The sequence below is a fragment of the Hibiscus syriacus genome, unplaced genomic scaffold, assembly GCF_006381635.1.
Source record: "Hibiscus syriacus cultivar Baekdansim isolate YM2019G1 unplaced genomic scaffold, ASM638163v2 tig00000340_pilon, whole genome shotgun sequence".
In the NCBI taxonomy this organism is placed as follows: Eukaryota; Viridiplantae; Streptophyta; class Magnoliopsida; order Malvales; family Malvaceae; genus Hibiscus; species Hibiscus syriacus.
The window spans coordinates 11481948-11554036 of NW_024061783.1; the positions used below are offsets into that span (position 1 = coordinate 11481948).

The following is a 72089-nucleotide window of genomic DNA, read 5'->3' on the forward strand; positions in this document are numbered from 1 at the left end:
TAGGCACCAAAGTCATTATTCACATTGATCACTCAGCTATAAAATATTTAGTGAACAAGAAAGATTCCAAGTCTAGACTCATTAGGTGGATATTACTACTGCTAGAATTTGACTTAGAAGTGATAGATAGAAAAGGTACTGAAAACCACACAACCCCTTGTGGAGGACATTTCGGAGGTGCGAGGACTGTTGATAAGGCCCTCCAATTAGGATTTTATTGGTCTTCACTGTTCAAGGATGCTCACGAGTTTTGCAAAGCGTGTGATAGATGTCAGTGCACCGGGAACATCTCCAGGCGACATGAAATGTCATTGCAAAACATTCTAGAGATTGAGCTCTTTGACGTGTGGGGCATTGACTTCATTGGAATGTTCGCATCTTCTTTTGGAGACTTGTACATCTTGCTTGCTGTGGACTACGTATCTAAGTGGGTTGAAGCAATTGCCACACCGAGGAGTGACTAAAACAATGCTCAAGTTCCTTCACAAGAACATCTTCACCCGATTTGGAGCACCTAGAGCCATCATCAATGACGAAGGAACTCATTTTGATAACAAGCTAATTATGGAGTACGATATAAAATTTCCATGGCATATCACCTACAAACCAATGGGCAAGCTGAAGTGTCCAACAGGGAGATTAAGCAAATCTTAGAGAACGTGGTGAATCCTAAAAGGAATGACTAGTCCCCGAAGCTGGACGAAGCGCTCTGGGCTTATCGAACGACATTCAAAACACCTTCGGAATGTCACCTTTCAAGATGGTATATGGGAAAGCATACCACCTACTTGTGGAGTTAGAGCATAAGGCATATTGGGATATCAAAAAGCTTAACTTTGACGTGCAACTAGATGGGGAGCAACGTTTACTCGATCTGAATGAAATAAAAGAATTTTGAGCACAAGAATATGAAAATACCAAGCTTTACAAAGACAAAACCAAGAAGTGTCATGACCGAATGCTTTTGCCAAGGCATTTTCATATTGGCCAGTAGGTGCTTCTTTTAAACTCGAGGTTGAAGCTCTTTCCTGGCAAACTAAAGCCACGATGGTCTGGACCTTTTGAAGTACACCGTGTCTACCCTCATGGCATTGTTGATATCAATAATGTAGATGATGGGTCCATTTTCATAGTTAACGGTTAGCGTTTGAAGGCTTATCAAGGAGCTTTGCCCTTGCGTGACAAAATCGACACTCTTTTTGAAAGATACCAGAATTTTTCTAAGTATTTTGAAGATACCTTGATATTTTAAATTTACTCCTATACATAAATAAATGTTTATTTTATTCTATTTTACTTTTTATTCAGTTATTTTAGGATTAATTAAAGTTAATTTGAATTTTTAGGGACCCATGTAGAAGGCATGTGAGACCCGTACGGCTGAGGACGTACAATAAAAAATGCCATAGCAAATCCCTCTGCGAATGAGTCGATGTCAGTTGAAGAAGGTGTCTCGACGTGAGGAGCCTCAAGTCTCCCCGATCCCTGAAGGCCTTAGAACTCCCCTACTGCACCAGCATCAGATTCTGAACACTCCAGCCCCACATAATAGCGCAAGCGGCCACGTTGCATGGCTGTCACACCACCATCATCATAAATAGTCAAGGTACCTTGCATTGCATTGCATTGCATTACATTGCATAGCATGTAGTCTAGTTTTACTTAGTTTTTATTTAGCATTAAGGACAATGTTTCTCTCAAGTTTAGGGAAGGTAGGGTTCTTAATTCATTGCATGATAGTATTAGTAGAATGAATGCTGATGATGGTGAACTCTTTATGGCTAGAATTGAATGTACATGACTGTTGAGAATGATAGAACCAACTCTAGGATTTGCTTCTTTGTAACTTTTGATACATGATTGTATGTTTTTCATGCTTAAGAAACTTAGAAATTTTTTATAAGAGAACTCTTGCATGCCTTGGCATAAAACTTTGATAATGAATTATGAAAATCCTGCATAAAAAACATAAAAAACAAAATTGCGAATAAATGCTTCAGTATATCTGTAGAGGGACACTCTGTTATGCCATGGCATTGCCTAAAAACTGCAATTAAATAAATGGCAGCCACGACATATGAGTGAATGAAAGTAGTCACGGGATGACTCTACCTGACTAGCTCGGGGGTGGAAGGTATACTCCCTTACACCTAGAGTGTGGGATGGTAGGTGTGATGGGCTGACTCCCCTTGTAGCAGTTAAAAAACAATGTGGGAGTGAACTTGTAAATGTCGTGGCAAAACAAGAGAGCTTGCTTAGAAATTTTCTAGATTTGTTAAGCATGGACTTGATACAATTACACACACACTCACACAAAGGATATTTCCCTAGGGAACAGTACTTGATTTCTCAAACTAGTCTAGCATGTTGAGGCCAACTGTGCTGAGGGCTGAAACTCTATCCCATATGACTAGCTTGAACTTGAACTTGTCATGATATTTTTTTTGCTTAATACTATCCATTTCTTGAGAACAAACAATATCTTAAGTTTGGGGGTGTGATAACTTTGCAAAAAAACCATATTTAGGGATTTTCACTTAAGTTATTGATTGTCTAAGAGCTCATATAGGATCATATAGATGCATTTGGGAGCATATAGTTGCATATGGTGAAAATATATTTTTTCGTGACATTTTATTTTGTAAATGATATTGTGTTATGGGGTAGGTATTTTGTTTGATTATGTGCATGATTTGGGAGCAAGGATAAGCTAAGAGAATTGCCATGACATGCTGGGATTGCTGAGCAGAATGAAAATACTAAATTGGACACCATTTGGAAGCGGAAAATATGAAAGATGATATTTTCAAGAGCCAATTGTCCTTGTCCTTACATACCCTCAACCATTAGTCACCTAGGAGGGAACATCTGCCACTTGGGTCGGCTGTTCCTATCAGGACCACGCCCAGTTGCAACCTACCCAGGAAGGGACCACTGCCACATCTACTCATCCCCTCACGTGAAGAGAACTTAGGTTTATCCCCCTTATAAATAGGAGATGAAGCCACCAGAATTAAAAGAGACTTTACACGGCGTCTTGAGCTTGATTTTAAAGAGAATAAGATCTCTCATTTTTCCCTCAATCGTTTTTTCCATGTTATTCCTCCATTAACAAGCTAGAGGGAGTGGCGAGCTAGGCGTTCGATAGGAGTTAGCGAGTTGGGGCAGTTCATAGTGGCTGAGGGGAGCTTCGGAAGTGCACGTTGAAGGCTTTTCCTCCATCCCTTTGTTGTTTGCTCTCTTTTATCTTATTTGGGTTGTATGGAACAGATTAATTTCATGCCTTGTTGCTTGTAATATTCGAACCCCACCATGAACTAGTCTTATTTGGTGGGAGTTACTTATGGATACTTAAGTTTTATTTTAATGGATGATTATTTTTGTATGTTGTTATTTGTTTTGCTTATGATGTTTAATACCTTAAGGTTGTAGGAGCTATGAGAGTAGCCATTCCTTAGGAGATTGCTTAGTGTTCGAGAGAATGACTAAGTAGCATATCCTTAGTGTTCGAGATAAACTAGGGAGGATCCACTTAAGCAAGCGGTTCTAGATAGTAACTAGACATAATCCAACCTTAGACATAAGGCTAGGATTTCAATCGACTAAAAGGAGTAGTGCTAGGTCGAGAGGTTAGATTCTAGTGCTGCCGCTGAGTAAAATTGCCATGACATATTATGTTATCCAAACCAATAGGATCCCTGCACTTGCTAACGCCAATAGGTTTTTCCATGACATTTTGAACCTGTCGAGTCCCATGACTAGAGATAACATAGGGCACTATTAGTAAACTCTGTCGGGCAAATAAGGCATATAAGTAAGACCATCCTGAGAAGTAGACTTAAATTTCCTAAGTGACTCATATCATTCATTCCCGTAGTAGCTTGTTGTGTGAGGAGTCTAAAGTCATTTTAATCAAATCCAATGTTTACATTTCGTTTTACCTTTACATTTTCAATTGATTCCACTATACTCAATTTAATTTTGCCAAGACATTTCCATCTACTTTGCCACGACATTTCCATTTGCTACCATATTACATTACACCATCATTCCATTCTCACCAATAACCATTTCATTTTTCCACATCATTCTCATTTGTATGTATCGTTACTAACTATACTTAGGTGAAATAGTAAATTGTTGTGATTGAACTTATAAATTTCCTCCAATCCCTGTGGATACGATACTCACTCATCACTATATTACTAGTTTGATTGTGTATACTTGCACATATTTTCACAACCATATTTAGTAGTCACAATTCGCAAACAACAAGTTAAACACCATATTTAGTAGTCACAATTCGCAAACAACAAGTTAAAACATCGTACTTGAAACTCTATTCAAACCATCAAGATTAATATGAACATGATGAGACGAATTTAGGTCTACTAGCGAGCGCTCGGGAGAGATCGGGTCACCTTCACAAACAATTAATCACGAGTAAGATAATTTTTGAATAATAATTACAATAAAAAAGTCTACATAATTAAAAAGAATGGAAAACGGAGGATTTCTAGTTAGAATTTGGCAAAACAGACTCATGACGTCGAAAAACGTTAGGGTAGAGGTATTCAAAAAAATTCAACGGTTAAAGTCAATGGTTAACGATCAATAGGTCAAAGTTAATGTGTTAATGGGTCTGACCAATAGGTTGGGTCTGGTTCGCCCCACACAGGTCTAGTTCAGATCGAACAAGTTCAAGCAACTCGATCGGTTTACCAGAAAAACATTCCCCACTCATAGCAGGCGACACGTGGGACACGTGGGGTTCCCTCTGCTGCTCCAGAAATTATGAAAAATTAAGAAATATATTTTAAAGTACGAGTACCTTATCAAGGTCGGTTTACGACGATGCGCAATGGAAATACAATTTCTAAGAAATCGAAAGTTCCCTCTCTTCATCCCCACTAACGACAACGACTTTGGATACGAGGTTGGGTGGATTTTGATCAGGTCGACGAGAGGAGCAACGATGTGTGGGAGGTGTCGACAATGGCAACTTGCACGACAATAAATCAATGAAAAACTTAAGAGTGCTTGAGAGAAAATATGAAGTGTTAACAGTTTTAAAAAAATGGGAAAAGAAAGAAGACGAAGAGTAACGTGTTTTCTAAATGGCTAAACTTTTGAGATAATTAAGCAGTATGTCCCTATACTTTTGGGTATTCATTACAACACCCAGAAAACTCTTGAAAATTCCAAGTTAGTCCAATCAATTTAGAGACATAAACTCAACCCCTAACATGGAGTGTGACATTACTAGTATGTTATAGGTACATGCTTCACATGTTGAATTAAATGTATCCCATGTTTCTTTTGATGATATGATATTTTCAGGTGATTATATTTTGTAAAATTATCTTAAGAATTACCTCATTTGGATGAAAAACATGATACAAGAATATAGAAAACAAAAACAGGACATGTTCTTTTAGTTGGAGGACTTTCATCATCAATAGTAGGTCGACTTAGGTTCAGCTCGTCAATCGATGTGAATTCTATTTTAGTAGAAGATAAAGATTCATTTATTTCTTCGGTTCCATACATTCTACAATAAAGTTATGAAGGCTTTGAAACTCACACGATCAAAGAAACTCCATGGTTTGTAGCGTCCATTACCAGATCCCGTGTAAAACTTATAGTTTCACACCTTTTTAGAATCGTTAATAGAGTAAAAATAGAAGAATAAAATTATTTTCTTGTGTTTTCCTATGAATATATTCTTATTTCTTATTATTAATTTCAATCGTCTATTTTCACTTGTTCAACAATCGTAAATCTATGTAAAACTAAAAAAAATTATATTGTGTAAATGGATCCTAACTATATATATTAGGGAAAATTAGCCTAATAATGTTGGCACCAAAAATAATTTGAATATATGGTTGGTGAAAAATTATGTTGGGCTCTAAACATTTGTTACAGTGGATTAAGAACTCGTAACGAGAGCATGATAAGTTCCATGAAGTATAATTTTTTATTAGAATTTGTTATGAGAACCTGACAAGTTCTAATAAAAACTTATATTTTATGAAATTCATCTACGAAACTTATCATACCCTCGTGATGAGCTCTAATAAAAAATATATTTAATGAAACTCGTCATACCCTTGTTACGAGTTCCAAAACACTGTAGCAAATGCCATAAATCCCTAAATAAATTTCCATTAGTTGCATTTCCCTATTTCTTTTTTCCGCCCACAATATATTTATAATTTTGATGAAGTTATATGATTATAACTATTTTAAATAATGAATTACTTTTTTTAAATAAATGAATTTTTTTATAAAATCTATATACTGAAAAAATTACATATTTATATGTTTTTAAAATAATTATTTTAACAAAATATTATATTAAAAATATTAAATTAAAAATTTATCTTTAAAAATAGATTTAATATAATATTTTAACATTTTTATAATTGAGTTGATATCACCACTTTAATAAAATATTTTAAATTAGCCATATTAAAAAATAAATTAAGAAAATTTTAAACATATATTATCCTGTAATAATCATGTACTATTAAAAAATTGATATTTTATTATAAATTGTTTTACCTTTTAGTTTCGTTATTTTAAAATATTATTTTATTCTTTCATTCATATATATATATATTAAATTCATCTACTCTCTCTAAATACTCTAAATAAATTTTATACGTTACTTTTAATTATTTCTTATAAATTTATTTATTTTAATGAAAATAAAAGATAAATTACGATCGTTTCCTTGGTAATTTACGAAGCAGTCGTGCGCCTCTAGTTGAGGCTTTTATTAGCTTTATTTCTTTCTCATTAAAAAAAAGATAATTTTAATTGGTAAATACAGTAATATTTTAATATTATATTTTAATTTTTTATCTAAATGTTTTTTAATAATTCATTTTTAAAGTTTAAAGTATTTTAATAATAATAAATCACATATAACAAATGATTTGCTTTTAGATCAATACAAACCTACATGCGAAAATGAAACAACAAATTTATTATTAAAGAAAGAGTTTAATAATATTTTTTTGATTAGTTGGGATGACTATAAGGTAGTATATGTTCGAAATGCTCCTAATCATTAGACAATAAATGATCAAACACTTTTACAAACGTCGTGCTCAAATTTAAGATCTCGAGAGATAATAATCATCACTTAGCCACTAAAATCATTTAGTTCATGAGTTAAAAATTTAATTTTTATATTATTTTATAATATTGAGTTATTATATTATTTTTTATTTAAAAATATTGATTCTTCTATTAATTTCTCTATTAATCTAATTTATATTTAATTTTATTATTAATTGTTGTCTTACTATAAGAATAAAAATAATTTGTTTAGTTCTCTTTGTTTAGTTATTGATCAAAATTCTTAAATAAAAATAATAGAATATTTTTATCACTCAATTTAAATTACTCGATCAATATGTTATATATTGTGATTAAACAAGAAAACTTTTCAAATAAAAATTATAAATTGTGACTAAAATGTCTGAAAGTTAAATTTATAAAAACTAAATTTTAATTTTTGGCATAGTATGGGGAACTCGTATTATTGAAACCTAAATAATAAAGGGTAAATTATGTATTTAGTATCTAAACTATCAGTTTTGATATATTTTAGTACATAAACTTTTGACTTTTTCAAAATCATACTTAAAGTTTACTTTTTGTTTCATTTTAATACACCGTTGTTAAAACTTAACTCGTTTAGTACAAAAACTATCAATTTTAATCCGTTTTAGTACCTAAATTTTTAATTTTTTTAAAAAAACTGAAATATGATTTAAGTACTAAACGTGTTTTGGTACCTAAATTTTCATTTTTTTTAAAAACTTACCGACGGGTACTATTATAAAACAAAACCTAAATTTTAGGTATGTTTTTGAAAAATTAAAAGTTTAAGTATTAAAACATATCAAAACTGATAGTTTAGATACCAAATTCGTAGTTTACCCAATAATAAATGGGTCTACTTACCGTAAAAGTATTTTTCTTTCCCCAACTTGTTCCTCAAGGACTTCCGTCCTTCTCCCTTCTTGTATGGCCACACGCTGCCTTTTTCTATTCAAAATTTTCTGTTCTTCTCATCTCTGTGTTTGGCAATTGCAGAACATTGATTCTGGAGTTGGAATTAACTTCATATTCATAACACAATAGATTTCAATCTTCCACCATTCAGGAAATTAACGGGTCTTTCTTCATTTCTATATTTTCATTTTCTATGATTTTCTCGGTTGATTGTATAGAATGTGGTTAGGGTACTATTTTTCTTTTTGATTTTTTATTATATGGTTTAGGGTTTAGTTTGTGCCATTGGTGAAATGCAAGTTTGATTTTCTAGATTGGTTTATTCAAACACCTGGAGGTCACATGGAAACTGAAGGATCGTTGGCACAGGCAATAAGAAAGCCAACGCTTACGCCAAAGGCTATTATACACCAAAAGTTTGGGAGTAAAACTTCTTATACGGTAGAGGAAGTAGAGGAACCTAATGCCCACGATTAGCAATCCTTCAAAGGGGGCCTTGCATTTATCGTTGTACCTTGGAGCTTCCGGATTTTACTGTTGTGTCTGAGTCCTTTAAGAAAAAGAAAGACGCTGAGCAGTCTGCTGCTCAGATGGCGTTGAAAAAGGTTTACATCACCTTGCTCACCATATCGATTTCGTTATAATTCTAGTTTGATAGGCATTTGAGTAGCAGCATTGTTTGTTTTATTGTGAGTTTTGGTGATAGGTTGTGGAATATATAGTGAAACTAGATAGAGAAAAAACCTTCACTTTGCTATTTAGAACAGTTAAATAGGTGTTCTTTGGTTGTTACGGTTACAAGGTTGTAGCTTGAAAGCCATTAGTTTGAAGTAAGCTTTTTTTGATGAAAAGTTTGATAATATTTTGAGTTAATTTCAGAACTTATATATATATAATATATATATATATTTTGCTTGAACTATAGTCAACTTTCTTACTTGGGTTCTTGAAGTTTAAAAGTGTATAATAAGGTATTCAAACATAAGGCATGATTCTTATCATTTTGGAATTTTTTGATTTTTACTAACTCTTCCTGATGTATCTCAAAAGGAAATTGCAATTGATGCACCTTTTATGTTAAACCATCTTCTTGTTAATTCTGTCTAAACTTTCTGTTGCACAGATATTTAAAATTAATTAGGTTAATACCATTTTCTATTTGTAACCATGTAAATGATTGTTAGTAGATGCAATATCCTATCGTTGATGTTTTTTTCTTCTTTTGTCTGAATATTTTCCTTTAGGTCTGAATCCTTTTATATTTAAAATTAATTAGGCTAATTTCGTTGTCTGTTTGTAACTGTGTAAATGGTTGTTCGTGGATGCAATATCTTGTTGTTGGTTTTGTTTTTTTTTTCTTTTTTCGGAGTATGTTCCTTCAAGTCTGAATTCTTTTTGGAGTCTTTTGAACCTTGATGCTCACCTTCCTGACCTTACCATTGAACTCTTTGTTCATTAGAGGTTGCTATTATATTGTCATCATATTAAGCTTTGATATATTATCTGCTTTCTTTAATAATAGTACTTTAGATTTCTCCTTCATCCTCATCTAGTTCTTCTTTCATTTTCAAATAAATATCTCAAAAATTTTTCCTGGTAATGCAAGGATTTGTTACTACTCAAGTTTGACTTTGCACTGTGGAAGCTTGTAACCAAATTTCCTGCAAGGAACATAGGAACTTGTTTATCTCAATTTAACTTCCATAGCTTTTGGAGCTGACATTTAACTCGTACAAATATAACTCTACACTTTTGTACAATCTCATAAATAGTTAATTTGTTAAGCTATTTTTAAGAGTGCTACCGTTAAGGTACAATGTCATCGTATTGTATGCATTACAATTCTGAGACCCTTGTTCTGTATCTTTGAGTTTATAATAACTTTGGGATATATAAGTCTATATGTGGATGTAACACGTTGTCTTTTTCTTTTCAGAAATGAATAATGTGACTGAAGAGTAATTTTTTTTCTGTTTGCATGAAACTTAAATTAAACATACAAATTTGGCATATCCTAGTTTATTTTAAGCCTTAACAGTTCTATAATTTGTGTATAGTGGAGAGTAATCTTTTAAGTTTGTTTTTCCCTCTAGATATCTAATTATTAGGTCATTTACCTAATTCTTATTACCCAAGCAATCTCCTGTTAAAATGTCATTCTTATTATCATCTTCTTAATTTTCTGTATTTCTAATTTAAAATTGCAGCTTGGGATCAAGCCTTCTGCAGATAGTCCCACAGCAGAGGAAACATGGAGAGAGTTGATTGCTCGCATCAAATATATATTCTCAGATGAGGTTGGTGGACTATTTTTTGTTTGGTGTCTGTCAGTAATGGAGTGGATTAGTGCATTTCAAAGTGCATTAATTGGGGGTGGGGGTGTATGTATGTTTATGCTACTATCTTTTTCTCAAACTATACACAACTAGTAACCATGATGCATGTAAACATGGAATTGTCTGTGGGCTTTTATTCTTATTTCATTGTACATCAAGTAATCAATTGTTTGCATTGAACTGTATAACTTTCTACTAGAATAGAAGAAAAGATTCTAGATAACAGTATATGACATTTTTCTTACCCTTGCTTGCCGGGAGCTTGGGGAAGCTAACTTATCCTGACATTTGTCCAAATTTGAATAAGTTAGGGTGAAAATTTTATTTTGAAGAATGTGTTGCTTCCTGATTCATCTTCACTAAGCAAGTTCAATAGAATGGCTTTCTTCTTCACCTGGCCTTTTCCTCTTGTTCTCTCTACAAGCACAAGATATTTAGTTGCAATGGGCAGCTTTTCTTAACTCTGCTTTATTTACTCATTTATTAAGTTATCTTCATCTCTTTATCATGCATTAATGTCAATTTTATCTATTTTTTATATTATAGGGGCATATTCCTATTTCTTTAAATTAAATCATTTTCATTCTGATCTTTCCTATCTTTATTTTTTTCATCATTGAATAAGTTCCTTTCAGTCCTGCATCCTCTGAGCAGTGACTTCAAAGAAGATTTACGCAGAATTGGGGATCTCAATGGTTCAGTTCCTGCTTCTGTTATTGCTATATGTGACGGAAAACCCAATAATCTTTGCAAAATAATTAATCCCACGGTGGAATCTGATCCTTTCTTGGTCAGCTGGATTACCAGAGTTGGTTGTTAATCCTGAGGGACAGTTTTCGATTTGGAGGAAAGATCCTTATCCTTCTGATGTCATAGAATCATCAATATCTCAACAGTCTGATGTCGCTGAATACATAACAATTATGGCCTTACATATACCATGTTCACCTGAAAAAGGCTGTTGAACCAGTGATACTTAATATTTCAACAGCAGGTTATTACCTTGACGCAATTGCACAAAAGCTTGGATTATCAGATGGCAACATGGTTTTCATCTCCAGGAATGTTGAAACTGTTATAAATGGAAATTCTGCAGCATGGTCCTTGAAGATTTAGTTTGACCTGGTTACGATGCGAAGCAAAACCTTGCATTCTTAAATAACTACCAAGGAAAGACCCCTAAAATTATTATATACTCGAGTTGTTATCTACTTATTTTGTCTTATTAATCTTACATTTTCACAGTTATTATTAATATAAAAAAGTATGTTAATTTGGATGAGTCAAATGCAACCGGTTAATATACCAAGAGTGTAACTTTTTAGAGTAAACTGGGTAACAATTCATGTAAATTGCAAAACTATTCCGGTTGCAACATAAAAAGTTATTGTCAAAACATTCTCGGTTGTAATCAAAATTATTACCAATTGTCTTACTTTTTAGAGCAGACAAATAACATTTTAAGTTAAAACCCACCGCAATATAACATTCTCATTTGTAACCGGAATTATTACCAATTTTATAATTTTTTAAGTTGGATAGAGTAACATTTTAGGTTAAAACCAGATTTAGGTTGGGCCGCTTCACAGCAAAACTACCTTGTTAATTTCTTTTTATTGTTCGAAAGAGTATTTTAATTTCCATTCTTAACATCAAATAACCTTTAATGTTATAAATAATATATTTAATTATATATATTATTGACAAAATTTGATCTATTATTAATCATGTCAAATAACTTCAGTAAGGAACTCACTCTCATTAGTTCTCAACAGGACTATTGGTAAAGCTTCGTCTGAAACAAGAATTTACTTTGCGGCTCCAAAGTCATATCTGCTGGATAAGTCATCTGATCTTTTAAATGCTAAAGCTATTACACTTGGAGGGACTTTAAATGCAAGGGCCACCTATATTTGTGGCCAAGATATATATGGTGATTCAATTTTGGCTTCCATTGGTTACACTTGGAAAGGCCAAGATCTTTTTCATGAAGATGTCACCTTGCAATCATATGACAGGTTTCTTCATTCACATATAAACTTGCAATCATATTTCTCCTATACTATTTCATTTGTTAAAGGTTTCTTCATTCACATAATACTGTTAGTATGTCTTACTTTGATTTGTTTGAACTTGAAGGGCTTAGAAATCAAGCTCAATTTTTTCTTTTGAAGTGCCTTCTGTTATGGAATTCAAAGTCAAATCATAATAAATCTCAGTTCCAGATAGTTTTAGGTCTTCCCATGTCATCTTTCAAACTTATGCAATTGTAAGCACTATACTACCTCAATGCATCGACCTAAGAAAGAAAGTAAAGAATTTCAAAGAGGAAAGCTCTGGCTTACTTTCATAATCAAGACTGCTTTAATATATAGAAGTATGACAACTGGTATGATCCTTAGTTATAGCAACGAACAAATCCCTTAAATCAAGGAAAAATAGATATTTTATGAAACAATCTTCCTAATCTCTTTATTTAAACGAAACTACCTAAACAAGGAAATATATATATGTATATGTATATATATATATATATAACTAATCCTAAAGTCTAGGGATTAACTTTGGATTTTATAGAAAGTACCAGTCACTATCTGTATTAAACTCCATTTCAAAAATTTCCAAAATCATCAATATCTAGATATCTAAATGGATTTTCAATATTTTTTATTTTTGATTAAAAAACCCCTTCATACCCTCCGTGTTGCAACAATAACATGAAGGACATAGGAAGGAGGAAAAGAGTGCCCTTGAACTTTATCTAAATGGATTTTCAATATTAATTTCCTCGAACTACTTTATTAAGCTTGTGCTGCGGCAAAAATGTCCCGAGTACTTCATTTCATTGAAGACAAAGGAGTAGGTGTCAATTGCCCTGGAAAGCTTTTCATTAACACACTATGAATACTTCATTGACTGATGATGAAGTGTAAAGTTGTTGGAAGAAGTGGAACTGAGGGGTATTCTCTCTACACGTGGGAGCCAAGCCCTTGATAATCAAGCCACACAACCTTACTTCGCTGCAATATGGCTGCTTATTCAATAAGTTATCTGTCATTAGTGATATTTCTTGTTTGATGCATCTCTCGAGTTTGTCAATGTTTACTGTATAATCTTTTTGGATGGACTTATGCAGAATGCTTATAAGTAAAATACCAAGTGGAGTTTATAAATTGTCCAGAGAAGCTATACTTGCTGCTGAGTTGCCCCTGACATTTACTACAAGGACAAACTGGAAGGGTTCCTTCCCAAGGGAAATTCTCAGTTCATTCTGTCGCTAGTACCGACTAGTAGATCATGTCTTTTGCATTTCAAATATTCCTTTAAAAGCATCATCGGAGTCGTCAAGATCAAACAAGAAACCTGAGGTTCCAGAATCAGCTGAGCAAGAGAGAGAGTATGTCAGCGGAAATGGTTCTGTTGATGCAAAATCAGTGGGATTTGGAAGTAGTTTTACTTGTGAAGTAAAAATATACTCTAGGTGTCAAAATTTGATTTTGGAGTGTGCACCCGATAGTCTGTATTATAGTTACATAAAACGCTCAATAGCCCACGATCTACGTACTGAACGCTGCGATCTAAAACGCGGTACGAACGCGTTCCAGTCGTTCCAAAATCGCGATTTGGTACGAAAGCTTATACGATTCGTACGAACGCGTTCCAGGTCGTTCTAAAATCGTCGGAGACGAAAAAAGTTGATAGACACATTTTTAGGCAAAACTAACCTTGGATCTGAAACAAGGGTGAGGAAACGCTTCGGGTGACATCTCTCTTTTAATTCCGACGCCGACGTACGGTGACGGCCGTCGATGACGCGACGAAAAACCATCAGAATCTGGACGCCGGTTGTATCTCCCTCCCTCTCTCTCTCTCTCTCTCTCAAAACTAAGAAATAAAACAAAATGATAATAAGCCCGTTTTAGCTTATGATGATGATCCAACCTTCCCACCCTTGGATCAAAGTAGATCTAATGGCTTAAAACACTTTGTGTTTTCTCCTATGGATTGATGACGTGGCGTGACGGGAACCTTAGGATCAAGCCTTCAACCAAGGGCTCTAAGTGATTTGTATTTGTTTGACTTGGATGGATGAAGTGGCTAGGAATTAGGGACCTTGGATCAAAGCTCATCAATGGTCCAAGTTGATTTATGTTTTCTTCACTTGGTTTGATGAGTTGGCAATCCTAGAAAATACCAAAATTATTAATTTAATAAAAGCAAGGCCCCACCTCATTTACCTGCCAAAACCCGCGGCAGAAACAAGGCAAAGAAGACCAATTTTTTAATTTTTGAAATTCAAGTATATTGGGCTATAAATGGGCTGAGAAACTCTTATAATGAACATTTTTTATTGGATTTATCTTGTAAATAGGTATTGATTTTGTAATATGAACAGGTTTGGTCTTGAATAAAATGGATTCTAAAATTTGTTTTAAAAAAAAACGCAATCGTTTTGACTTTTTCCCATTTTCGTGTTTTTGGTTAAAGGTAAATAGCTGTTTAAATCCTTGTTTTTTTATGTGTTATTTCAGTTAAGTAAGTTTTAATTTCTTTTATTTTATTCCTATTATTTATAGTTACTTATAAAATTTGATGTAGAAAAATAACAACCTAAGAAACTGGTACATCGTACCAATTTATATGGTACATCGTACCGGAGCAATCCGAAATGAGTCTACCTCTTCTCGTACCGAATTTTAGGGACCTAGTGAATTGTGATCCCGTTCCACGTTCCCGTACCGTAGCGTACAACGATCATGGTTGAACGCATATTTTAAGGACACAGCTATGCCTTTGGAGAAGCAAAAACAATTAGCCAATGTATTTGGCATTAAGTTTTATCCACAAAATTTTTCCATGGAAGTTGAACGATGCCTATCAGTTTATAACTGTCGGCAGAATGGAACTTTGGTAGGGAAAGATCCCGAGTCCTATTGCGTGGTGGAAAATGATGCGAGCTCTGTAAATATAGAAGGTCCAGATTCTGGTCTTTGCCCGTCTAATGGATCCCTTTCGTGTGTATGTGATTCTTTATCTTTGGTGACAAAAGGTGAACTTCAGAAAGAGCTTCTTGAAAGTATTGAGGAGTTTGAGTTTGAGATGGGGACTGGAGCAGTAATTCCCTGTCTTGAAGCTGTTGTCTCTCAGATGTCTGTTGGCCAGTCTGCTTGTTTCTATACAGAGTTGCCTCCTGAAGATTTGGTTTTGGCTGCAGCTAAGGATTCGGAAAATGCTCTTGCATTCTTATCTTCACGTGAGTAAACACATTTTGAAATACTAAATAATAGTTGATAAATTTCCTATCCTTGACTAGGAATGTGAACTGCCTGCAATGTTTTGGTAGTGTCTAAATCTCTGAATGAACGAATCACTTTGATTAAAAAAAATTGTGGTCAGCAGGGGAAGTGTAATATATTTTGCACATGAAACACTTTACTATGTTAATGTCAGTTAATATGCACTTCAATTGTATATACAATTGAAACTATATGTTTATTGTATATTTACTTGAAGCATTCGTGTGGGCAACTAATATTAGTAGCAATAAACGGAGCTTATTTTATTCTTGTGGCATTTTTCTTTAAATTGTTTGAGAGATCTAATTGGCTATGCATGGTTTTCGTTGCATTAGCTTGCTGCTTGGAGTACTCGATCATCTTGTTGCAGGTTACAGAACCCCCAGAAGACAGAATGGAGCAGGCACTTTTCAGCCCACCACTCCCAAAGCAACGTATAGAATATGCAGTGCAACAGATTAAACAATCTTGTGTTACTTCTTTGGTATTTGTCTTTTTTCCTCTTTTTTGTTAGTGTTGATAATAAAAAAGTTCAGCGTGAGACTTATTCTGTTGTAGGTTGATTTTGGATGTGGCTCTGGTAGTTTACTGGAGTCTTTGTTGGAGTATCCAACTTCTTTGGAAACAATTGCTGGAGTTGATATTTCACAGAAGAGCCTTAGTCGTGCAGCAAAGGTGTGTTCCAGCATATTTGGGGTTTATATATGGCCAAATGAATTTGAGTAGATCAATTTTGAGCACCATTTGAAAGATATGAATAAAATAAATTATTCCATTGTTGCATAAATGTGTGGATAAGGATTTTAAATTATGTTATCTGTGTGCTAATATATTTTCAGAAGTGAAAGTGTATGAATAAATAAATTATTCCATTGTTGCATAAATGTGTGGATAAGGATTTTAAATTATGTTATCTGTGTGCTAATATATTTTCAGAAGTGAAAGTGTGTGGTTGCTAAATATTTTTGATATCTTCATGGCACAGGTTCTTCATTCAAAACTAGTCATGCAGTCAGATCCTGATGCACCGTGTAGGAGTATAAAATCTGCCATTCTCTATGATGGTTCTATCACAGAGTTTGATTCTCGGTTGTGTGGATTTGATCTCGGCACATGCTTAGAGGTATTTAGAACTAACCCTTTTAATGAACCTTTGCCTGCAAACCGTTGATAGTTGATGCTACATTGGTGATGCACATACTTCTAACATGCGGATTGTGTTTTTAAGAAACGGTGCGTACACTTACTTTTTCTTATGTTTTACATCTTTGTAGTCTTTATTCTTTATTAAAAGACTTGAGCAAACCTATACATGTTCAATCTTTGTAATTATGAATCTTGTGATGATATTATTAAAACAAAATATTACTTAATAAGTCAAGAACAACACTATTCAAACCTATATATGTTCAATCTTTATGCTTTATGCTTCAAGCAATTTAATGGTTTAGTGCCTAGATTGCACCTTGTGCTCTTCACAACACTAGTAGAATGATATATTAAATGGTGAAATGATGGCTTTAAAGATGTTGGTCTTAACAATAAAAAGAATGCAGTTTCCTTTCGATTGCTTCTTACATTTTGAAAATGAATAGGTGATTGAACATATGGAGGAGGACCAGGCCAGTCTGTTTGGTAACATTGCACTCAGTTCTTTTCGTCCGAGGATTCTTATTGTCGGACCAGGAACCGGGATATGCTACACAGATTGCTGTCTTTAGAAGGGGCATTCAACCCAAGGATGGTGTTCTTCAGGAGCATGAAGTTTCTGCATGCCAATACAAAACTATATGGGAGTGGAAGTAAGCACCCTCCGAAAAATTAATAGATGAATTTGAATTTAGTTTAGTGCGGTTGTAGGGGGTATAACTAACCACACATTTTGAGCAATGTGAAATATATACCGTGCAAATGAGCATATAAAGTCTGCAAACTTTAAAGTAGTACAACATTTATTAATTCACATGCAGCTGGTTCTATATGAATGTGATATTATGCGTATATATTATGCAGATGTAGTTGTTTGAATCAGAGCCGCTTGAAAAGTTGTGCAAGGTCATTGCAACTATTAAACAACATGTTCTTATTTTATTGCATCACAGGAGAAATGAATAAGGGAATAATTCTAAGGTACTATCTATTTAGAATTTTTTTAATTTATTAATAATACATACATATTATGTAGATGTAGTTGCTTGAATCTGAGTCCTTTAAGGAGAAAAATATTTTTTTTTACAACTAAAGTTAATTCAATAGGTTCAGAAATTTTGCAATTCTTTTTTTTAATAATGACAACTAGATTTTAATAATAAAAACAATTAAAGGAATTAGAATTACGACACATTCAAACAACAAAAATATTAAACCTAAAGATACGAAGAAAAATAAAAAAAAAATTATTGAGAATAACGTCCAACATCAAAAGAATCCAATAACCTTTAGAAAACTCTTCTATGTCGAACAAAACGTTTTACGAAGTGATTAAGGAATGGTGAGTGAATCGAATGCACAATTTTAATTATATCGCTAAACAACATTTTACTAAAGAGGGGATATAACTATACGTGACCACCGGTAAACCAATCAGGAAATAAATGTCGTTGGGGTCTTTGCACGAGCATCAAAACGACCACAAAGATATGTGAAAAACGTATCAAAAGCCAAAAGAAATATGCCACAAGAACACAGAAAAAACTTGCCACAAAAGCAATGAAAAGTGTCACGTGAGTATAGATTTTTATTTAAAATTGAAAAAAATACTAAAAAAAAGAAAAAGGAAAGAAAAGGAAAACAAAGGATATATATAGTACGAAGAATAACTAGAGAACTAATAATCACCAATAGTTGGTAACCAACTTTAAGATTAATGTCATCGTTGATTAAATAAAAAGGAAAGAGAAGGCGACACAAAAAATATTTAAAAAAAACTATGTCCTTATTAAATGAAACTTAATTGTGGAATTTTGCAATTCTTAAAACTATAATATTAGAAAATTACATAAGCATCGTATAATATACACTTTGGCGGGGTCGATGTATGTCCTTATTTAAAAAACTTTAGGAATGACAATTTCTTATAAATTCTAAAGGAAATCAGTAAGGTATGGGATTTGGTAATGGTAGGGCTTTAGGGTTGTCAAGAATTAGGAATTTCTTACATTATGAAGAGCTTTGTAGATTTGTAAGGAAAGTTGTAATCATAAAGTTTTAGGGTTTACAAAATTCCTTATACTTTGGTAAGAAATTTAGTATATTTAAAACGATGTATGTAATGATAACTTAGGAGTTACGAAATTTCTTAAATGTTCTAACAAGTTTTTTAATTCCAAAAGTATTATTATAAACAAGTTTCAAGGAATTAAAAACGTGCTTGCACAATTTGCATATATTAATTTCAAAATTAACAAAATACATCATTATTCTTCCGTAATTTGCAAATAACATTTTAAAGAAATTTTTTTTGCCCTCTCGATTTTTCAGTGTTTTGCCTTGATTAATTTAGATCGACCCAAGTCATACACATGTCTTCGGTGGGTGAGTCTCCCAACGGAGATTACCTACGTGCACAAGGCTTCAAACTCGAGATTTACTTAAATGATATCAAACTCTTACCGCTTAAACTAATTCCATGGGTAATATTTTAAAGAATTCTTTACTAATTATATCCCTGCAATTGACAATTTCTCCACCAAACCATATATTTAGGGTACCAAATAAGAGTGATAGAAGAAAAAAATTCACAACTACCAACACCTACATTATGTAAAGTGGTAAAAGTGGATGGTTATTGGTTACAACACCCGACCTTAATTTGGTTAATTGTTGGACTCAACCATTTGATTTCGTGACATCCCACAATACTTATTTAACCTTTATAAATGGATAAATCTGGTCATTCATCAACCTTCAACAGCTTCTTCCATCAACTCTAGCTAGCTACCTCTGGTTCTTCCATGGCTGTACAAAGTGGAGAGAAATTGCCCATGTTTATCTGGTCCAACCCAAGGAATAGATGGACCTTGCTGGTGCTTAGATTGCTGGCATTTCTTGCTGCAGCAGCTGCAACTCTTGTCATGGTTCTCAACAAACAAACCAAAACTTTCGTGGTCGCCACAATTGGAACCACCCCTCTCAAGCTTACTCTCACTGCCAAGTTTAACCACACCCCAGCATTTGTGTAAGAAACCTATCTCTTTATTAGGGATGGACAGACGGGGCGGGTGGAGACAGTCGTCTCTTGAACTTTTCAAATTCTCTTATATTTTAGTTTTTTTCTTGTATATTTTCTATTGATAATATGTTTTCGATACTTAAATTTTATAAATTCGCGTCCTAACATAAAATCTTGCATTCGTCCATGCTTTTTATCATATTCATTCATTGTCCTTCATTATATACACATATTATGAACATTGAGAATGTAAAAAATGTCTAACGTTTAACTAAACAATTATTTTGGCCTCTATTTTTTTTAGAGTATTTTGACCCAACATTTTATTTTAAGACAAAAATACTCATAACGTTTACTAAATAGTCACTTTATCTTAGAGCATTTTGGCCCATGATGTTTTATTTTAGGGCAAAAATATACATATTTTAGAGTGTGTTTGTTGACTAATGGTTTTCATCCATCGAAGGGTCTTTTTGTCTCAAAATGAAACGTTAGATACCAAAATGTTTCAAAAAAAAAGAATATATGTCAAAATGACTATTTAGTTAAACGATAAGGGTATTTTTTTATCATTGTCTCATGAGTAATTGTAGTGTTCCATATTTTGCATGGCATACAGGTTCTTTGTTATGGCTAATGGACTGGTGAGCATCCATAACTTGGTGATGATAATGGTGGATCTGTTGAGGAGCAAGTTGGATTACAAGGGCTTCCGCTTTCCCATGGTTGCTATTTTGGACATGGTAGGTCGACTACTACGTACAGTTGTTTTTTTACTTTTACGTACTCAGAGCTTGCTTTTGTTTATATTTTGGTCGATGGGGTAGCTGAACGTGGCATTGTTATCTGGTGGAGCAAATGCGGCGGTGTTCATGGCGGAGCTGGGGAAGAATGGCAATTCTCATGCGAGGTGGGACAAGATTTGTGATAAATTTGGGACGTACTGCGACCGTGGTGCCGGAGCTCTTATTGCCTCATTTCTTGCACTGGCTTTCATGCTTCTCGTTTCCTTCATCTCTATCCTTAAACTTGCAAACTCATCGTCCCATATTTCTCACAACAATAATTAACCCTAAACCTCAAACCATTCCCATGGACTCTATTACTATTTCATACTAGTTTTCTGTTTTACTTTTCAAATCTATGTCCTACTATTCTTCTTCAATTACTTTATTTTTTCGAAATCTGTTCGAAATCTGTTCAGAACTTTCTTATCGTATTAACAATGTAGATGCAGTTGTTCGAATTCAAGACTGAGAATAACATTAAATTTTATCAAAGTCACTTAACAAATTCTTTTCTATTACTCTTACTCTTAATTTCTTTGTTCTACTTTGAAAAGTAACATTTATTTTCACCGTAAAAAGCATTATATAATAAAAATTTTATTAAATTTTAAATCAAATAATATTTTATTACTTAATTTTTATTTATTTATTCTAATTTTTTCAAATAAAATAACATCTTTTAAATTTAATTTCGTTCAAATCTTATATTTTCAAATTTGTGATCAAAATAGAACGCGTCTTTAACTACATGTCAAGAAAGAGTGTCGATTCAAAAATTAAAATATTAAAATAAAAAATATTTTTATTAAAAAGTCCAATAAAAACATGTCACGCATAGTGTAGTAAGAAAGAGTGTCGATTCAAAAATTAAAATATTAAAATAAAAAATATTTTTATTAAAAAGTCCAATAAAAACATGTCACGCATAGTGTAGTAAGCTTTGACTAAAAATCCCAGTCCTTAATCAATTTTCCATAATAACTATTATAATTAAAATACAGTGTAGTCATAATATTTTGATTGAATTTTCTATAAATTTAATGTAGGGTTTACAGAATCAGAATTAATCAAATAAGATTTAATTTTTTTTAATTTCGTTCAAATTAAATTTCTCAAATTAAAATAATATAAAATAATATTTTATTAAATTTTAAAATCAAATGAGATTTAAATAAAGTACATTATTTGAACGAAATTAGAAAAATTTAATCAAATTAAATTTAACCTTTTACTATATGTAGTTTTTGTCTAAATTTAAATTTTTGTTGTATGAAATTAAAATAACATCATTTTGACGTAGGTTTTCATGTCATAACACCGTTAATTATTTATAGGTGGAATGACTACAACATGATTAATTCGAAAATTGAGTGATTAAATTAAAATAATTTAAATTTTAGTCACCAAAATAGGATTAGGAAGAAAGTTTAATGATAAAAAAGGTAACTTACCTAAGAAACAAATATCCGACAAATATTGTCGGTCAGTCACAGAACTGTAGGTACACTCCAATAAGAACATTACATGTGTAGAAATGTCAATTAGCTCAGGAATAAAGTACTCGCTATGTAAACGTTTCCAATAACTATTGGACTGTCGAAACTTTCATGTATTCAAGCTGTAACCTTACCAACCAATTTACACTTCACTTGCAAAAACATATTTTATTTTTGCTTCTTTTGTCGAACTTGTACGGTCGTACATTCGGTTTTGAAACATAGAATTTCGTTTTTTTGTTTGGTTTTTATATGATCTAAAAGAAAAAGCTGTGTTCGGATCTGCGATGGGTGGTGGCGTTTTATGTTAGTTTTCATTTTCTCATTTGAAATGATTAGGGCAATAATGATTTCCTTCTGAAAGTTCTTTTTTTTCCGAAAAGAAAAGAGGATCGTTTTTTTTTCTTTTCTCTTTTTTGTTTTCAATATTTTAATAAATTAATGATCCAAATCTGTCAACCAAACCATGAGGAAGAAGCTCGATACCCGTTTCCCAGCCGTAAGCTTCCTACCTTTTTGTTTTCTTTTTGCTTTTCTTTATTTTTTGTTAATTTGTTTTAGGTATTTGATTCTTGATTGATTCTCCTGAAATTGAAAGCTGGGTCTTTTTGGGTTCCTGTTTTTGTGATTGTTTTTGTTGTTGCAATTTCTATTTGTAGGAGATTGACCATATTGATAATGTTTCCAATTCCAGCAGTTAGGGTTTTTAAAATTATAGTTGATTATTTTTTAACTTCATATAATTTCCATGGAGTATGTTGTTAGGTTTTTGTTTATCATAATCATTTTAAGAGGGTTCTTTTCTTTTGGCTGTTCTATGAAAACACCATGTAGGTTGTTTTATGGTTCGCTAATTTTTTTTGGATGATTTCTACAAAATTGGTCAATCTTTTCTAGCTATCGAGGTTATGTCTTCCTAATTTTTATGTGTTTTTTAAGGCTTTGGTTGGTTCAAACAAATTAAGTGATTTGATACTATTATTCAGTTAATTGATTTTATGACGATTAGGTTGGACCATGTGGTTTATGTTTGTATTTTGTGTTATTCAGCAACATAGATGTTGCTGATTTTTTTGCTCTTTAATGCTGTTGTTGATTGGCAGTCTAATTGATTTCTATAGATGTGGTTTAATTTATGCAAACTCTTTTGAAATGTGTAGCATATGTTCACTTTTTTTCTTATCTGCTTGGAATTTGACGGTGCCAAGTAATCTAAATGTTTTTGTTTTGTTCAGAATATTTTAGCTTCTTTAGAAAAAGATATCACTCTTCAAAGGTTGTGCAAAACTAATGTGGTTTTGAGCATGGTTTAGTTTTGATCTACCTGTCTGAGCTCTCATGTTGAAATGTCAATGATCTTTTTGTTATCGTATATTTCCTTTACTTGAAGCAAGAACAGAGAGTTGTTTGATTCTCCACAAGGTACAAATACTAAAGTAGTTGAAACTTGACATTGGTTATTTTCCCAGTAATTGTGATTAAATTATTATCAATTCAACTGCCTGTTTTGAATCCTTAAGTAATTGCTTGTATCAATTTTGTCTTATTAAGAATGAGCAGTTATGGTACGATCTCCGTGATTGCCAACTCCACACTTGATGTGCCTGTATGTCCTTTTGTTCACGCATTAGCAACTATTCTCTTAGTCTAAAGCATACTTCATTTTTTTTGGAATCACTAAATGGAGTTTGGATTTCAGTAGTATTGATAGGGCACTTTGCTGGACAGTTTCATCGGGGACTTCATAATGATTTCTACAGGAGGGTTAAGGATCATGTTAAAGCCTTATATAGCTTTTTTAACATATTGAAATTAAATTTGATTTTAAGAGAGAGATAGGACTAAGCAATGAGTTTGCTAACGTAACATTGGCTTTAAGAGTTTCTTTAATGCAACTGTTGGAAATTGCTTTTCTTTTTAAAGTAGGCTTATAAAATCTTTCAGAAATATAGTTTTTCATCAAGTCCTATACTATTGTCTTACATAGCCATACAATGGGTTATAACATCGAGCGATAAATGATAGGTTGCAGAATGTCTTGCTTACCGATTTCTAGAGGTTTAGTTTCTTGTTGATCATCATGTTCTTGTTTGGTGTTGAAATTCGCGCTCTGTCTACTCTCTTAATTGATTTGAAATCAAAACCTGATAAAAGGAGTGAGCTTCATGGTAGGTTACTTGCATTGTGGCAACGATATTAAACCAGTGACTTGTAAGGACCTGCAACGTGATGCTCTCCAAATGGAGTGACAAGGAACTCTGTGGCAATGATCATTTCTTCTTGTTTTTGTGATCTCTTGTATTGTTTAACAAACATTGTCTGGTTTCTTATGATCTTAGTTGCTGAGAGCTTGCTGTTTTGTATTAGAATCCAGATACTAATAGATAATGTTGATTGCTTTTAATTTTAATATACAGTTTTATAGTTCCATACTAGAAACATTGTTGCATCTTTGAAGCTTTTTTTTCAATTGTGTATATAAAAGTGTGATTAAAAAGTTTGGCAAGTGAAGAAAAATATCTGTGACTTTTTATATATGCTTTAGGACCATGGGTCTATATACTATCTTTTGGAATGATATTCCCTTATCTAGGTTTTTTTCCCTATATATTTTAGTAGATTTTAGTTGTGATTAGTGCTTAAACTTTGGAAATATTTGTTTTCAGGCTCTCATTAAAAAGATTATGCAAGCTGATGAAGATGTTGGGAAGATTGCATTAGCAGTGCTTGTTTTAGTTTGTGAGTGGCAGTAACATTCGTGCTTTTTACCTTGCAATCTTACAGCTAAAGCCTTGAAATTGTTTCTACAAGACCTTTGTGATCGTACATATGAGATTACCCTTCAGAGAGGTGCAAAGACCATGAATTCATTACACTTGTAAGTGAAGAATTAGCATTATTCTTTGTAGCATGCGACGTTTATTTTCTACTTGAGGACTCGATCATCTATCTGCATTTATATAAATTTTTCATTCATATAACACTCTTTGGCCATTGTGTTTAAGTATTTATTGACAACCCATATTCCATTTCTCTCAAAATACCAACATTTAAACATTTTTCTATCCTAAGCATGAATTGAACCCTCTGCTGGCCTGTAATCTATGTTACTCAGACTTGGGGATAATTTTAGGATATGGGTATATGTCCGAATAGGGTATGCTCAAAAAAAAAATTTCTTTCAGTTTTGCTACACATTTGGGGATCTACCCTAATTCCCATGTCAAAATATATACGGGTGTCAGATATGGATACAATAGGGAAAGTGAAGAGCTGGAGCAACATATCCTGTAATTAATACATCAAGTTATTACAGCTTATAAGATGATTTCAGTAACAAGTTTAGTCTACTAAGAAATTACATACTTGGCAACTACATTGGCTTAAATGATATTGTTTTTTGGGATGTAGAAGTGCTCATATTAGTACTCTATAGACAAAAATTGTACGATCTTTCTTTTATTTTTTCACCCCCTTTAAAAGATTTACTTTGTGAAAGAGAGAAGAGTTGGCACAATATCATATCTAGAGTGGAGGGCAAATCTATGTTACTCAGACTTGGGTGTGATTATTGGATGAGTACGTGTCCGATATAGGTATTCAATTTTCCGCAATATATATATATATATATATATATATATATATATATATATATATATATATATATATATATATATATATATATATATTTGCATGCAGGTATGAAATTATAATGCCTATGCATATGAAAATTCATGAGACATTCTCGTCAATCCTAAATTCCAGCATAATAGGTTTCAACAATGTTTGTGTTACATTGCACTAATAAATTTAGTTCAAGAAATATTAGAAGTGGGATTGATTCGGATCAATAAATACATATTTCTAGTTTCAATTCAATTTATTGTACAAAACGAACAGTTAAAACCTTAAATAAACACCACCACCTTAACATTCCAAAATTTGAAACTTGATTTTCAAAAATTGTTTCCTAAAGAATGTAATTTATTTTACGGAAATAATTATCCGAAATCTATTTTTCATAAAACAAACGGACCTTAAATACTTTGAAGGTAATTCATTTTTCCATCTAATTTCCTTGTTTGATAAAATGAAATCCACATCCACACTCATCGTCTTCACTTTAATGTTAGCTTTCACTCAAGATGGATCGAGAGAGTTGACGGGTAGTCATCCTCTTAAATTTTTTAAATTCTTGTATAATTTAAATATTATTTTTAATATTTATTGATAATATACTTTTATTGTTCTTTAAAAATTTGTAAATTCACTCGTAACATAAATTTTTATTTCTGTTACTACAGAGATCCTAAACAATAAACAATAGACAAGTGAGGCAAGGAAGTGAAAGATTCTATATTTTTTTGCCATCATTCCTCGTATGTTCGACCATAGTTGAGCTTTTCTATAAACATAATGTTTTTTTAAAACATTTAGATTAGTAATTTTTTAGTTACATTAAATTGTAAAGCAAATTGAAAACCTAGTTTCTCTCATTTGTGGTTTCTCGTTGGCTCCTTTTCGTTTTCTCTGTTGATGGGTAGTGGCATTAATCTTTATACCAGTTACCGATCATCGATATTCTTAAATTTTATTTTATATTGTATCTTTATTTCTCTTATTTTTTAATTTTTAATATTTCTTTTTTATGACACATGTTCCTTTGTCTTTAAGTTTTTTTCCCTCTCTTTTTACTCACTTTTTATCGTTTGATTATTGTTTTTATTATTTTTTAAGGGTTAAATTCGACTTTACCACGAATCCACGACTGATCAAGACGACGCTTATCTGTTATTATGTTGATCTTCTCTATTTTTGAATCTTATTATTGGATTTAACTACGTATTTGTATTCATGGATAGTTTTCAACTTTGATTTACGATTTGTTCGATAGTCTTTCAATAATTTGATCTCTTTTTTGTAGTTCGTTTCTCAATGCAATTAAATCTGTTTGTATTTATCTTTGTTCAAAATTTTTTGATTAACTTTTTAACATTTTCCTTGTATAGTCTTTATATGATCTTAAGTGACTAGTTTTTTGTGTCATTGATAATAAAAAAAACATCTTAATTATGTGTTTAATTTATAATTATAATTGTAAACTTTCATTTTAATTTAGAATATTTTCTCCTTTTAATAAAACTAGGGATTTTATATTTCTATAAAAGAGAGAATTTTTGAGTTGTCTGCACTCTTTAGTTCTCTCTCTTACGCTTCTACTCCAAATAGTTTTATAATTTGTATTATCTTTTATATTTTTATAACTTATTTACAATTTCTATAATTTTTGTGATTCCATTTTATATTTTTAATATTTTTTTATAAATATTAAATAATTTTAGGATTTTTATCAAATTTTTATATTTTTTCATTATTTTTTTAAATAATTTTATATGATTCTTTTTTGTTTTCTATAATTATATGATATTTATATTTTTCCAATTTTTGAAATTTTTTTTACAATAATCTATCTTACTTTTCAAAAGTTAAAAAAAATCTTTATCAGATAATAAAAAAATAATTAAATCCCTAATTAAAACAATACCCATTGAAGTAACATTTACTGTCATTGTGTAACGTCAACAACCACATCTCACATTACCATTTAATAAATCATTAGGAACTTTGATGAAAAGACTCAATCCATATAAATTGAATAGCATAAATATTTTACAGAATTTTACCGTTAGTATTTACTATATTTAATACTAAAATAATATTAAATTTTTTAAAATTATATTTATCAATCGACCCAATGACCGGAATTTTTCATCAGTTAAACCTCCAATCAAAATTTTATTCCTGGATTAGTAGGCTGCTTTATGGATTAATAACATAATAAATTTATGACCTGCTGCCCCTCAAATCTTTTATTTATTGTTCATTAGGTTGGGTAACCCGAATCTTGATTAAAATTTTGGGTAAACTACACATTTAATACCTAAACTATCAGTTTTGATCCGTTTTAATACCTAAACTTTAAGTTTTGATAAAAGTGAAAATCTAGTTTTTTTCCAAACTATAACTAAAGTTTAGTTTTTATTTTATTTTAGTATCACACCGTTAAGTTTTGATAAAAATAAAAGTATAGGTGTCAAAACACGTTTATTACCTAAATCATACTTAAGTTTTGGAAAAAAATTGAATATTTTAGTACTAAAACATATCAAAATCGATAATTTAGGTACCGAAAGTGTTAAGTTTTTAACGATGGGATATTAGAATGAAAAAAAAAATAAACTTTTGGTATAATTTTGAAAAAAAATGAAAGCTTAGGTACTAAAATAGATCAAAACTAATAGTTTAGGTACTAAATGCATAATTTATCCTAAAAATTTTTATGACAAGAATGCTCGTTTTGAAATAAATTTTGGAAGTTTTATTTCTTAGATCCATGGAGATGACCATTTTAATATTAATTTAACTCGCTCAAAACCAATCAGGCGATATAACTATATAAGGATAGGCATGAAACCCAAATCTAAGGATTCCAACCCCACCCCCATTGAGTCGGTTTTTTTAAAAAAACTTACGTTTAAGTAGATCGGGTTAAAAATTTTAGATTATGAGTTTAAGTTAATTGAATTCTGATTTAAGATAAAAAAAATGTCCGAGTCAATCCAAAAAATAATATTATAATTATATCTTATATATTTGGAGACAATTACAATAAAATCTCTCTATATTATTTTTTCAGAATAAAATTAAAATGTATATATTTGTGTAGAGATGCGGATTTTATCTCAGAAGACAAGTCAAGTTCAGGTCGGGTTTCGGGTGAAGGATATATTTTTATCGGGTCAGGTTGGCTAGAAACCCGACCCATGATGCATCCCTAGAGGGACAGATAGTCCAACTGTAAAAGAAATAAAATTTGTTATGCAAAGAATGTTCATTTTCCTAATATATATTCAATGGTTAAAATTTTGCATGTGGAACATATAATTAGAGATCTAATGCACGATAGACAAGATGAATAAAACAAATGCATATAGGGCGAGTGTAAAAGAGAGGGCTTGACATCTTTTACAAGTTTGATGGGAGGCCTTCATCCATAGTTTTTCTAATGAAATGTTTGAACGGGTCACCAATTCATACAAAAATATGGCTCCAAAACAGTTTGACATCAAACCCATAGGAATAAGAAATATGTCTATTCCAAGACACGCTACTTCATCGTCGTCGAGCAGACATGCTACTTAAAACTGCTTATAAACATTGACAAAATTGTAGAGTGGCCACACTCTACCATGCTTCTTACCTTTTTCTCTTTGCTCCAGCCCCTGAACCACGCCCACCTTTCTTTTCTGCATTTCCGGTCCTACCACCACCTCTTCCTCTACCAGCTGGTGCCTTCTTAGCACTTGAACTCCCTGTCCCTTTCAACTCCATTTGTACTTCGATCCCTGGGAAAAACGATTAATTGGTAAGATGGGTAAACATAATCAAAAACAAAATGAGATAACATTAGCTACCTTTCGAATTCAAACTCTGAAGTTCGGCCTGCAGCTTCTTACCATCGATAGAACCTTCTGGTGTGCCAAAAACCAAAGGTAAGGCATAAACATAATTACTTAATGGAAACTACTTATTTGGTTAGTCACCCATAAGTGCCAAACCCTTAAAAGACTCGTTATGGCACACAGATTTGTTTTACATTTCATACAAGTCTCGAGAAAGAGGAGTTTATACCTAGGGACTTCGAAAATGTAAGTTCGAGTTTATACCTTGAGAAATAGGAGTGGGTTTTTTTTTCCTGGAGACTTCCGATTTGAGAACTCAAGTTTAAACCATGCAAATTTTGTCTGTGTTTGTGTGTGGGGTTTAAGGTCTAGGCAACAATAGAAAGCCATGTTGGGGCTTAAGAGATGGAATGATTAGATTTATGAGTTTTGATAATGACATCTTAAGTTCTAGACTTGAAAGGGGGGATAGGTTTACGAGATGGGTGACAACAACCATAGTAAAATCAAGGGCCTAGTGAAGCTCGATACATATTCACAGGTGAAAAAGACGAACAAAACATTCTACACCCTCACTGAGAAACTTTTTCCCATTGCTTAAATGACAATAGCACCACAAATTTCCCTGCTACAATGGGAAATCCAGTGTCCTTGTCCACAATACAAATTTTTGGTGGTCTCAGCAAAAAGCAGTATAACATATTTCTATTTCTATCTCTATCTCTGTTACTATTTCCAGTGCATAAATCAGTTGTTTTTCTTCTCTGAATCAGAAAGAAGAGAGACCCCTAGCCAGGGACGGAGCTAGGATATCAACTCAAGGGGGGTAAAGTATAACTAACAATAGAAATTAAGAGGGGAAAAATGAAACTAAATTAAAACTAGAAGGGTTAAATAGATATTTTCTTCATATATTTTTTTAATAATAAAGTTGTGGGGGGGGGGGGGTTCAATGGCCCCCCTTGGACAATGCGTGGCTTTGTCCCTGCCCCTAGCAAGAATGTATCAGGTCAAACGGGGCTAAAAATAAGTAGAAATAATTTTGCTAGGGACATAACAGAAGATGGGAAATTTAGTGAGTAAATACCAAATGAATCAACACAAACATTCAACTAAAATTATTACCCAAGTCCTGTGTGTCTGAAGTGTTCTCATTTTCCGCTACCTCACCATTCTCCTCCCCTAATAAATCATCTGAGGGTTCTAGAATTGCAGCAGTCCGCTTCTTTGGGGCTTTTTTCATTCCAGGAATAGTTATCAAGTCTGCTGCTCGTATTACTCGTGTTTTGCTTCCTTCATTGTATGCTTTTGTCAGTGCTGCTTTGACAGCTGGCGGAATGCCGTTCATGGGATTTGGATACCCCTGATCAGAAATTATTTGAAAACAAAAAGGTATTTCAGAAACACAAGAATTTAAAAAGAAATCGCATATGATATATAGAAATACAAAAATAGAGTTACCTGGAATTTAGACAACTCCATAGCAGTGTCGAAATCCTCCTGGCTTATTGAGTAAGTGTTCATAAACTCTAGAACCTGCTTAACAGCTTCATCCTGGTCCATATCAGAGGACAATGGAAACACTTTACAACAGTGATCCCTTGCATAAAATATAAGGCACAAAGGTCAACTGCAAACACATCCTGATGTACGTATACACCAACACATCATGATGAATGGAAGAGAAAAATTATAATCACAATGAAAAGAATTAAAAATAGAAACAGGAGAACCATACGTACAAGTAGAACAAGATAAATAACATACATCACAAAAAACAGATGAACAGACAAAATAAATGGAACTGGGAAACAAAGATGCGATTGGTACAAGGAGAACAAGGAAAATATTTCTTCAGGCCCACGAATCAGGTATGGTGCAGAAGCAAAAAAAAAAAAAGCAGCAGAGAGCAAACCGTGAGGTGGTGCAAGGTTCCAATGAACAAAATTCACCACAGGGATACAGATCAATAGTTGGAAGAGTGTTTAACACAGCCCTTTCCCACTACACCCATCTCTCAAACAGCCAGATCCATCAAACAAGGAGCCAATCATTTTTATAAAATAGTAGAGAAAAGTCCTTTAAAATACAGAGAGAGAAGATCCCCCAATTGCTTTTATATAATTCAGAAGGGCAAAGTAAAAATAATACCAGTAGTTCAATGCGTGCTTAAAAACAGGGGCATGAAATAGAATAGATGATGAAGCCATTGGTCATGATACCCCCTAGTCTTACATCTCTAGTTGCAAAAGAAGACGTAAAAAGATGTATATATATATATATATACGTAAATCAATTCAGATCACTCAGATATGATGGAATTTTATGGTCGCCTTGCATCACATGATGCTTACATAGTTGCATGTAAAATGCATACCAAATGAAAAAAGTAAGTTTCAAACCTTAGGCATGTCTCGAAGTGGATTAGTCAATCTTTTCAGAAGCACTGTGAGATATTCTAGTCGAAGTGTTTCTCTGTATCATTTACAGCGCCAAAAATATTCAACATGGGATAAATAAATAAAAACAAGGTAATCATCTCAACTGAAATAAAGACAGTGTTGAAACTAATAAAGCAACATAAGAGGTAGAATAATCTGTCCACTTCTTCAGATATCCTCCAATAGTTTTTGTCAATGAGCAATATGATTATTATTAGGACCATGGCTCTGTCACAAGCATGTGAAAATCTATACGCAAACAACGAGCATTCACATAGATATATGACTGCGGACAAATAAGAAACTAAATTCAAACAGAGTTCTTCAGTTCCCTCTTTCCATCTCCCTGAACACTATAAGACTTGAAATCTCGAAAGCAAATGCCTAAAATTAATCAATCTAGCCCGAGTATATCTCCGAACAAAAGTTACGATAAAAAATGTTAATACTTTATTCTTTTAATTAACAACCAGATTTTGCAAGACAATTTGCAAAATCAGTATGTGAACTGGTTGGTTTTTGGCATAGCTGTTTAAGCATCAAAATAGCAAATAAAACTGCTCAAATTAAACATCTCACGATGCAAACAGTTTCATTGAAAAGTAGACCTAGTCAGACTCCAATAATTGGCTCTCCGCTTCAGTTAATTTAGCTATCAAAACTGGCTACGCAAGTGCAACAAATGATGAGACAGGAAAAATAAATTATTAATGAGAATTCAATCACCACAGATATCAATAGAGAATATGGATAATGTTAACTGAAAGAGATGTGAAAGTTGGAAGAAAAACAAAGAAAGAATGGCTGATGTTACTGTGAGAAAATAGGGAGGGGAGGAAGAAGAGAAAAATAAGAAAACTAGGTTTAAAGAATCAGCTTGATTATTCACTCGAACTTGATCAGTATTAATACTATTTAAAAGACTACACAAAAAGTAAATAATACTAGGTTAGCCATAATTTACGGTCCATAATATTTACACATATTCTAACAGACAATAAAATCTAAGTCATGCTACCATGCCTTGAATCATGAGTCTGCAGCAAACACAACCCAAAATTTTAAAAACACTAGACAGAAAGTCATAACTATGAATTACCTTCTTGAACAAGATTCACGTGAAGCAAGAAAATGAACATGAAAATCCTCCAAAAGCCTATAATTTTTGCTCATAGTTGAATTCTTCCCTAGCCACCCACCAAATCTATTGAAATTGCGTTCTCCCTGCAAATATGAAACCAGCCTTCTATATTAGGACAAATCGAATACAATACGTGAGTATATCAGTTTATTGTGTCAAATAATTATTATTATTTTAGTAAAGTGTTAGTTTATTATTAATAGAATCAATTTATTATTTATTTATGAGAATTATAAGGAGCAAGTTTATTTTTTTTATAGAAAGGAGCAAGTTTATTTATTTTTTGATAGGAATAGGAGGCCTCATTAAAAACCTCCCTCATAGTTGGCTCTTATAAAGAGGCAACTAGCGGAAGGAGGAAAAGAGTACCTCAATATATTAATAAACCATAATTACATAAGATTACAACTTACACCATAAGTACCCCGAAATAAAATACAGAACAGAACATCAATAAATCTCTAAACATTCAACCAATCCCCTCCTTAGCTAGCTTGTTTGCCTCCCAATTACAACTCCTAGGGATCAATCTAACCGTAATCTCCCTAGCAGAAACTAATGCCCCAATATCTCCAACCAAATTACTAAAAAACGAAGGGGCAGAAAATGGCATCAAAATCCAGTCAACTGCTGTTTTACAATCACTCTCTAAGATTAGTCTTCCCTTCAATGCCCATTCAGAAGAAAGAAATAAATCAATGCCTTCTTTAATGGCTTTCAACTCAGCGAATGTAGGAGGACCTGGGCCCACAGCAGAAGAGAAAGTGATTATAGTAAACCCATTAGAATCTTTCAAAACTCCTCCAATTCCACCTTGCAAACCATCACCTTACCGCCCCATCCACATTGAATTTAAAAAAATCATGTGGAGGCGGAAACCAGCAGTGATCCTTCTTCTGCTTAGGCGATTTAATAGAAATCCTGTCTGCAAGCGTTGGATCCCCTACTGGTAAATCAGCCTGAATATTTGCATGAGGGAATTTAGCTAAAAACCATCGAATTTCCAGTTTTCAAACACCACCAAATTCCTAGCCTTCCAAAGTGACCACAAAAACAACTCCCGGTATAAAATTCCAAATAGAAGAATGAGCCATTAAATAAGACCAAGAACAAAGTAGGGAGGAGGGATCTTGGGACAAAACAGTGGATATATCCCATAACCTTAGGAATCTATTCCACATCTCCCCTGCAACCGAGCATGAGATAAAAAGATGTTGAATTGTTTCTTCATACTTGTGACATAAAGGACAAAGAACATCTTCCAAGGGGACCCCTCTTTTCTTCAACTCCACTCTGACAACCATTTTCTTGTGAGAAATCTGCCAGAGAAATGTTTCAACTCTAGGGGGAGCCAACCCAGACCATACCCACTTGTTCCACTGATAATTCCCTCCAGATCTGCACGAAAGTGTTAGTCTACAAGACTTAACCGATAACAGACCATCACCTTTCCCTGACCATGCAAGAAAGTCATCCACTGAATCAATCAGCACTATATTATCAATCAATGGCATTAAAGTAATCCACTGCTCCAATTCCCAGTCACATAAATTCCTTCTTAACTGAATATTCCAAACCCAACAATTGTTCTCGAAGCAACCAAATTCAACAACTTTCCCCCATTTATTAGTCGATAAAGAAAATATCCTAGGGAATTGATTCTTTAAGGTAGAATCATTAACCCAAACATCATTCCAGAATTCAATTAACCTACCATTCCCCACTTGAATCTTCGAGTTAGACCTCAAGCAGTCCCCTATCTCGTCGTTTTTCTCATAATTGTTCAAAATTCCTCTCCAAATCCATGAATCTTGATGAGAAACTGCTTTGCTAATTTTTAAAGATAAATTGCTTACATTATGTTTGCAGCAAAGCATCTTTTTCCACTGAGATTTTTTTTCATTTGCAAACTTCCAAACCCATTTCCCAAGTAACACTCTATTTACCAAACTCAAATCCAAAACTCCCAAGCCACCCTCTTCATAAGGTTGACAAACCGTTTTCCAATTAACCCAATGAATCCGTTTCTTCGTAGGTTCTTCCCTCCAAAGGAATTTAGCCATCAATGAATTCAACCTCTGATTTACCTTTAACAGAATTTTAAAAAATGGAGGAAAAAAATGGGCAATGAGGACAATACCGACTTCACTAACACTAATCTTCTAGCCATCGATAATATGGAAGCTTTCCAACCAACTAATCTGTTATTAAATTTCTAGATTACTGGCTCCTACATATCCTCTAAATTTTTCTTTGCACCTATCGGTAAACCAAGATACGTCAAAGGAAAGGATCCCACCCCACAACCTACTTCATATGCCCATTCTTTTAAAATATCATCTTCCGAATTAACACCAAACAGATTACTCTTAGACAGATTAAGATGGAGCCCTGACATTAAACTAAAGACCCTCAACACTCTCCTAATATTAAGAATCTGAGTAGGAGAATCTCTGCAGAAAAGAATTAAATCATCCGCGAACTGTAAATGCGTCAAGTGGAAAAGATTATCAATCCTACCAATTCTGAATCCTTCAAAAAGACCCTGATCTGCTGCCTTAATCAACATTAAATTTAAAAGTTCCCCAACAATATTAAACAGAAGAGGAGATAAACTACAACCTTGTCTCAACCCTTTGCCCATCTGAAATTCCTCTGCTGGAGATCCATTCACTAAAACCGAGATTGATGCAGAAGAAATACAATATTCAATCCATGAAATCCACTTATCTCCAAAACCCATGACTTTCAACAATCTCAATAGAATCGACCATTCTACCAAATCATAAGCTCTACTAAAATCCACTTTGAAAACAACTCCTTTCTTCCCTTTTTTCCTCCAAAAATCTATGGCTTCATTGGCCAGAAACGCACAGTCAAGCAACTGTCTTCCAGGAAAAAAGCAAACTGCGAAGGGCTGACTATGTCTTTAATAATTGAAACAAGCCTTCTCGATAAAACTTTAGAAATGATTTTGTATAAGCTGCCAACTAGGCTTATTGGTCTCTAGTCTTCAATTCCTTCAGGATTTAGTTTCTTGGGGATCAATGTTATAAAAGCATGATTGACCCCATGCTCCCATTTCCTACCACTGTGAAAGGAGCAAGTTTATTATTATTAAGTGATTCTATTTATTAGTACTTCATAGTCTTAGAAGCCTTTCTTTTGTAGGATTGCTTGATTAGTAAATCTTTTATTCAAACAAGGTATGTAACATCCATTTAAGGAGGCTAATTTGCATCAACAAAATTTAAGTAGTAGTTTTTAAAAATTATGAGTTTAAGATTCTCTCCGGGATTCTCTTCGATGTGTTTCGTTTTATAATCATAGGTCAGAATCATGGGAGAAGTAAAAAATCAAGAAAATAGAGGTCATTTCCGTTTTCGCTTTCTTACAAAATGAAAGCAACGGAGAAAACATGTTGGGTTGGAATCTTTAAAAATGATTTTTGAAAAATAAAAATGAAATTATATGGAAATTAGAAACAATAAAAGATGTCTTCATTGTTTTCACTCTAAACATATGGTCTGATGTGAAGAGAATAAACACATGCACGCTCGATCACTCAGAACATAGTGGCAGTGGCACGAGACATAATCACCATATTTAGGAATTAAACTCCTTTCAACAAAAATAAGATGATAGAATTGAACTCAAAGAAAACACAAGGGATTAACTCGGCATTTTAGCAAGCAGAATGAAGCTATTGAATGGGTACTACGGAGTTGGAGACAAAATACACCTTATAACCATATGTCCATATCAATCATCAAAGGATAAAGACTAAGCTAGCCATGATCAGAATTCTTAAAAGGACATAGAAGGCTTCAATATTTTGGATTGAAAAATTGAATATAAAGGTTAAATAACCTTCGATATGGTAATGGTACTTGTCAACCTTGTAGAAGACTGAAGTAAAAGGTTAATTTTTAGTTTTAATTTCTTTATTTAAAAAAAGGAAACTGGAAACAATTATGGCAATGCATGAGAAGTCATAAGTCATAACTACCATCAAGAACCTTCAGGATAGAAACTTACCTGTTCAAGTGTCTCCCTTTGTCCATGTAGCAATGCAGCACTGATGAAACAAAAAAGAAAAAAAAAATCAGACAATAAATGAAAATAATTTGAAGAGCTCTTGAAAGTTTAAGGCCTGAAAAATACAACATACGGAATGATGCACGACGAAAGGGCACTAGTTTGTGAGAGCTGCCACTGCCGATATCTTCGAATCTGTACATTGACTATATCACCATCACCAATAGACTCGGCAGCTCGGGCAATTAAGTTCATTCGTTTAATCCCACTGTCATCTTTACCAATCGAACTCGGCTTATAATTGATATAATTTTCCTGCATGTACAAAAATACCAAGTCATACCAAGATCAGCAATTAGCAACTCGATGCAAAATGCACAACAGATAAACTGTCCCACCACATATGCAAGTGTTGAACAATAAAAGAAGATGATTTAGGCAAACAAAAACAGTGAAACACTTAAATCAAACAAGTATACTCAAAAGAATACAAATGGACTTGCAAAAACTAAAAAATGCTTGTATAGTAGAGAGGAAAGAAGAGTAAGCAACTTTAAGCTAGGCTTAATATAGAAATAAGTACCCCAATTCTACCGATTTTTCCATTTAAGTGCCTAAACTATTTTTCGATCAATCTAGGTGCCTAACGTTACAAACGTTCTCATTTTAAGTGCCTAAGTAACAGCTGTTAAAAAATCTCACTATGTGACACGTGTCATATTATGCTAATTTTGAAGATTTTATATTTAAAAAAATATTAAAAAAATATTTTAAAAAAAATTCCCCCCAAACCCACCCCCTCTCCCCGTCCCCCCTCCCTCTCCTTCCCATTGTCCCACGCCCCCCCCAACCATTCAACCGGCCATAAAATGAGTGTGGAGGCAACCATTCCAAGTCAATGGTGGAGGCAGATTGAAGGGGCGCCAACTGTTTTAATTATGGTTTATAAAATGGGTATTTGTGATTTAAGGAATTTAGGGATTTGAGAATTTAGGGGTTTAAGAAGACGACAAGAGTGATGGCCGGTCAGTGATGGACGACGACAGATGGGTGGTCGTTCAGCAGTGGATGGGTGACCGGAGATGGCCGACGGTGGGAGTAAAAGGATTAGAATTAAAGGTTTAAAGAATTTGGGTATTTTTTCTAAAATTTAAAAAAGAATAGGGTTATTTTAAAATAATAATAATTTTAAGTTTTTTTATTTTAAATAAATATTTTCAAAATTATATAAATATGCCAAGGCACTTAAATGATAACATTTGTAACGTTAGGCACCTAGATTGACCGAAAAAAGATATAGTTTGGGCACTTATTTTTATATTAAGCCTCCAAGCTAAGAACTTCTAGTCTTCAACTGTTCACCGCATTAGCAACAAAGGTCACATAATGCAAAGAAAATCATATAAAACCCAAACCTAAAAATTCTGCACAAGTTGGAAAGCACTATCAGAAGGGCAGGAACTAAAATCAGCATAAAATCCTCCAGTAGGGAAACTACTACACGAGGGTATTGCTTTATTGAGGTGATGTTTATAGTTGGAGCAAAAATCACCGACTAAACCTAAAACAACAAAAAGGAAAATGAAAAGCAACATTTCCAGACAAACTTTTGTACCTTTATTAGATTTACTACCATCCTATAGATATAATTTATAGTTTTGATAATTCTAAAGAAGTACCGCAGCATTAGAAATAATCTATCAATGGAGCTAAATCACAGAAATGGGCCCATCATCCAACAAAGGCACTAAAGTATTCATTTTTCATTGAGTCAGAGAACCCCCAACATAATAGGTTTGACGAGATGAACAAGGATAATAGCAACAAAACTTAGGGAGATGAACAAGGAAAGGCATAACCTGAACAAGAAGTGGAACGAGATCAAGATCGCTCATGCTTAGATCAATTCTTTCGTCCATTCTCAACTTTCCACCATTAAATCCGAACAGCCTAAATTACAACAGATTCAAATGGGTGATATGAGGAAGGAGGAAGAGGTTAGTAACTGGCAACATATTAATTATGCTTCAACAGAGTTAAAACCAAAATATCATTAAACCTGCAAGCATAATTGAACATTTCTAAATGCCTCGTTGATAGGGATTTCGATTCACAGCAAGAGAGAGAGAAACTTAATTGGATTGTATCAGAATTCTTGTCAATGATTGACTAGTACAAACATGAAAACTCTAAAACTCGTCAACAAATAATGATCGAGTCATTAACATATATCCTGATAGTGACATAGTTGCGAGGCAACAAAACACTACATTTTACATCACCAAACCAATGAAGCACAAAAAGATGGATTATTATGGAAAGAATTTTTTGACCAGTAAAACCAGGCTTTGGGTTGAAACCATTGAGTTATCGGGAATTACAAGGATGATAGATACTAGGAGAAAATAAACTAAGATAGGTTTGATCCATGATTCAGTAGCTCAGCAACAAAAATAACATGTCAATTCTCCACATTATGAAACAATAAGAGAAAAAGAGAAGAGAAATAATTATTGGAAGAGCATAAAGTTCATTTTAAACAGAAAATGACAGCAAGAGAAGCATATATAGGAAACATCAATCAAACAGCAACACTCGGAGAAACATATAAGCTCTTAATTCATACTTATCGACAGCTGTGAAGGGTGAAATATCTTCATCCTTGGAACTGCTAAGAAGGCGTTGCCTTATGTCATTGTAATTAATGATGGACATGGACAGACTCATGTACTGCAACTGATTTAGGGCCATGCGCATGTCTCCGTTCACTCTTTCTGCAAGTTCCTCCAGAGCGATCTGGAAAATTTAAAAGATTGACTTATCTTTGGTAAGAGGGGAGGGGAAGAGAACTAGAAGAAAAACAGAAAAGATCATAGGTGATGTAACAAAAGGCATAATCACAACAACAAGACCAGCAGCTATACACCTAACAGTGACTCGAGAATATTACCAAAAGAAGCTGTTCAGATTCAAAACGTAAATCACCCAACTAAGAACATGCCAAAACCTTTAGATTGCACTTTCTCCAAAAAAAAATTTTGATAAGATACTTTCTCCAAAACTTAATAGACAAATGATCTCACTACCACAGAGAGAGGGAGAGAGTTCATGTTTATTGACCAAGAATCCATAAGTCCATTACTAAATCACAACTCAATTATATTATAAACCATTTGGAACAGCAATAGTGCAAAGTAATGCACGGCAATGGAACATATATACACTCACAAATGATTTTTACCTCGTTAACTTGAAGACCTTCAGCATTTCCAACTTGCATTAATCTCTTCGCCATCTGCCATGCATAAAGTTCAGAGTTAGAAACTGGAATGACAATATTCTTCTCAACAGCATTACATGGCACAAAGAATCAGAGTGAGAAACATGAATGATGGAGAACCCCACCAGTGAAACCCCAAAGAGACAAGGTACGGGTGGTATAGTATAGAAACTTCGTAAAACTGCAGGGATACACATGCAAACAAAAAATTCAGATGCACATTTAACTAGAGGGAGGCTTTTATGGGTTCATATTTGTTTAACAGATCACAGAGGCTCAACAGAAAAAATTGGCCTGAAATAGTAGTTTATAAAACAAAACCTGTTTATTAACCAACAATAATAAATAGAAAGGTCAAATAGCATTTCTATGCAGCATATGCTAATGCTCTGATAAGTCCATAGATACCATAATCTAAAAACAGGAAAAAAAATAAGATGCAAGATCAAATCATTGTCTAACTATCTTCTTTGAAACAGAATGATTTTCATTCCATAAGGATACAACAGAAACACGAAAGATTTAATTCATCGAATGCTTAACAGCTCCCCAATCTATATCCTCTTGAGAATTATTAGAGTCATTCTACTCCAAACTTGGAGCAGTAGATATATCTCTAAACTAAGGCATGATACATTCTTCATAAAGTAAGAATCTGGGCACTTCAAGGTCCAAGATAAATACACATATGTATATTCAATCTTGAGTTTCAACGATTGCATGATTTTAAATCTGTTACACTACACAACTGTTACTTGTAAGAATGAAGAGATTATTTAGATTTGGTGCTGAATCTCTGATTCAATATTCAGAAGTGATTTTTTGGGTTGGCAGGCACATAATAATGTTTCAGCCATCATAGCTAAGACCAGTATGGCTGAAATCATTTGCGAAGCCAGTGCTGTCAGCAAGATAAAACATAAGCTTGTACTAACTTCAGTAAAATACAGTGTATATTGGCCCATCAGAACAAAAGAACTGCTATAAAAACAATAACAAATATGACCTGCTGTTTTGTAGGTTTATGGTAACTGAGAAGCAAACAGTAGTTTACAAGACTCTTCAATTTCTGACTGTAGCGGTCATTACAGATGCAAATGATTGGGATTTTGGAAATCTTTATGCTTCCAATAAGATCAGCTATTCCACCTCTATCGCCAGCAGACATGCCATCCACCTCATCCATAATCAGGACAGTCTTTGGGTGTTTTGAACTGCAATTTCCATTAGAAGATTGAGTGAAAATAATTGAAAAGGGATTATAGATTTCCTATGCAGCATTGATGCACAAAAACAAACCGGTCCATATTAACACCCAAGGCTTCATTGCTAACTAGTTCCTTTATGGAATTTGCATTGCTTCCACCAATTCCTTTTGAAATATTGGCATCAGCCTTTCCACGACTATCACTAGCATTTACCTATATGACACATACAGGATTAGACAGCAAGACAGAATATAAGCTTTCAGCAGTCTAATTAGAATGTATACTAATAATCAAGATTTCTTTTGGTAAAATGAAGTATACCTCAATGGTCTGGAAACCCAGCATCTGACTGACCAACTTTGCTGATGTAGTTTTCCCAATTCCAGGTGTTCCACTTAATAGAACAGCCTTTTTAGCACCAGGGTCGTTTTGCTTTTTTCCCTTTCCCTTGCTTCCAGTACCAAGAAATTGTCTGTCCCATTGTGCCAGCCAATCATGGAGTTGTTTAACCTGCAGCCATGACAGAGAGATCATAGTGATAATGCTTCTACCATATGATACGTTTCTCAGACTCGGGACTCTTGGACATAGATTTGTGCCCAACATAGATGCATCATATGGTATTGAAGATATGTCTGCAAACCCCATATCAGCAGTCACTTTGAGGCATCAGATATGTCTGCACAAGTAAGCAATATGACTACTAGCCCTTTGAAGATAAAACGTAAAGCAGTGTTGTTAAGGTGCTAACCTAGGCACTAAGGTGAAGCGAAAAACCATTACTTTATCACACTTTGAGCTTCATCACCAGGCAACAGAAAAGCCAGCTTGACTGTAGCAGTGAAATTTAGCCAACTTTTTCTTCCTGGGGGAGGGAGGGTCTTTTTCTTTAAAACTCAAACACCCACTGAATTGGCTTTTAACTTTTAGGTTTCCTCTCTCTATCTCTCTTCTTTCTTTCTTTTTTAAATAAAATTGTGGCGGTGGTGTTATTTTTTAAGCCTCCCTTTTTCATTTTAAAACTCAAATATCCACTGCAGCCGGTCTTATCTTCTTATCTTTCAAGTTTCTTCTTTTTTTTTTACCTCGAATACCATTATCTCCTGATGTCCACTTTTAACTTTTACAAGAATGTTCATAGTAATACTTCGGAAAATCATATTAAAATTTTAAATATATAAGTTAATTTATTTATTTTAATGAAAAATATTTAATTAATATATGATAGAATGATTCAATTTTTAAGTAAATGAATTTATAGCTTTAAAATATTTAATGATTCACTTCTAACTTTTAATTAATATATGAAAATTTTTAAATTTATTTTTTTTGATGAAAACTATAATTATACAAAATCAGCATAAAACGACATGGATATGACATAACATGGAAAAAATATGAATATGTCGACACGACATGAAAATATTATGAATATATCATCAATATACAATTATTGTATAGATTTTAAAAGTGTTAAAATTTTAAAAAGTATAACCTTTTAAATATAATTATAACACGATATAAATAAATATATATATATATATATATATACAATTTTTTAATGAGAAAAATGATAAAAGGAAAATATAAAATATAAATAATGTAAGTTATTTACCAAATTATTCCCAAACATGAACCTAAAGACATTGAATGGTTGTCTAATGGCAAACTACTTCAAATTATAAATTGACCAAACCCATTGTAATGAGAAAAATGATAAAATAAAAAATAACATGAGTGATTTACCCAAATTATCCCCAAGAATGAGTTTAAATACATCAATTATTTGTCTAATAAATTGAGCCCTTCTGTTTTTTCTTACTATGCAAATAAAATATTTCCAAGTCAAAGCAAAATCACAGTTTTATTACATTGCTTAGGTGGCACATAATTAAAACAAAGGGAGACAACTTTTATATTATTTTATAGATTTTATTAATTACATATAAAAAATTTTAAAACTCCAAATATCATTATTTTTATTTTATTTTATTTTATTAATTATAAACCTACATGCTATTAGTTGTTTAAAATATCAATTTTTTTATTAAATCATAAAAACTCAAAACTTCAACCACCCTTAAAAGCTCAAGTTCATATGTACACTTTTTTTAATTATTCTTCTGCCTATTCTACTATTGGTTCTTTTAAATCCTTTACTTCTCTATTTTTTTTATTTTGTACCATAATATTTTTCAGTAATTATTCTGAACAATAATTTGAATTTATTTAATAGATCATATAAAAATCTATCTTAACTAGTTTTTTTATTTATTATTATGTATTACATAATTTTTCATATACATTATATGTATATAATATATATATTATATATGCGCCTTATTTTACTCGGGCAAGCGCTTTTTTGCGCCTTCCGCCCGGGCTATATGAGAACTTCAAGCGTCCTTCACAACATTGAGTTAAAATAGTATAATAACAAAGAATGGCAGATAGACACCCATACCAGTGATTGGTTCCCAGTGATCTCATTTGGAACTTTTGGCCTATATTTTTCAGTCCATGGCAGAGAAGAATGCTGGAGCAGTTGCCCTCCTTTCTTGGCAGATGGGACACTTGCACTTGGACATTTGGCTAATGCTGCTGGTGAAGAGTTGCCAAAGCAAGAAGCAAAATAAGCTAAGACAGCGCATTTAAATAAAATTAAATGCATTCAGAGTCCATCCATGTGAATGCAACTATATACACAATTCACTGAAAGATATATACAGTATTCAGAAATAGTAGCATCAAACTGATATCAAGCGTCAAAATCCATAATTCATACCTTCAATGGGAAGACCACTCATAACATGTAGAATGTATGCTAGACACCATAAAATAGTATTTAATAGAGCCAACTCATCAAGACTCTTCTTAGGTAGAGAAGGAGCGTCGGTGACTGCAGATTTGTTTAACTGTCCTTTCAATGGAGCTTTTCCATGATTTGAAGCACGGATCATGTCAAACAATCCATCCTCGGTAAGAAATTTAGTGCTACAATAAGAAATAGAAGCCATGCATAAACAAGAGTAGCATGAAAATTATAACACACATCTAAAACTTTCAAACGAGGCAGAAAACAAACCCAAGCTCTTTGGCTTTAGAGGACTTTCGACCTCCAATATCTTCATCACACAAAAGATAATTCTGCAGATGGAAAATGTTGACCACTCTCAAATATTGGGACAGGAAATTAAGGTATTATCAGGAAGAAGTGTGGAATAACCGTTTTCTTGCTGACAGATCCAGTAATACGACCACCATGGCGTTTGATTAAGTCCTCTGCTTCTTCTCTTTCCAGACTGCAAAGGTCAAAGTTCAATGATTATGGGGCCATGAAGAACAAATAACATCAAGGGAAATCATCCATAAGCATTTAATAAAAAAAGAACATACAATAATAATCACAAGAAATATCATGTTATGAATAACCTTCCTAGAAAACTGTGGCTTATTGGTCCGTGCTGCTGAGAGATGTATATGTGCATCAAGAATAATTTTCCACAGAACAGAAAGTGGTATAAATACTTACAAACCAATACCAGTAACAAATGCAATACCTGTCAAGTGTTCCACTAATTACAAAAGTTAGACCAGTTAAGCAATCAGGGGCGCCTTCAGGGACTTCCTGACATTACAGAAATTCAGTGTTACCAAGACTAGTAGACCCACTATAACAATTAAATCAGAAATTTCTTTTATATCTTCACCTTCTCTCCTTTATGTGGAGGGTCTTTCCTTTCTCCAAAATTCATAAATCCACCCCGTCCACCACCTCTTCCTCTTCCACTAGTTGATCCTGTTGATGCGCCCCTGCCACCACGACCCCCTCCACCAGACTTTACGGAAGACTCCAAATCTTCAACATCGTCTTCATCGCTTTTGTCAATATCACCACCTTTGCCTCTTCCGTTAGCTGGGCCTTTTGTCGCACACCTGCCACCACGACTCTTTCCACCTGACTTTACAGGAGACGCCAAATCTTTAACATCATCTTCATCACTTTCACCAACATCTACAGCTTTTTGGGCAACACTCTTGCCTGAACCACTCTTTCAGTTTCTTAATTGGAGTGACATCAACAGAGTTCTTAGATTTGGATAGAACAAAATCATCATCAACATCATCTTTGCTTGGTTTCTTTGAAGGTGGGGCTTTTTCAATACTGTCATTTTGAACTTTTCTCTTGGCTGGAAGTTCATTTGCTTGTCCATCCTTATTTTCTTGTCCATCGTTCACCTTTTGCTTTTCTGCTGGAAAATACTTGCTAGTTCTCCTCCTGCCTGAATTTTCTTGGCCTCCAGGTACCTTGAATAATTGCAAAAGGGGGAAATCATATTAACAAATAAACATTTAAAAGCAAGTTTCACAGATATCTTCATGATTGCATATGGCGACCAATAGGTATAGATCCATATCTGCTCACTTATGTTTTTTTCATTGTCATCTTCCTCTTGAATACAGGATTTAATGCATGGAGCCAGCCCATTATGCATAGAATGAGTCACAGAAATTCTTCCCAGAATTATGAAACAGTCTACATAAAAGGTTTGGATGGCAATAGATGAAATTAATTCAAATCAATCTCAACATTATAACCAAGTCTAAGAATAGTGAACTATGATGAAATCATATTAAAAAATAAATATTTAAGACCAAGTTCCACAGACATCTTCATGATTGCATAGGGGAAACCATAGGTATAGACCCATATCTGCTCACTATTGCTTTCTTCATTTTCATTTCCCTCTTGAATACAAGATTAAACGGATGAAGCCAGTCCATTATGCGTTGAATGAGTCACGGAAATTCTTCCCAGAATTATGAAACAGCCTAAATAAAATCTTAAGATTGCAATTACATGAAAGTCATCCAAATCGGTCTCAACATTATAACCAACCTAAATAAAATCTTAAGATTGCAATTACATGAAAGTCATCCAAATCGGTCTCAACATTATAACCAAGTCCAAGAATAGTGAACTATGATGAAATCTTATCCTAGAAAACAAACATAGATGATACACAAAAATATACTTACAGAATCTGCTTCCGTTTCTACTACATTTGCCGGCTTTGAAGCACTAACAGTGCCTTTGCCTTTATCGTGTGCTTTCATAAACCACTTCCTGATATCCGACTGCAATTAACACTGAAGTAAGCCCATTGAACAAAAACAATAAAGAATCAACATAATTAAAAATTAAGTTTTGCATATAAACCTAAATTTCCCTAGTAACTAAAAACTATCACATTTCATATACGAACCCTAATCCTATTTGTCTGTTGCAGAATAACGAAAAAAATGGGGGAGCCCCTCAGTTTTAGTTTATATAACTAAAAAAACCCTTAAACCCTAACTATCAACAAGTTCATATTTAAAATTGGAAAAAAAATTAAAAAAAAAGTCAGGAACTCACCATATCCGATGCATAAACAAATCAAATTTCTTAGGGATTTCGCCTTCTCAAAACAATCTGCACGAGAAATTTCCACCGGTGTAAGATTTGCCAAAAAAATGTGCTCACTTCGCAACTTTTTCAAATTGAACTTTAACAACAACAAATTGATCACATGGTTTCCCAAAAAAGGAGCAGAGAATTTTACTGTCAACTATAGGGTTTCCTTGAAAGTTGAAACCAGAAAGTAAAATGATTTTTTTAGTCAATTAAAATTTGATTACAATAAAATCATTCCTCCGTTAAAAATGAAATAGACCTTGATGAAGTCTAGTATTATAATAGTTTTAGTCTCCAAAATTTATACATTTTATCAATTTAATCTTATTTTAAAATAATTTAATAAATTTAACCATTTAAGTTTAAAAATAATATTGATTTAGTTATCGTACTCCAACATTAACAAAATGCTTCTCTACGCAATGTTTTATCTCGATCACAATACTTTGCATCCTATAGTTTTAATGTATTTATTTAATTTATAAAAAATAATATATTAAATATTTTATAAAAAATATTAAGGTAGGTTTGTGTAAAGAAAAAAAATCTATTAAAGTAAAAATCTATTAAAATTGTAATATTTGAATGATTTATAATTTATAAGTTTTAAAATCATGATTATTCGGATCAAATTTTATTTTTTATTTATTTTATTTTTTATAATTAAAAATAATTTATATTTAAAATAGTAAAATAAAACTTTACTAATGTTCAAAAATGATAAAATAATTATTGTCAAAATAAAGTCTAAAATATTATTAATATAAAAATAAGAATAAAATTAAGTTGAGTGAAATTATTACGATCTTTTAAGATGTCACCGAAAAGCTTACTACCTAACGAAAAATTAAATTTGGATTAATTAAGATGTCATTGTCCACCACCTTGATCTTGGAAATATATGTATCGATAATGAGAGTAAATCCATACCTCTTTTGTTCTCTCTCAATCAAAGTGTCTCTCGTTTAGTTTTTCATGATTGATTCTCCATCTCATGATATCTTGCTGGTTGGGAGGAAAATACTATTCTTTTCGAGCTTCAAACATTTGACGGCTTCATTGCTTTCATTCTCATCAAAGGATAAATCTAGCACAATTAATTTTTGTCGAGCTTGTGCATACAATTAACTTTTCTAAAACCAAAAAGATGGAGTTTCTTGTCTATGGATGTATCCTTAGTTATATATTCATTAAGGAGAGTATTGAATGTTCGTTAGATGTTGGTCGCTTTTTGCCTTACCCCATCACTCTCAAATATCCCAAGAAATCAGAAAAGGAGACTCTCGTCATGTAGGAGCCGCGTCACCCCTAGATAACCAGATGTCCTCATCGCGTAGGAATCGTGTTATCATCATCCCTAAAGATGGTCGGTCGTCCTCATCGTATAGGAACCGTGTCATCCACCGATCAGATCTCCTTATCACGTAGGAGTAGTGTCACCCTTAGACGACCAGAACTCTTCATCACATATGAGCAGTGTCGTCCTCAATAACAAACATATCAAATTTCTAGAACAAAAAGAGAACCGAACAAAAACTTGTATTTTTTCGTCTTTGCCATATTCTTGTTAACACAAGAATGTGCAAAGAGGGGCAGTTGTAGACACCCGTTTTTGTCCGGGTCTTAAAATTATTATTATTATTATTTATTACATTTTTGCAGGCTCTATCGAAGCCCATTACAAAGAACCCAAATTACATCAGCACTGTAACATCCTCAATACCGGGTTAGTGACTAAATTGTAAAATTTCAGAATTTGGGGATAAAAGTAGAAAAGTTGAATAGTTCAATGATTTATGTGGAGATATTTCCTGAAAATCATTAGTAATTATTAAAGGAGATTAAGGGAAAAATGGTCTTTGTTATCTAAAGATAATTATCTTATCTCTTTTAAGAGATAAGCTTGTGGGGAGAGTTATCTGGAAAACTCTTCTCCCTTCTTCTTCCTCCTCCACGTGAGAGCTCAAGCAAAAGTAAGATTTCTTGTTGTTGATTATTAGCTGAAATTTAAGGTTGAGTTTTGATTATTAGGTGATAATTAAGCATAAGAAGAGCTTAAATTATCTTGAAACAATAAGATGAAGAAAATATAGGGAATTAAAGAAAAGAGAGGAATAAGTGAAATCTTGAAAGAGGGTTTTTTAATGAGGTTTTAGAGTGAATTTGACTTGTCATCAATCTAATTAACATGTATGAAGTGTTAGAATTAGATTTGTAACATGTTAAAATTTGGGTATGATTCTTGAATTTCTTAAGGAGAATAGGATATGGAGGTTAAAGAAGTGATTATTGAGTAGAAATGAGTGTAAATATGTATATGTAAGTTAGGAATATGAAAGATGATGAAATATGAAGCATTTGAGTTGAATTAAATGGATTTTCGGGCTTAAAATACAAATTATGGGCAAGGTGTATTGATGCACATTGAATGTGCATCAATGCACTCTTTAAAGAAGAAACATCGAATGCATAAGGAGTGCATCGATGCTGTAACATCCCAAATCAGGATCAGTGACTAAATTGCAAACTTTGAAAGTTTTGTGTTCAATTTAGAAATGAAATTAAAAGTCTCGGGATTTAAGTAAAGAATTTTAATATTGGATTAAATAGCAAAGATAGATGAACTAAAGGGGGAAAATGGTCTTTTCATGGGAAAGATTTTTATCTTCCCTTTTTGAGTATTATATAAACGTGGGAAATATGAGAGAGTTCCAGACTTCTCTTCTTCATTCTCTTCTTTTCCACCGTGAAGCCATAAGCAAAGGTAAGATCTCTTGTTAGTTGATATTTTACTGAATTTAGGATTTGATTATGATTATTGGATGATAATTAAGCTTAAGGAAAGCTTAAATCATCTTAAAAACAAAGGATGGTGGAATTAGGAGAGATTAAAGATTTTGAGTTTTTGAATGAAATCTTGAAATAAAGTTGATAAGTTGAATTTTAAGTTGAATTTGACTTGTCAATAGTTGAATTAAGAGATTTGGAGTGATATAAAGGAATTTAGAACATGTTGAAATTTGAGTATAATTATTGAATTTCATTAAGAGGAGAGGATTTTGAGGATTAAGATGGGTTAAATGAGTATAAATGGGCTTAAGTATGTGTGTTTGAGTTTAGTATATGAAAGGTTGAAATATGAAGTGTTTTAAGATGAAAGAAGTAAATTTCGTGTTGAAATATGATTTCTGGGCTAGGGGAATCGGTACCCATTCAAGGGGAATCGATACCCCCTCAAACGAACCAGAAATTCCTGAATCTCATAGGGGAACCGATTCCCCCACAGGAGGGAACCGATTCCCCCTAAAGGAAAATTGTGAATATGGGTTTAATAAGTTCGTTTAAGTTGTTAGTATCCAATTACAAGGTGTAGATATCTAATGATTGCCTCAAAATGTACATTTATGTAGATTCTGCGCGTAAAGCAATTCCGGAACATTTGGCATGTAAGATCGATCAAGGGAAAGATAAGAGATTGGAATTGACTAGTGAGGCCAAGGTGAGTGCATACTAGTGACATGTAGTGTTTAATGGAAATAAGACTTGCGATGAGTCTATTTCCTAGAGTAATATGCATGAAGTCATAGACATGATTATGTGTTGGTTATAACTATATGTGATTATATGTATTACATTGATTGTATGTATGCATGACTAAAGATAATGATATGCTTTGTATATGCAATATGATTTATGTAAGACTTTATTATGTAATAATGGAAGAACATGGAATAAGTTATATGATAGAGTCATAAGAAATGAAATGAACATGAGAGAATAAGATAATCAAGTATAAGTCATATGATATGGTATAAGTAATTATACGAGAAATGTTAGGAGACTCTAAGAGAATAGTATGAATTCGAGGGCATAAATAAGGATACATAAGTTATATAGAGAAGATTGATAAATTAAAGGAAACTATGGTTTATGTATTAAAGTGAAGAGCTACAAAGTTTTATTAAAGAGTATTGTGGAAGTCATGAGAAATTGAACTAAATAAATAGATGGTTTATGTGAGTGAAAAGGGAAAATGATATAAAATAAGTGGAAATTATTTATAGGATAGAATGATACTAATTGAACCTGTAATATAAACTTTATAATGGAGTACTTGGGTAAAATCATTATATGATACAATTTTAGAATATTACTATACAAATTATATTAAAATAGTATATATGAGAATATGAGTAAGTTTATAGGTTATTGATAGGACATATAAGAGTATATAAATGTATGATAATATGAAAAGTGAACTAAGTTTAATGATGTTAACCCTATGAGTAGAAGTTATGTGATTATAAGTAACATGATTTATGATCACAAGATATGATACATGATATGAGAATATAAAAGAGAAATATATGTTATTGAAATATTATATGATTATGCGATTATATGAAAATGTTCTACGCGTAAGTGAACCATGTGTTTATATGTATATGGGATATGTGATTTATTGACGATGAGCTATGTGAAGAACTACATGACTATGTGTATATGTGAATGTATGTTAACATAAATATTAATGCCCATGTTATGTGTCATGAGAGCTAGGGGTATAATTGGCATGCCAAGAGTCGAGGGTCTATGTGGTCCTTCGGGACATATATGTATTCTTTGGAACATGTGTGAAGTCTGGCGAGACACGTACTTGATCCTTGGCATATGTATATGATTCTTAAGGAATGATATGTGGTCCTTCGGGACATATATGTATTCATTGGAACATGTGTGAAGTCTGGTGAGACACATACTTGATCCCTAGTATATGTATATGATTATTAAGGAATGATATGTGGTCCTTATGGACATTATTATATGGCACTAGGGTGCAATTCTACGCGGCACTCTGGTGCAATTCTACGTGGCACTTCGGTGCAATTATACGAGCTGTGGTGACAGCATAGTGCACAACCTCTATAGACTCACATATCTATAGTTCTCACATGTGTACATGGGCTTTGAAAAGAGAACATAATTTGATATAATGATATGTGTATTTCTCGTGACATGGTAGAAGTACATATATGTCATGGTGATATGAGATGCTATGCGTTTATGTATTATATGATTATAGAAATTAGTAATGTATTGTGGCATATTAAAATATATATAATATGTTTATATTCATTATATGCTCATATGACAGAATTGAAGTAATGACAAGGGAATTAGTAAGGATAAACAGGTTGGTGATATGAGAACAATGTATGTGATATATGTATATGATGTGTGATATGAATTGCATGATATGATATATCTGTGATAGGGGTTTTAGTATCTGTTACATAATATACATGATATGTTGTATATGTAAATGAGTTGTATAATTTGATAGCATAAAACAGTCATGCATGATTAGTGGGTATGAATTCCGTTAGATGTGTTTTCTTTATGCCTCACTAAGTCATCGACTTAGCGTGTGAGTGTTTCACCCGCAGGTTACCGAAAGTGAATATAGAAGCTGTGAGGAGTAATACAAGTCATCATCTCCCTTACAAGATTTCAGATCAGAAAATAGATGAGTTAAATGATTTTTGTTATTTTGAATATAGTTGGCATGTACTAATTGATTGAGTTAAATATGCTCTGATCAATTTTTGGTTATTGTGGTCAAATTATGTAACTAAACTGCTTTTACTTTAATGAAAGTTTTAAATTTTCTTTGAATTTTGTCAAGAGTCAAAGTTTGAAAAGTCAATGTGACACCTCGGACTCGTATCCGGGTCGGGTACGGGTTGGGGGTGTTACAGATGCATCCCTTTAAAAATGAAAACATCGAAGGTAATTTGTGTATCAATGCATGTGTAGTGCATCGATGCACATGTTAAAGAATGCATTGATGCACTGTAGAATGCATCGATGCACTTCAAGGGGAAATTGAAATAGACATTTCTTTTGGTCTAAGAAATGATAGATTAGTGTATATCAATTGGATACTGATATGTATCAATGTATGATTATATAGATATCGAGTACGAATAAGTCTGGGTCGATTGGAAAGTTAAGATTCGATCGAAAGAGAGGAAAATCATAAAGTGTATTGGAACGTAGTGAGGCCAAGGTGAGTGCACATTATATAGTGTATTAATGGAAATAAGACTTGTGACAAGTCTATTTCCTATAGTAGAATGCATGAATTCATTAATATGAGCATATGTATGACATGTTATGTGTGTGTTATTGATTGTTACATATGTTAATGATATGAGTGAATAAATATTTATATGATACATGTTAATTGTCCATGATATATGCACACATGATAATATGATATAAGTTAAATTATGTAATATGATACATAACTATGAGATAAGTAAAAGAAATGTATATATGATAGAGATTATGTATGTGATAAATGAATGATATGAAAAGTGACATGAACTACGCGAAAAGAAACTACTTGATTACAAGTACATGTGAAAGAAGTTATGCGTTTATAAGAACATGTGATATGAATGTGTATATGTGATACTTGAAAGTGAATCATATTATTATATGAATATGAGAAATGATATGATAAAAGCTATAAGCATATGAGATATGACTATGTGAAACGATATAAAAAAGAATGCCCATGTAAGTGTTAGGAGAGCTAGAGGTATAGTTGGCATGCCAAAAGTCGAGGGTCTACGCGGTCATTCGGGACATAGTGGTCCTTCATGACATATGTGTTACATGTAGTCCTTTGGGATATCTACGTGGTCCTTCGGGACAAATTCTACGCGCCCCTAGTGGGAATTATACGAGCTGTGGTGACAGCATAGTGCACAACCTCAATAGACTCACATATCTACAGTTCTCACATGTGTACATGGGCTAATAAAGAGATAATTGTGAAATCAATGTATGTATATATGTATATGAATTGCATGATATGATATGTGTGATATGGGTTATTGTATATGTTACATGAATATATGTTGATGTATATGTGAGTGAGTATAAATGACTTATATATGATGATATAAGAATTTGTTATAAGTTATAGAATATGAATGTAAGAGATCATATGAATAAGAAATAAGAGATATGAAGTATAATAGTATAGGAGCAAGATAAAAACAAAAATGATGATATGTATGTAATTGTTATATGAAAAGCATATGAGTGAGATGATTTGATATGATGTGTATGATATGATAATAATAGTTGTTCCTACATGATTACAAGTTAGAGTTTACATTATATATTTATTCGCCTCACTAAGTCATAGACTTAGCGTGTGAGTGTTTCACAAGCAGATTCTTACAAGCTTATGGATTGTTGAGGTGTAAGTCAGGTCAGCATTTTTCCTTACAAAGTTTCAGATCAGAAAATAGATGATTTAAATGTATTTTATGGTATAAAAGTCTAGTTGGCATGTATTTAAAGATTTGAATTGTATAAGCTCTGATAGTTCTGTAAACGTTTTGAATAAGTTATATGTTATAAAAGTTTTTAAATTACTCACTAATTTATACAAGTAAATGTTTTAAAAAGTCAATGTGACACCTCAGACTCGGATCCAGGTCGGATTCGGGTTGGGGGTGTTACATTTAATGGTATCAGAGCTACGATTTAGTCGATTCTAGGCTAAAAATGAAGTAAAAAAAGTGTTTTAAAAAGTACACATGCCAACACAAAGTGGGAAATTTTCTGATCTGATAGGGTAAGGAGTGTGCTGTCTTGTTAATAAGTTAAATTGTTATGTTTTATAAGATAAATGAATACTTGAGAATGATTTATGAGATATATATGTTTATATGATATGATAGAAGATATGTGAACATATGCAAATGACATATGTTATATGATATGAATTGGATGATCATATGCACACGTGATATGTGATAGAAGAAATGATATGAGCAAATGAATCTATGAGAGCTTCCAAAGTGAAGCACAAGACGATAGACCTGAAGGTAATAGCATTCACCTGCCCTGGCCAGGCAGGGAGAAGAGCGAAAACCTTAGGGAATGCCTGTATATGATTAAAGAATGAATCATGATGTAGAAAGGTATTCCAATATGTTTTCAATTATATACTTCGTTAACTCATAGAATGAATGTATCAAAATAGTTAAAAGAGTTATGAGCACCCGAGCTCAAGGGTGAATTTGAGGAAGGTTCTATTGTTACAGACCTTTGGATAAATGATATTAAGATAATGCTAGAAGGTGTTCATTTCTCCAAAGTGGAGAAATTAAATTGAGAAGTTCGTTATTACGTGGATAATATAGAATATGGTGAACAAATGTCACCATAAAAACGTTAAAAGATCAAGTGATGTGGTTAGAATTTGAAAAAGGATTCAAGAATAAGTGCATCAGTGATACGTTTATAAGATGAATGAAATCAGAGTTATGGATATGAAACCAAGGGGTAGTACTGTGTATAAGCAAGAGTGTGGAAATAATAAGGGTTTGTACTCTAGAAGAAAAAGTTAGTGTTGGCTAACAAGGTTACACGATGAAAAATGTGTTGATCATATGAATGTGATATAGTGAAGGAAATAACGATTCTTATGTTTGAGGGAAAGTAAGAATTGAAAGAGAAGTATAAAGTAATATGAAAAGATCATGTGCCTTAAAGTACAAATAAGAATTAAGAACTGATGAAAGGTTGGATGTATATGATTGGTTAATTAAGGCTTGTGCTCTAGATTGAACAGTTGTTATTGACTAGCCGTAAGAGTATAGGTGATAGAGTTAAAAAGATTGGAAGAAAAGATAAAGTGAGTTAATTAAGTATGATATGGATTTGAATATGGTTTTGTATTTGGATTATATAGATATGATGAAGACAAAGAGAAGAGTATTTACAAGTTTTAAAGAGAGCTTTGAGGAAGAAAAATATAAGTGCAAGAGATAGTGAATAATAAGGTTTTGTATAAGTAAAACTGATTATTAAAGTGATAAAGATGGGATAAAGTTGTGGAGATTTGTAACATCCTCAATACCGGGTTAGTGACTAAATTATAAAATTTTAGAATTTGGGGTTAAAAGTAGAAAAGTTGAATAGTTCAATGATTTATGTAGAGATATTTCCTGAAAGTTATTAGTAATTATTAAAGGAGATTAAGGGAAAAATAGTCTTTCTTATCTAAAGATAATTATCTTATCTCTTTATTAAGAGATAAGCTTATGGGGAGAGTTATCTGGAAAACTCTTCTCCCTTCTTCTTCCCCCTCCACGTGAGAGCTCAAGCAAAGGTAAGATTTCTTGTTGTTGATTATTAACTGAAATTTAAGGTTGAGTTTTGATTATTAGGTGATAATTATGCATAAGAAGAGCTTAAATTATCTTGAAACAATAAGATGAAGAGAATAGAGAGAATTAACGAAAAGAGAGGAATAAGTGAAATCTTGAAAGAGGGTTCTTTAATGAGGTTTTAGAGTGAATTTGAATTGTCATCAATCTAATTAACATGTATGAAGTGTTAGAATTAGATTTGTAACATGTTAAAATTTGGGTATGATTCTTGAATTTCTTAAGGAGAATAGGATATGGAGGTTAAAGAAGTGATTATTGAGTAGAAATGAGTGAAAATATGTATATGTAAGTTAGGAATATGAAAGGGGATGAAATATGAAGCATTTGAGTTGAATTAAATAGATTTTCGGGCTTAAAATGCAAATTCTAGGCAAGGTGTATCGATGCACATTGAATGTGCATCGATGCACTCTTTAAGAAGAAACATCGAAATGCAATTGGTGCATCGATGCATAAGGAGTGCATCGATGCATAAGAAGTGCATCGATGCATCCCTTTAAAAGTGAAAACATTGAAGGTAATTTGTGTATCGATGCATGGGTAGTGCATCGATGCACATGTTAAAGAATGCATCGATGCACTTCAAGGGGAAATTGAAATAGACATTTCTTTTGGTCTAAGAAATGATAGATTAGTGTATATCAGTTGGATATTGATATGTATCAATGTATGATTATATAGATATCGAGTATGAACAAGTCCGGGTCGATTGGCAAGTTAAGATTTGATCGAAAGAGAGGAAAATCATAAAGTGTATTAGAACGTAGTGAGGCCAAGGTGAGTGCACATTAGATAGTGTATTATGTATTAATGGAAATAAGACTTGTGACAAGTCTATTTCCTATAATAGAATGTATGAATTCATTAATATGAGCATATGTTTGACATGTTATGTGTGTGTTATTGATTGTTACATATGTTAATGATATGAGTGAATAAATGTTTATATGATACATGTTAATTGTCCATGATATATGCACACATGATAATATGATATAAGTTAAATTATGTATTATGATACATAACTATGAGATAAGTGAAGAAATGTATTTATGATAGAGATTATGTATGTGATAAATGAATGATATGAAAAGTGACATGAACTACGTGAAAAGAAGCTACCTGATTACAAGTACATGTGAAAGAAGTTATGAGTTTATAAGAACATGTGATATGAATGTGTATATGTGATACTTGAAAGTGAATCATATTATTATATGAATATGAGAAATGATATGATAAAAGCTATAAGCATATGAGATATATGACTATGTGAAACGATATAAAAAAGAATACCCATGTAAGTGTTAGGAGAGCTAGAGGTATAGTTGGCATGCCAAAAGTCGAGGGTCTACGCGGTCCTTCGGGCATAGTGGTCCTTCGGGACATATGTGTTACATGTAGTCCTTTGGGACATCTACGTGGTCCTTCGGGACAAATTCTACGCGCCCCTAGTGGGAATTATACGAGCTGTGGTGACAGCATAGTGCACAACCTCAATAGACTCACATATCTACAGTTCTCACATGTGTACATGGGCTAATAAAGAGATAATTGTGAAATCAATGTATGTGATATATGTATATGAATTGCATGATATGATATATGTGTGATATGGGTTATTGTATATGTTACATGAATATATGTTGATGTATATGTGAGTGAGTATAAATGACTTATATATGATAATATAAGAATTTGTTATAAGTTATAGAATATGAATGTAAGATATCATATGAATAGGAAATAAGAGATATGAAGTATAATAGTATAGGAGCAAGATAAAAACATAAATGATGATATGTATGTAATTGTTATATGAAAAGCATATGAGTGAGATGATTTGATATGATGTGTATGATATGATAATAATAGTTGTTCCTGCATGATTACAAGTTAGAGTTTACATTATATATTTATTCACCTCACTAAATCATAGACTTAGCGTGTAAGTGTTTCACACGCAGATTCTTACAAGCTTATGGATTGTTGAGGTGTAAGTCAGGTCAGCATTTTTCCTTACAAAGTTTCAGATCAGAAAATAGATGATTTAAATGTATTTTATGGTATAAAAGTCTAGTTGGCATGTATTTAAAAGATTTGAATTGTATAAGCTCTGAATAGTTCTGTAAACGTTTTGAATAAGTTATATGTTATAAAAGTTTTTAAATTACTCACTAATTTATACAAGTAAATGTTTTAAAAAGTCAATGTGACACCTCAGACTCGGATCCAGGTCGGATTCGGGTTGGGGGTGTTACAAGCACCAAGGCCAGCTCGCCCAATTTAGAACCCAATTGCTGACCCAAATGGAAGCCCACTCAGCAGACCCAGTTGTAGGACCCGAACCAACCCAACTCAATTTAACCCAACCCGACTAAGTTAGGGTTTCAAAACTCTAACTCCCATCAGTAGTAGTTACAGCCGATAATAACCAACCACCTAGCGTGTTGACGTCACCGCTCTTCTTCCTCGCCGTGCGAGTTAACTTCAAACACTCCCGAGCTGCTGGCGTCATCAACAGAAGCCACATAGTGCCCAAAACAGCAAAACATCAAACCAAATCAGAGAAAACAATAACCAAATCAAAACAAAATTTTAAAATACCCTATAATCCCAAAAAATCGGGGCTTACCTACCGAATTAGTCAGATAACCATACCCTATGCAAATATCATCAATCTCTACCCAAACCCCCCAGATATAACATTTAACCAGAGGAGAGAAAAAATATTTTCGAAGGGAAAGAAAAAAGAAAAATCAGAGAAGAACATCGGAAAAAAAGAAAAATACAGAGAAAAAGAGGAGTATTCGGGGATAGAGAGAAAAAAAAACAGAAATACAAAAAAATAGAGAGGGAGTTCGAAAGAAACAAAGAATATTGAAACTAAGTGTAATAGGAAGACTTACCTTACTTTGTTGGTCGTTGGAGACACCCTAGTCCGCCGGAAAGCTCAAACGTCGTTGGGATCCAAGTGGTCGAAAGGTATAATCCTAGATCTAGGGTTTTTTGTTTGGTTTTTGGGGAAAAGGCTTTATTTCAAGGTTTAGGGAAAAAAAGAATATTTTGAGGTGTTTGGTTTGTTCCCGACCACCGTGAATGGCAGACGGCGGCGACGATAGCTTGTGATCTTCCATGTGGGAGAATAGAGAGTTGGGAGAAATTGAATTTTCTCTCTACTTTGTTTAAAGGGGAATGAAAAAATGAGTGGATAACCTTGTTTTGGCCGTGTAGTACGGGTATATATATATAACCCAAAACGACACCATTTTACCCTAATCTCACCCGTGTTTTTGAGACTTTAGGGGTAAATAGCCATTTAAGCCCTTCACTCTTTGTAGCCGTCTATTTAGATCCTGAAACAAAATTGGTTATTATTGATTTTGAATCTTAAACTTTTTCATATTTGTTAGTTAGTCATCATATGTTTGAAGTGAATGTTATAGTTAAATGCTTGGATTGGTTTGTTAATTTGGAATTTGTTGCATTTCAGCCTGTATTCGTAGTGTTGTTTGAGACTGTTATATTTATATGAATTAAATCCCTCTAATTGTACTTGTTATTGTTATTATCATTATTTTAGCTTAATCATTTTGTAGAAAAATATGGGATTATTACTTTAGTGGCCCTGTATTTTTAAATTACTCTAGTTTGATCCTTATATTTTTCTGTTAATCCTATTTGGTCTTTTAAATACTTATTTTTGGTGATTTCATTTTGGTTTGTAATATTCATTTATTTTTATTTTAGTAATTTATGTATGAATAAATTACATAGTATGTAATTATATGTAATTAAATATGCTTAGCTCTATTTATTGTAAATATTTTATTTCAAATATTTCCAATCGTATTTGTTTATATTTTATTTCTTTAACTATTAATATTGTAACACCCCTAACTCGTATCCGAGTCCGAGGTATCACATTTGACTTTTCAAAACTTATATTTGTATACCAATATGAAAAATTTCCACTTTTATTCAATAAAAATCCATAAGTCATATCATTAAAATAAAAGTATCTTCAAAACTGATCAGAGCGTATATAATTCAAAACATTAATTACATGCCAACTATTTCCAATAACCAAGTACAGATAATTCCAAACTCTTTTATGATCTGATCATAGGAAAAGTGAGGCTGACCTGTCTTGCCTTGACTATCGATGTTTCGCTTCTCTATTTGCTTCCAGAAACCTACGTGTGAACAGTCACACGCTAAGTCGATGACTTAGTGAGGCATATAAAACATATAATGTAGCTATAACTCTTAACAATTAATGCATACTTCATGTTATCAAATCATAAAACCTCGTATACACATTCTTGTAACAAATATATACATACACCTATATTGTAATATCTCAAAATCAGGGTTAGTGACTAAAATGGAATTTTTAAAACTTTGAGTTATGATTTCAAAAATTTGTAAAGTACAGGGACTCATTTGTAGATATTTTTTAGGAATTGTTGGTAATTATTAAATGAAGTAAGGGACAAAATGGTCTTTTGGCAAAGAAAATAATTAAATGTTTTTGTGGCATTATATTAACCCACGTGGAAGAGGAAATGAAGGAAAAGTTGGTTCCAGAGTTTTCTTCTTCTCCTTTCTTCCTCATATGTGAGAGCTCAAGGCAAAGGTAAGATTTCTTAGTTATTGATTATTAGTTGAAATTTCAGTTGGGTTTTGATCATTAAGTGATACTTAAGCTCAAGGAGAGCTTAAGTTGTCTTTAAACAATAAGATAAACATAATAGAAAGGATTAAAGATGAGGGGTGATTAAATGAAATCTTTGTAGAGGGACCATAATTGGATTTCAAGACTAAATTTGACTTGTCGTTAATGGAATTAAGAAGCATGAAGTAATAGAATTGAATTTAGAACATATTGAAAAATTTGTATGATTATTGATTTCCATATGGAGAAAGGAATTTTGAGATTTAAAGAGTGATAAATGAGTAGAAATGGGTTTAAGCATGTGTATATGAATTATGGATATGTAAAGGGTTGAAATATGAGGTATTTGTGAGAAATGGAGAGAATTTTCGTGCATAAAAATGTGATTCTGGGCTAGGGGTATCGGTACCCATTCAACAGGTACCGATACCCTCTCAAACGAAAAATCACAGAATGTAATGAGGGTACCGATACCCTAAGGAGGGTACCGATACCCTAAGAAGGGTATCGATACCCCCTAAAGGAAAAAAATAAATTTTGGTTCATTAATTAAGCTTAAGCTATTAGTATCAAATTATGAGGTTTAGCCATCTGATAATTGTCTTGGAAAATATATTTTTGTAGATTCTAAGCCTAAACAAGTTCCGGAACATTGGGCAAGTAAGATCGATCGAGGAAATATAAGAAATTAGTATTGACTAGTGAGGCCAGGTGAGTGCACATTATTTAGTGTATGGTGTTTAACTGGAAATAAGACTTGCGATAAGTTTATTTCCATTAGTAAAATGCATGTATTCATATATAGAAGTATGCGATTGTTATGATTTATATGTGTGCATGAGGATATGTGTTGACATGATATTATGTATATTACATGATTTGTATAAATTCGGGATAGAGTAATAAATCATATGACTTGGTATAAATAATTAGGTGAGTAAAGAGGAAAGTGAGATAAGATAAGTATTTACTTATAGGATAATATGAGATTATATGAATATATAGTATAACTTTATGGGGAAGACTTGAGTGTTATGTAATTTAGGTATGAAAATGATCTATGAGTAAGTGAACTACGTGACTATGAGCTAGGTGAAATTAAGTGATGAGAATATATAAGAACATCAAATAAGTTATTTGGCGTTAATATACAGATTATATGAGAGTATACACATGAATACACGTATAAGTTTATATGTTATTTTATATGCTATGTGATGTATGCATTAAGCTATGTGATATGATATAAGCTATGAGACATGATCTACGTGATTATATGTGGTATGTGATAGAAGCAAAGGATATGTGATATGTGAATATGAGAAATAATATGAAAGAGAATGCCCATGTTATGTGAAAGGAGAGCTAGAGGTATAGTTGGCATGCCAAGAGTCGAGGGTCTACGCGGTCCTTCGGGACATATACAGAGGTCCTTCGGGACAAATACATAGGTCCTTCTGGACAAATTTCACATGCCTCTAGTGGGACCCCATACGAGCTGTGGTAACAGTATAGTGCACAACCTCAATAGACTCACATATATATAGTTCTCACATATGTACATGGGCTAACAAAGAGATAACAATAAATATATTATCTGTAATGTATATGCTTTTCTGATATGAATTGTATTATATGATTTATATGATGATGTTTGTATTGCTTGGTTAAACGAATCATATGTTGATTAAAAGAATATATATAAAAGGATAGGATTATGAGATATAAATAATAAGAATATTGATAGTAAAATAAGGTTAGAGATGGAATTAGTGTGTGATATGTATATGTGTATATTACATTGCATATAATGTGGTATTGTTTTGATATGGCATCATGAGATGATATGTTCATGCATGTTTATATAGTTAGAGTTCTTTTATAAGTTTAATGCCTCACTAAGTCATAGACTTAGCATGTGATTGTTTCACACGTAGGTTCCGAAGAGCGAGAAGAGAAGCTAAGAGGAGCAAGACAGGTCAACATCTCCCTTACAAAGTTCAGATCAGAAAAGAAATGTTTGATATGTATTTTATTCTTTTAGATATAGTTGACATGTAATATAAATGATTTGAATAGTATATGATCTGATAAGTTTGTAAACTCTTATGATGAAATAATATGAAGTTTTCTTTAATGGGAAATTTTCATTATTTTAGACAAGTAAAGGTTTTAAAAGTTGATGTGACACATCAGACTCGGATCCGGGTCGGATACGGGTTGGGAGTGTTACATATATCATCATATCATATAGTATTATGTATTGTTTCATGTTCATATAATCATTTATTTTACCTTACTCAGCTTTTATCACATTCTCTTGTTATCCTTTGACTCATTTCTTTTTCATAATTCTTAATCATATAATATATATACTATAGTCATCTATCTTATCTCTTATTTCCATATACTTCTATTTATCATATAACCCATAGACTCTTGTTACATATTCTATATCATATCATTGTGTACTAATTCTTTATATTCTATTAGTTTATTTTTCACATAATTTGCCACATAAACATATTATCATAACTTCTCATAACTTAATTCCTATGATATTCTCATATGACTTCATTTCCTAGATCTTTATACTGTGTTTTATATCACCTAAGAATTTAACATGTTTTAGATCACCATTTCATTGAAACCTGTAGAATTTCCTATATAACTTATTTATGTACATATTTCCTATTTGATGTACTATTTATTTATCTCAATTATTTTATTTAAATTCTCATTTTCTAATATAATTCCATTATATTAGTTCACCTATAAAGTATATTCTAACCATACAATCATAATTATTCTATTAACATAATCCTATAGTTCACCACTTTATTACATATACATATACTTATAAAGTTCACATCATTTCTCATGTAATTACTTGTAACATATCATCATATAAGTTCATTTTATTCTCTTATATTCAAATATATCATACAAACATATTTCACATAGAAACTATAACATATACAACACATGCAACCAACATACTCATATCAAAATATGCAACCACATATAACAATTATCTCAACTTATTTATATTATATCTTTATTAGCCCATGTACATTTGTGAGAACTTAAGGTATGCGAGTACTTTCAGGTTGTGCACATATGCTGTCACCACAACTCGTATAAGAATCCATTGAGTGGCATGTGAAATATGTCTTGAAGGACCTATGAATATGTCCCGAAGGACCATTATGTCCCGAATGACCACGTAGAACCCTTGACTCTTGGCATGCCAACTATACCTCTAGCTCTCATGACACATAACATGGTTATTATCCGAGTCTGAGGTGTCACATCAACTTTTCAAACGTGTTTCTTTTCAAAATGCTAAAAATTTAAATTCACAATTCAAAAACAAATGATTACTTTTCATTAATTAAAATCAATTGGTTTTACAAAACCTATCAGAGCATATTCAATTCAAATCTAATAGTACATGCCAACTATATCCGAAAGAACAAAAATACATATTATCTTTACTTTTCTTATCTGAACTTAATAAGGAAAATGATGACCTATCTTGTTTCTCTTAGCTTATCTTCTCGCTTTCCAACCTACGTGTGAAACATTCACACGCTAAGTCGATGACATAGTGAGGCATATAAAACTTATAATGCATTTTATAACATTTAACAATGCATGCATGTGTTGTTCTATCATGCTATACCAAATCACTTTATTTCATCATATCATAAAAAATCATATCAGATTACCTAGCAAGAAATACGTACATACACATAAATCATCATCATTATCAGTTTATCATTTAATCAAATGCTTTTATACTTAACCTTCTTAATCAAACACTATACACACACATCATCATATCATTTCTATAACATTTATCATATCACAACCATATATTTGCTATTATCTATTGATTAGCCCATGTACGTATGTGAGAACTATAGATATGTGAGTCTATAGAGGTTGTGCACTAATGCTGTCACCACAGCTCATATAAATGCACCGAAGTGCCACGTAGAATTGCACCATAGTGCAGTGTAGAAATGCACCAAAGTGCCATATAAAATGTCGATAAGGACCACATAGAAAATTTGTAACATCCTCAATACCGGGTTAGTGATCAAATTGTAAAGTTTCATAATTTGATGACTAAAATAGAAGAATGAAATAGCTCTATGATTATTAGATGCATATGATGAAGGTTATTTTGTAATTGTTAAAGGAAATAAAGGGTAAAATGGTCATTTGATCATTTAAGGAATTATATACACGTGGGAAGAGAGCTATCTGGAAGCTTTCTTCTTCTTGCCTTCTCTTCTTCACGTGGGGCTAGCTTCAAAAGGTAAGTTCTTTGTTTGTAAATGAATTGTTGATTTTAAGGTTGGGTTTTGATTATTAGATGATAACTAAGCTTAAGGAAAGCTTAAATCATCTTAAAAACAAATGATGGAGAGGTTAAGAGAGATTAAAGATTTGGAGTTTTTATATGAAATTTTGGAAAGGAATTGATAAGTAGAATTTGAAGTTAAATTTGACTTGTCAATGGTTAAATTAAGAGATTTGGAGTGTTAGAATTGGAATTAGAACACATTGAAAATTTGGTATGATTTTTGAATCTCATATGGAAGATAGGATTTTGAGGTTTAAGATGAAATAAATGAATAGATTGGTTTAAGTATGTATACTAGAGTTAAGAATGAAAAGGGGATGATATATGGGTTTGAGTGGAAATGAAGTAATTTTCGGGTTGAAAATATGATTTCTGGGCAAGGGGAATCGGTACCCATTCAAGGGGAACCGATACCCCTTCAAACGACAGAATTCCAGAATGTCTTGAGGGAATCGATACCCCCATGGTAGGGAACCGATTCCCCCTAAAGAAAAATGTTAATATTGGTTTAATAAGTTCGTTTAAGTTGCTAGTATTCAATTACAAGGTGTAGGTATCTAATGATTACCTCGAAATGTACATTTATGTAGATTCTACGCATAAAGAATTCCGGAACGTTTGGCAAGTAAGATCGATCAAGGGGAAAGATAAGAGATTGGAATTGACTAGTGAGGCCAGGTGAGTGCATATTAATTAGTTTATGGTGCTAAATGGAAACAAGACTTGCGACAAGTCTATTTCCTCTGTTAGAATGCATGAATATATGATTATACGTATATGAATGACATGAATTGTATGTATGCATGATTATATGTGTTAACATGCTTTTGAATGTAATGTTATGAGAAGTATGTGCTATGTAATGTATATATATGAACATATGTGAAACTGAACTATGTGACTGCATGATAAAGATATGAGCCATATGACATGATATATGTGAACATGAGAAAACAAAGTATAAGATATGAACTATGTGATCCTATGAGAATATGAAAAGAAGCTATGTGACTACAAGTATATTATGAGATAAGATCTATGTGATTGCATGCAACATATGATTAGATATATGTTTACACATACATGTGGTATGTGACAGAAAAGAAGGAACATGTGGTTATGAGATCAATGATTACACGTACATGTGATACGTGACTGAAAAGAAAAGATATGTGGTTATAAGAGAAAGAATATGAATAAGTAATGTGAACTGTATAAATGATAATGCCCATGTTATGTGATATGAGAGCTAGGGGTATAGTTGGCATGCCAAGGGTCGAGGGTTACCTATGTTCTTCGGAACATATGGACTGTTTACCTATGTTCTTCGGAACATATGGACTGTTTACCTATGTTCTTCGGAACATATGGACTGTTTACCTATGTCCTTCGGGACATATGGACTGATTACCTAGGTTCTTCGGAATCTATGGACTGGTCCTTCGGGACATTGATCGAGCTGTGGTGACAGCATATGTGCACAACCTCAATGTACTCACATACCTTAAGTTCTCACTAGTGTACATGGGCTAATAAAGTGATTAAACAAGCATACTGAATGTGATATGTATACGATGGGGTTATAAGTGGTTTGAAATGTGTTACGTGAACCATATGATGTTGTGTGTATAGTGTTTGATGAAAAGGTTAACAATAAAAGTATGTGATTACATGATAAACTGTTAATGATGAATTATGTGTCTGTATGTATTTACTGTAATTAATCTGATATGATTTTATATGATACGAAGAATGCATGGAATTGCTATAACATGATAGAAAAGAACATGCATGTATCGATATATGTTTTAAAGTGCATTATAAGTCGTTATGCCTCACTAAGTCTTCGACTTAGCGTGTGATTGTTTCACGCGTAGGTTTCGAGAAGAGTAAAGAGTAATGCGGAGCAAGACAGGTCAGTTTTCCTTACCAAATGTCAGATCAGAAAATGTATGTACTGTTTACAGAGTGTAGTTGGCATGTAGTCTAAAGATATAAATGGTATGAACTCTGATATCTGTTGTAAACGCTTTGAAATAAATTAAATGTTATCAAAGTTTTAAATTACCCACTATTTTATACGAATGAATGTTTAAAAAGTCAATGTGACACTTCGGACTCGTATCCGGGTCGGATACGGGTTGGGGGTGTTACAAAATTCCTTAGGAATCATATACATATTCCAAGGACCAAGTATGTGTCTCCAAGGACCAAAAATGTGTCTCAAAGCACCTCATAGATGTTCCAAAAGATACATATATGTCCCGAAGAACTGCGTAGACCCTCGACTCTTGGCATGCCAACTATTCCCCTAACTCTCATGACACATAACATGGGCATTATCTTTTATATCCTTTCACATATTCACATAAACATGTAATTCACTTTCACATTTCACGTAGCTTATATCACATAACTTGAATCACATATACAAATAGTCGCGTAGATCACTTTACATAATTTATATAAACTTTCATATCATTTCACATTTCTTGTCTCATTTCTTATATTTTATTCTTGCAACACCCTCAGACCCGTACCCGACCCGAATACGAGTCTGAGGTGTCACATTGACTTTTAAAACTTTGACTCTTGACAAAATTCAAAGAAAATTTAATACTTTCATTAAAGTAAAAGCGGTTTATTTACATAAATTGACCACAATAACCAAAATCGATCAGAGCATATTTAACTCAATCAATTAGTACATGCCAACTATATTCAAATTAACCAAACACATTTAAATCATCCATTTTCTGATCTGAAATTTTGTAAGGAAGATGCTGACCTGTCTTGCTCTTCTTCGCTTCTCTTCTCGCTTCTGTAACCTACGTGTGAAATACTTACACGCTAAGTCTATGACTTAGTGAGGCATTAAATTATAAAAGAACTCTAACTATTTACACATGCATGAACATATCATCTTATAATACCACATCAAAACATTATAACATTATATATATAACATATACATATCCCACATTATTTTAAATATCTAACCTTAGTTCACTATCAATATTCTTATCATTTATATCTTATAATTATATCCTCTTATATCTATTTTTTTTCTTACTCAACATATTATTCAATTAACCAAGCAATACAGACATCATTATATAAATCATATCAAATTATCTAATAAGAAGTACTTGCATGCATATAAATCATCATTAGTCACTTATCATTTAATCACATAGCACATATACCTAACCTTCTTAATCATATACTATACATATACCTCATCATGTCCTTGCTATAAAATTTATCATATCACAATATATATTTGTTATCATTTCTTGATTAGCTAATGTACATATGTGAGAACTATTGATATGTGAGTCTCTAGAGGTTGTGCACTAATGTTGTCACCACAGCTCGTATAAATGCACCGAAGTGCCACGCAGAATTGCACCGAAGTGCCGCGTAGAATTGCATCAAAGTGCCATATAAAATGTCCCTAAGGACCACGTAGAAAATTCCTTAAGAATCATATACATATACAAAGGATCAAGTATGTGTCTCAAAAGATATCACACATGTTCCAAGAAATACATATATGTTCTGAAGGACTGCGTAGACCCTCGAATCTTGGCATGCCAACTATACCTCTAGCTCTCAAGACACATAACATGGGCATTAATATTTATGTTTGTCACATGTTCACACATTCGTATCAAATAGGCATATAGATCCCTTTCACATAGCTTATATCATACCTTCATGTAATCACACATCTCTTGTCACATGTCTTATTATTACATTTTTATAATAAGATCCCACGTAGTCAAGTAGTTCATTTCCATATAAATCACACATACACGTAGATCACTTGCACGTAGAACATCTTCATAATACTCACATATCACATAGCTTATACTTGTTCTTATATCTTCTCATAACATATTCTCTTATAAATTTCTATCGTATCATTCTCACCATTTAATTTCACCTAAATCATAGTTATGTGGCTTATCTTATATACCTATATTCAAATACCTTATAATTACCTAGTGTATTCTATTTCACACATAGTCACATAATTACGTAATTTACTTACACATAGATCATTTCATACCTAAATCATATAACACCCGATTCTTCCTCATAAAGTTATACTATATATTCTTATAATCTCATATTATCCTATAAGTAAATACTTATCTTGTCTCATTTTTCCATTTATTCTCATAATTATTTATACCATAACATATAATTTATATCACATATCTAATATTATTTGTATAATAAGTTAATCTATTTATTTAGTTAAATTTTACATAACTCCTATATCATAATTCTCTTTTAGTATACTTCTTCTCTATAACACTTATCTTATAGTTTGTCATCATCATTTATACTCAATTCCCTTCACTAATATATTATTCTAATATTACTCTATAGTCTAATCTTATTTAACTCATCACCCTTCTCATGTTGTCATATAAATCTATTATATTGATTCTTATAATTGATCACATTTACTATGTAACATGTATGGTCACCTATCATATAACCTATTTCACATTCCCATGTAATCATATAAATCATTCATATTAATTCCTATAACTTATCACACTACATGTATTCACACAAATCATTTAATACATACTATAATATATATCACATATACCCAAATCAAATATATATACATATGATCATAAATTTATGCATTCTAATATAGGAAATAGACTCATCGCAAGTCTTATTTCCATTAAACATCATAAACTAACTTGTATGCACTCACCTTGGCCTCACTAAGTTCCAATCCCCTTTTATGATTTTCCTCTCTTTCGACCGAATCTTAACTTGATAATCATTCCGGAACTTGTTTGTGCTCGATATCTATATAATCATACATTGATACATATCAGTATCCAATTGATGTATTCTAATATATCATTTCTTAGGCTAAAAGAAATCTATTTTCATCTTTTAATAAAGGTATGCATCGATGAACTCTATAGTGTATCGATGCATTCCTTAACGTGTTCATCGATGCACTACCTGTGCATCGGTACACAATTCACCTTCGATGTTTTATTCTTAAGAGGATGCATCGATGCACTCCTTATGCATCGATGCACTAATTGCATTCGATGTTCATTTATTTGAAAGTGTATCAATACACATTGAATGTGCATCGATACACTTTGCCCATAATTTGTATTTTACACCCGAAAATCCTTAACTATTCCTTCAATTCTTCTATTTTAAGCCCCTATCATGTCATTAAACTCAACTACCATTACTTAAACTAACTTATACTCATATAAACCATCTCTATCTTCCATATCTCATCATGATTCTTAAAATTAAGAATCTTACTAAACTTTAAACTTTGTTATTAATCCTTTCTAACTTCATAAATCTCTTATTCTTAGTGATGACAAGTCAAATTCCTTCTCAAATTTCACTTATTAACTATTTTCCAGAAATTCATCTAAAACTCATTTCTTACTCTCTCTATATCTTCATCTTGTTGTTTTAGAACAAATTAAGCTTTCCTTAAGCTTAATTATCATCTAATGATCATAACCCAACCTTAAAATCAATAATTAATCAACAAACAAAGAAACTCACCTTTGAGCTTGGAGATACGGGAGGAGGAAGAAGAAGGAAAAAAATCTGGAGAATTCTCTCGTTTTCCACGTGGTTCCCTTATCTTATAAAAGGAATATAAAATTTTTCCTTGTCAAATGACCATTTTGCCCTTTAATTCCTTTAATAATTACTAACAACTTTTAGGAAATATTTCTAGATAAATCATTAAACTATTCAATTATTCTACTTTAATCACCAAATTCTGAAATATTTCAATTTGGTCACTAACCCGGTATTGAGGATGTTACAATTCTTATGTCTCTCATAGACCAATATTCAAATGTTCAGGTAGTCCACCATTCCATCACCTAAATATGCACTCGTATAACTCATTCCATTTCATATAAATATATATCCTCATAATTATCCTAGTATAAATCATATAACATTTCTATAATTCAGAGTCATCTATATATATATCTATCTATCTATATATATATACCAATATCATTTTACCTGTACTTGTATTCCCATGGTTTATATTTTTCTTCTCATAATCACATATATCCTGTTTAATAGCATATAGGATATACATATCTAATAACTTATCTCATCTCCTATAGCTTATGATTCACTCTCTAATATTCATCTATGTCATACTTATAAACACATATCACTTCTATTATTCCATTTATATATTAATCTAATCTATTACTTAGTTCAATTTCATATATAGCCATTTGATATTTTAAGCTGCTAAGATCACAAGCAAGAGAAACGTTAGCCATAGTTTCAAATCAATTTCATAGTTAATGTGGAAATGGCAAAATTGGTCATATATCTAATCATGAAGTAAATGATGCAATAATGAATAAATTTAATCACACCAAATAGATAATTTCTAACCATTCATAAATCCAAACAAATTCAAAGTCAATCAATCCACAAATTCAAACATTCCAAAATATTCAAAAGTTAAAACATAAGTTTGGAGTTCAAAGCAAAACATAGATCACATATCAGATTAGGAGGGAAAACGAGCTCGCATAGTAGACATTTCATGAGTGAGGTCATTACGCGCGTTGGT

The 72089-nt window shown here is 32.5% G+C and overlaps 2 protein-coding genes, 1 long non-coding RNA gene and 1 pseudogene across 4 annotated transcripts; 3 read left to right on the plus strand and 1 right to left on the minus strand.

Moving 5' to 3' along the window:
- The first annotated feature begins 8069 nt into the window (after positions 1-8069).
- On the plus strand, positions 8070-17385 carry LOC120199894 (annotated as a pseudogene).
- Positions 17386-18019: 634 nt separating this feature from the next.
- LOC120204352 (replication factor C subunit 1-like) lies at positions 18020-47294 on the minus strand. Its single transcript, XM_039204445.1, is given in 24 exon segments — positions 18020-18030; positions 29292-29525; positions 29595-29651; positions 30708-30945; positions 31044-31136; positions 31985-32057; positions 33123-33247; positions 37203-37242; positions 37336-37517; positions 39062-39152; positions 39829-39998; positions 40444-40497; positions 41489-41696; positions 41782-41903; positions 42012-42200; positions 44155-44306; positions 44536-44684; positions 44776-44837; positions 44917-44992; positions 45251-45318; positions 45401-45745; positions 45747-45998; positions 46731-46829; positions 47110-47294. Coding segments are annotated over 23 exon segments (2997 nt in total). The 5' UTR covers positions 47113-47294; the 3' UTR covers positions 18020-18030; positions 29292-29376.
- On the plus strand, positions 19583-21000 carry LOC120204340 (CASP-like protein 1B2). The gene is made up of 3 exons (XM_039204437.1): positions 19583-19841; positions 20455-20578; positions 20663-21000. The coding sequence occupies exons 1-3, from the start codon at positions 19618-19620 to the stop codon at positions 20903-20905; spliced, it is 591 nt and encodes a 196-aa protein (XP_039060368.1). The 5' UTR covers positions 19583-19617; the 3' UTR covers positions 20906-21000.
- On the plus strand, positions 22317-26468 carry LOC120204359. Of its 2 annotated transcripts, XR_005523931.1 has the most exons (4): positions 22317-22618; positions 24786-24858; positions 24904-24997; positions 26424-26468. It is a non-coding gene; the product is annotated as an uncharacterized LOC120204359 (long non-coding RNA). The 2 variants fall into 2 exon arrangements; XR_005523930.1 differs by lacking the exon at positions 26424-26468 and having other exon boundaries at positions 22332-22618; positions 24904-25294.
- Positions 47295-72089: the final 24795 nt, after the last annotated feature.

Coding starts and splice junctions, on each gene's coding strand:
- LOC120204340 (XM_039204437.1), top strand. CDS start 19,618: ATGGCTGTACAAAGTGGAGAGAAATTGCCCATGTTTATCTGGTCCAAC. Junction 19,842..20,454: donor AACCACACCCCAGCATTTGT/GTAAGAAACCTA, acceptor CATGGCATACAG/GTTCTTTGTTATGGCTAATG. Junction 20,579..20,662: donor TGGTTGCTATTTTGGACATG/GTAGGTCGACTA, acceptor TCGATGGGGTAG/CTGAACGTGGCATTGTTATC.